Below are 70,722 nucleotides of genomic sequence, written 5' to 3'. Positions count from 1 at the left end.
GAGATTCTCTGACAAAGGATCCAAGGAGACCTGGTGTTGACTTTTCTGTACAACAAGAACCTTTACTCTCTAAATAAGATAATTATCAAGAGGGTGTTTGTGCCCATTCTTGTTTTCGGGGACTCTCCTTTCTCTTTGCCACCATGACTCATAAAACTCATTAAGCCAGAGTATGCCTAGCAGAACATTTAATTACACAGCAGTTGCAGGGTAGTGACGGAATCTACGTTTAACAGGCTGACAGCAAGATGGCTTTATCTACAAAGCTGCTTAGATGTCAGTATAGCCAGTGCCATCCATAAGGCTGGCCAAGCCATACCAGGCACCAAACCAGCCAGGAGGAAGGTAAAATTTGTGCCAGGAGTAGGCTCAAGACACTAGAGATTTGCATAAACAGTCTGAAAACCTGCCTGTCATCACCATGTCTAGGGCAATGTGTGGAAACATTATCTGGTAAATCAACAGCCTTGCACTGCACAGTGACCTAGATAGGAAATAGGATGCAAGAAGGGAGAAGGTGAGACTGTGCACTGTTGTAACACAAAGATCAGCTTATTTGCTGCTGCATTTACTCTACCTATGAGTTTAATAGTCAATAAACCACTTGAAAACAAGTTCTAGCCTCTCCCTTCTTTCTCAGACTCTCTCACAGCAATACAGCATGCAGCCAGACTAATTTATGTACAATTTATTTCAGTAGTTAGCAAAATGTTAAGAAAATATTCTTAAAACCACTGTACACATGTCAGGTATGGGTGCACAACTTCAAGAGTACAGCCTTAGGGTGTCTGAGAAGCTGCTCAGAGAGATTACACCAACACTGGAATGACTACTTCTGTCCTGTGTGTGTGTGAACAGGCTTGTTTACATGAAGAAACCCTTTCTATTGGGGCCTTGGAGATTGCAGTAGATGATTCAGTTGCAGCAGCCTGGGATATGTGAGAATGACTTTGCTGACTGGAATAAAAAAGCAAAGGGAAGTTTTTGGGAGTTAATGCATGACACTGTTAGAAATCCCCTCCCATTTGTACATTTTGTCCCGATTACTTAGAAGCCAAACATGACCAAGTGATTTGTCATCAGTTTTGGTTTTGTGAGGTTTTTCTCCTTGTAATTTACCTTACAATTAGCAGTTTGTATCATACATTCTAGCCCATCTAAAGGGCTGGTCTTAAAATTCCACCATAAAACCTCAGTACACTAATAGAAGTAAACACTGTTCTGGTACAGAAAACACATCTCCCTCACCTTTAAAGAGATTAAGAAATTGTAAGCTTTTTTAAAGAAATTGTAGCTGGATGATACAGGAAGGCAGAGGAATGATAGCCTTGTAGGGCAGTGGCTCAGTTTTCCTATATTATTATTATTATTTCCATGTTGTTTTTACATCAACAAAATTAAGGTTTCTCTTAACTCTGAAACTGCTGGCAGGAAGAAAAACATTTAAAGATTGCATACAAAGATCTATAGACCACCATTCAATATGCAGTCTGTAAGGAGGAAAATAGTTTGCTTTCATTTTTTCATTCTTCTGTAGACAGAATATTGCCTCCAAAATTAAGCCTCTTTTTTATATTTTCAGATTTTTTCCCCCCAAAAGTAACCAAACAAGTAATGGAGTATGCCTCTTTCAAATGTATAGTATACTAAGACTTTGATATTGCTATGAGGCTGAGCTATCAGAAGTCTGAGTAAAATTTTCCTTTTTCGATACAATTTTTTGAAGTTATTTATTTAGAAAATAATACATGAAACTTTACCCAAACACAACTTCTCCCCCATATTTAAACTGTAGCTAAATCTTGGAAAATACAGTGTAGCTACATTTTGGAAGACAGTGCTTTTTAATCTGCCATCACAATCAAGGAACTTCCCTACATTATTGAAAAGGGAGAGTGTTAGGTCAGACTCTTCTGCTTTCTGTAACAATCACCTGGTTTCTTTCTATATTTACATATTTTTCAGAAACAAAATTCCAAGTGTTTTGCCCTTGGGACTTCGTCTAGAGTTATGTTTGTCATTACTCTCTCATATATTACCACACTCATGAGAGTCCATCAGAAAAATTGAATAATTTCTACATGGTGAACTACAGCATTTCTAGCAGCATGTATTGCTGTATTCACTGGTCCCAGTGAAACCATTTCCCCATTTGTGGTGGGGAGGGAAGGATCCACTCTTCAGGAGTGTTTCTTGACTGATTGAGGCAGGCATCTTTTTTTGTTGTTTCCAGCTGACAGTCACTGTGGCTTCATTTTCCACACTGCTGGCAGTACTCTCTGTATAGCATCTAAGGGAATTTCTCCCTCCAAACACATATTTGGGAAGAGCCTCATATCTTAATTATTCTCCTCTCAACCTGTCCTCTCACCTCATCTCACAATGAAGGGGATCCTGGTCCCCTTCCTGGTTCCACCACACTGCTCCGCAACTCTGGTCCCTCTGCCTCCACTGGAGCTCAGCACTCCCCCACACAACATTGCAAAACCTCCTCAGAGATGAAGACCTCCTCTATTTATAGAGCACTGAGGCTAGATGAAAGTTTCCAGAGAGTTTTCTGGAAGAGCTCACATCTAGCTGCTTTCCTTACAAAGGGAAACAAGCTTCCACCTTGCTTTAGAGCTCTACCCAGCTCTAACAATCACTGAACCTTTGCAGTACAGTATGTAGTGCACCAGGCATGTGTTTGATGTTATATTGGCATTTATGAACCTCTGAAAACTTTTCTTCCTGACATGCTTGGGGCAGATTCTCTATCAGGAAACCATATTCTCAATTGATTTTTGTCCTAGGTCTGTGATTCAGAGCTGTCTTAAGATAACAGAGAAGAAAAACTGTTTTTAGCTTTGTGCTGCAGCTTTTCCTTTAAAGATTGAGGCTGATATTTTAAAATCAAAAATAAGGTTCCATTAACAAATGCACTGCTGCATGTTGCTCCACAAAGATATGATTCAGCAATTTTACTCGTGTCACAAGTTAAATACAGAATATGCTTTAAAATAGTGGATAAATGGCTGTAACTGTAGCTAAAATAAGGTAGGAGTCAGGCTGGGTTCACAGGGGGGCAAATCCACAAACACAGTCTGCACATATACGAGCAAGCCATGTTCAACCTCTGAAACTGATAAGTTGCTGTTTATTAAAAAAAAGAAAAAGGCAGCAAGTCTTTGACTACTTCTGCCCACAGCACATGGCTTTTATTGGAGGATGTGTTTGCACAAAGGGAGGAGTGTTGCCTCCTACACAAATTTCAACAACCATTTGAACAATTCAGTAAATAGATGAGGACAGAGCCTTCATCTCTTGTCTGCCTGTCCCCTCCAGTCAGAAGTCAATCACACAGTGAGGAAGCTCTAAACTAAAGGAGAAATACTTTTTAGGAATCTGCTTTTTAATGAAAACTCCTGAACATGGTCCTGGCATTACCAACAATCTGAGGGTAGACACATACACCCTGATACAAACAAATGAACAAACAACAATATACACCCAAAACAACAACAAAAAAGAGAATAATTCCAGGGAGAAAATATAACCTAATGCAACAGCAATAGAAAAAAGTGAAATCCACCTCCTGACAAGATAAACATTATCATCTTCCCTTGTACATTAAGTGGATGAAGAAGGAGCAAGTTGCTTCTTGACCTGTTTTTTCTTCTGCATAAAAAGGAAAGGCCATTTCTTCTAGTACCAATAAAATGCCACCTTTGCTCTAAGTCACTAATTAGCTGACTGGAGGAGCAAGGAACAGGTTCAGGTGACTCAAACAGTGACAAGCTGATGCAGAATGATAGCAAGACTCAATCACAACCCAGCATTAATTACAGCTCTGTAGCACATACTATCACTGTGAACACAAAACGAGGATGTTAATAATACAAATTTAGCTGCGCACTTACACAAAATCCTTGTAAGCTTAATTTTCCAGGACTTAATATTTCACTACTGCTTTGTAAAAGCTCTCCAATGTACAATTCCAACATTATGTTTCAGTGGATTCATGAACAGCATTGTGCCATCTGAATGCCCACTGAAAGAGATAAAATGAGTAGTGTCACTATAGATGATGCAGGGAGGAGAGAACAATTTTCATAACACGGGAATTTAAATTACTGTATATCCACTACTAGCATTCCTGGTTTACAAGTATCTGTCCTTGGTATAAGTTGCTTGGAATGTGCTTTCAAACAGGATGAAATACCTTACTCTGGTATTAGTCAAAGAGTATTTGCACAGAGGATAGGAAGAACAAGACAGAGAACACCATCATAACGGCTGTGCATCAATATCACAAGTTTTAATACCATATGAGTTCAGTTCTAAAATATCAATAACTATTATCATCAACGGCCAGAACCTTTCAACTACTAAAACCTGAAAAGAAAAACAAAGAAACAAATAAAAACTTACAAAATTGGAGTCCCTGGCATGCTGTTTGCACCATCAATAGCCTGAAACACCTCTCCTTGCATCCTTAGACAGCAGTATCAGGTGACATTGGCCATTATCCTGTCTTGGTACAAAATACCCTGCCCTTTGCATCTGCTGATTCTCTCAATTCAGTTTCAAAATTAAAAGCTTCTCTTCAATCAGAGAAAAGAGAAAGTAGAAATGGATCAAGTTACATAATGTGAAGTAAATAAAAGTGAAGTTACATGACATGACCGAGTCAGCTTACTATTCTGACTTGGGTGGTCCTGCTTTTCCCTCCCAAACTCCTGGCCCTGCTGGTCCACGCCCTCTCTTACACCACATCAAACCACTTGGTAAGCTGATCCAACTTGTTAATCCAACAGAAAATACTCTCTTGAACTGACTCACCAAAGGGCTTGACAAGAGCGATGCCAAGGAGAAAGGCTCTGGAGGGAGCAGAACCACCCCTTCTGGTGGCAGCAACTCAACACTGTGTCTTAAGTGAACCACAAGTGAAGAAAGCCTTGAAGATGGGCACGAGAGAAGCACTGAAAGCAAACAGAGAGGCATAGAGTAAGGGCACTGTGTCTTTGCAAAAACAGACATCACAAATCCCTTGGGATGGGACAGACACTGAAGGGTGCAATGGCAGGAGAGCAACAGGACACTGGATTGAGTTATGCATCAGACGGGGGCATGGGAACACAGGCACTGTCCTGGCAGAAGAAAGCATGGCTAGTGACAGAAAACACAGTACTGAGCCACCTGGATTGCAGTGGCTCTTTGGGGCTCAGGCTCACAGTGCTTTTGTCTGCGTGCATCTGTAGCCAGCCCTGGCAAAGGTGAGCTCTTTGGGGCAGAGGTGCTACTTTGACAGTTTTAACAAAACCTGAGCTGTAATACTGTATCTCCATTGTTCAAGAAAAGAGGGAGGATACCATTGTTCACTCAAAAAACAAACAAAATGAAACCTGTCCCCATTCTTCTCAAGGAACTGCCTCATCAAAAAAAGAGAGAACAAAAATCAAACCACTAAGTATTATTGAGGAATACCACCTAGTCAGTCTTATCAGCTCAAAACCTCACTCGCTATTATCTTTTCCTTCCTCTCTTAAATTACTGAGACAGGTCTCTCCTTTCATAGCAGCAGATCTTTTAAGATCACCATTTTCTTGCAATCTCCCCTACTTGCACAACTACCTCTATAAGGGAAAGAGTTTAGGGGTTCAGAAATTATGCTAGTCATCTGGAGACAGGAAAAAGAAACTGTATTTTCACCCAAAGATAAAATGTCCAGGTTTTTAACAAATTTGTCTTCATAGTTTTAAGGAACACTTCTTGAGTTCCTCTCTTGAGCTCTGGGTAACTGTTCATAGGTAATCAGAAAAATAAATGAAAAAGGTGGAGACTTTGTAACTCATTAAACAGCAAGATACACAGCAAGGCATGAACTGAGGTATTCTCAAGCTTCCCAAACCAAGGTACAGAGGGCAAACTGTCCTTGCCTACACCCCAGGGCATCCCTGTTCTCTTTTCCAAGTACAAGACCAGGCACTGGCAGAAGTATGAACTACGTGCCTGGCAGCCGAAAGACAAGGAAAGAGAAAATATGATGTGCAATAAATCAGGTACACACAAAATAATCGTGGCAGGTCACATCATCCTAACACTGCTCGGCATTGTTTCCACCTTAATGATCTTTCAGCATGTCACCATGCTGAATCATGATGACAGAGAGGCAGGAAGCACATATCAGATGCAGAATGAACAGGTCTTTTTGTGATTGTGCTGCTATGAAGCACTGGGCTTTCTTTATGTTGGAGTCCTCTGTTCTCACTCTGGAAGACTTCTCTGCAGAAAAATCAAGAAAAAATTCTGGAGCAGTTCAGATACATTTGACCTACATACAGATAAAACAGGAATCTCTCACTTTTTTTGCCCCCAAAACTGCTTATTGCTGTATCAGTGAGTGAATTTCAAATGGGTTTAGAGAGTGTTCTTTAAAAGTAATTTTCTGTTCATAACTGGACTTTAAGCACCCTGAGGGCCTGCTGGCTTGCTTAAGTTAGAGGCCAAAAATGTACATAATTGTCAATCTTTAGCAAGACAGGGAGTTCTTTTCTAACCAGAGCCAGAAATACTCCCTCTGGAGAAATCTCACAAACAATGTGAAAAAAAGCTTTTGAACTTTCCATGGTACAAAGTTTAAAATGAGGACAAAACTGGAATGAGTTGGTCTTGAGGATTTTCTAAGCTATTCTGCATTTCCATAGCTTTACAAATACAGACATCTGGAAGCAGAATTTTCAGCTAAAAAGAAAAAAAACCCCATTGTTTTGTATTTCACTAGCATAATTAATTTTCCTTAAACATGAATAAAATTATTACAGTAGACAAAAATTTTAATATGTATAAATCTCTCTGGATCAACCCTAGCCATATTTTGGTGTAAAAAAATAGGCTATATTCCCAGATATGAAGCTGCATATAATTTCAGACAGATTCAGGGACAGCAAAACCAATTTTAGTTAAACAGCCTGGAGGAATCTCATAATATTAAAGACAGTATTAAACACAAGTTTACATAAAGTAATTGAGAATACTCCTTATGATTTAGCCCAATACTTTTAAACTCAGATTATAATGGCAGGTTTTTTCTTTTAAGCATTAGACCATTATGATATTCAGTGATAAACAACTTATTCTAAGACTTTAATTTCAGCAAAAACTTTTAGAGAAACTCTACAATGGCATCAACTAAGCAGAATGAAATATGGTACAGGGTGCTGCAAGATTATTTTCAGAGCTCTAAGCCAAATTCTCTGTTGTCCCAAGGGCCCTATGCCACTTCATACCGTGGAAAACACCAAGTTCCTGCCATATCAAAGCCTGGATCTTGAAAAGTTCTGAGATCCCTTCAGTTGTGCTGCCCAAGTGACTTGAGGAGACCCTGTGTTTGGTCATGGGCTCCTCTGTAATGGCTGGCACTAGTCCTGCCAGGCAGTAATCCCACACCTTTCAGATCACATCTACTGGGTGACCCTTTCCTTGCCTTCCAGAAACAGGGGCCAGGGGAGCTATCTGGGAGATGAATAAACCATGCTAACCCTTTGAGTACCTCAGGAAAAGAGGGTGCATTCAACAAAGGAGCACTTGCATAGCCTTGTGGATGTACTCTGTACACTTTGTCCTGATTAGAAAGGAAGTGAGCTTAACAGAGAATCCAACTCAGACAAACAGTTCTGTCCTTTAATTTGGAAAATCTGCAACCTGTTACAGTTCACTTGCTAGTATGAAAAGCAAGCTTGAAAAATGGCACTGTTGAGACCAGTGAATAATGGTTTAAGTGGAATAGCAGCAGTCAGGGTGAAGAACATGGTGGAGTGGTCTGGGTGGAGGAGAGCAAATGCTACAAGCCCCCAAGTTCTGACTTTTAATTATGACGCTGTTGTGGACATGCATGTGTCTCACTGATGCCTGATGCTACCATCCACCTCAGGAGCACAGGCAGTTTCCAAGAGGCCTTCTGGCAGCAATGAAAAGCTTAGCCTGGAGTCCAAGCACTTTTTTTCCCATTCACAGTGAAACTATCTCAGCATGAGATTACTTTTCATTTAAACTTCATTTCTGAACTGACTTTGTAACCTCCTATAATCTTGTTACTCTGCATACCCCTTCTCCCTGGGCTTCAAAGATTCTGTTTTGGTTGCTTATATAATCTCAGTGCTGCAGTACACAAGCTAGCTAAAGCATGCTATAAATGCAGCTATTATTACTACTTAATAAAAACAGAAGAGTTATTCATTGACCAAACCTTTTTTTTTTCCCTTTCTAATAAACATATCAGATCCATATCTAAGTGGTGATAAAAAACTATGACCTTGCACTAAGTTTATCCCATAACATCCTCATCATGACTGGTATTTAATTTTAAAGACTTTTCATTGCATTCTCTGCAAAGCAGTATGTCTCATCATTACCTAGTTACCAGTAAAGCTTTTTTCCAACATTCACTGACACAGACAAGAAATTAGCTATCTTAGAAAGGCCACTTCAGGGGCCAAGTGAAGAGCAACCAGCTGAAAAAAAAAAAAAGAAGGAAGTCCTTTCCTCCTCTGTTCTGGCAACCATCATATGGATCATTTTACTTAGTATACCACATGTTGCTTTTTGTTGTGCTTTGTCCTTACACTGTCTTTTAAGGCACAAGTTCTTTGGCAATGAATAGAGTCTTCTATGCTTGGAAAACATTTCTAGCATGTTGCAAACACTATTGTAATATAAATACTCATTGTCCTCCTGAGTTTCCTTACCACCACTGCTCCTCAACACAGCTTTGTCACTTGTTTTACAGTTTTACATTAAGTTTTGTGTCACTGGTGTAGTGCTGCAATAATAAGGCAAATGCTTCATACACCCAAAGAGGGATTTTGTTGAAGTTGGTATTTCTGTTAACCATGCTGTGAAACAGTATGATGTCAAGACAACCTGAAGTAGCTTAGCACATTAGCAAATGTGAAAACTAAGACCTTTAATTATATCCCAAAAGACATGTGGAAAAGAGAGGGAAAGAACAGAAGACTTTTGAAGCCAAATTAGCCTGTAAATTAATAACTATCATTAGATTTTAGCCAGGCACCATATTTGTGCCTTGGTCTCTTTCCTAGTTGTTTCATGGTTGGATGATTGAGTTTCAAGTCTGTGACTTTCATCTCCATTGTGTTTGCTGAAGGAGTACACAACAAATGCAAAAGATCTTTAACTCTTCAGTTTCTATCTGGCAGAATACCATTGTATGCATTTCTCAAGTTTTTGAAAATAACAGCCTTGACTCTGTTCTCATGTAGCCCAGTTTAACAATGCTGCAAGTCCAAGGAAATCAGCTGAATTAATCTCTTCTTAAGGCATGCTAGAGGAATGCCTAAACCTAGTATTTTTGACATACCTCATACACCTATAGTTGAAGGAAAAACTCTCATTACACATACATAAAAATCTGTCCACTTCATGCACTGGATTTAAAACTTGGTTTTAGTCCACTTTCTTCTGCCCTTACCACAAAGAAATTACTAATCTGGAACTTTTGATTTTAGTTTCCATCTTTTCCACTTCATTTGCCGCCTTATTTTTCCTTTGGTGGTTGCTGTTGTTTTTAATTCTCCCTTGGAGCTCACTAGTAATATTCACCTTGAAATTTTATCCACTGGGCTTTCATGACCTTGTCCTCTGAGTACTCCTTTTGCCTTTCTAATGATTCACCCTGGTTTTCCTTCTCATTTTTCATGTATATTCCACAAGGCACTTGTAGCCTTGGTACACTTTGTTTCTCCTGCATTCTTCATACAGTACATTCAGTGCCTAACATTTCTTGAAGTCCTATTAACTATGCCAATCAATCCTAAATCCAGTTCTATAGGAGAGATAAGAACTAAACAATTTTTTTATTAATTGCATGCATAAAGTCATGTCACTATAATACAAGTATATTGCAGTGTTACACCTCACAAAAGCCTGTGAGAAGCAAAAGCATTAGTATTCCTCTTCTACAGTAGCAGAGAACAAATCACTTATCCAATGTCATGTGAAGTCTTGTGGCAGCCTCTGGGTTCATTTCACCTTTCTACCTCAAGATCTGTATATTGGGTTATGTATTTTACACTTCTTGGGCTTTAGAATGCATTTGCTTAACTTAGAGGCAGTGCAGACCAATGGCAAGCATCGTGTCCCACCAGCCCAGCCCACAGAGCAGCGATTTGCTGTCTCTTCACCAAATGGTTCTCTGAGAAGATGGATGGGAGAAGATCCAGCCCAGGAGGAATAATTGCTCTGCCTCACCACACGGCTCTGAAGCATCAATCACTGTGTTGGGCTCTACTGCTGGAAACTCCACTTTCCTAAACTATACCACAAGCAAGCAAAGCCATGGTTAATTGGATCAGTGGAAGCTTAAACATCACCTCAGAGGAGTCCAGATGCCCATGTGGCTTTTGGCAACGGACGTGACTGAGCTGAGACCTTTGTCCCCTCTACCAGCACCGCTCTGCCAAACGAACTTCCTTTTGCCTGCTGGGGATTTTGCCACGTTCATCACAGCACAGGCCCCAACTCCTGGGCTCGCCTTGTTTTGGCAGCTACATCAACTGGCTCTTTCTTCCGGCTTTTTGCTTTTTCATTTCTTATTCACCTAGTCCCAGCCTTCACTACCACTCCGTTAGGCGGGACACAAGCCACGTGTTATTTATGCAGACAGCACATGTCTCTCCCGCTCTACCAGCTATCCGGCGGGAGTATTTTGGGGCCTACGGGAGTGACAAAACCTGGCTCTCCACTGTAGCCAGGTGCCGCCGCCGCTGCCGCCACCCTGCCTGTCATTGAAGCCACAGCGCCCAGCTTCCACGTCCCCCGCCGCTGCCCGGAGCCCCCGCCTCACCTGCGGCAGGCCCACACCCACGGGGGCGGCGGGCAGCTCGCTACCGCGTTCACGGACACCCTCACACTAGCGACCTGCCCAGCGACGACGGGGCGGCCCCGGCAGCACAGACCAGTGACATCCCCAGCAATTGCCTCATTGTCCCTGCCGGAAAGGCCGCACTGGTCATAGCGGGAGAAGGGCGCCATCCCCACGAGATCCCTCCGGCCCGCGGCCCGTCCGTGCGCCCACGACCGGAGCGGCGCCTCCGAGCCCCTCACGCAGCGGCGCGGAGGACGCGGCCGGCTCCGAGCCGGCCCCGCCCGCCCGGCCACTCCCGCCTGACGCGCCGGCGGCGCTGGCGGGCTGGAAGTGGCGTACGTGCACAGCGGGCCTCTGGAGTGGCGCCTCCTCCTCCTCGCCCCGGCAGAGCGGCGGAGGCGCGGTGGGTAGAGGCGGCGGCCGCGCCGGCCCGTGCTGCACCGGGCAGAGAGGCCGGCGGGGAGCGGAAGGCAGCACCTCACCGCGCCGCTCCGCTTCCCCCTCGGCCGTTCCGCCGCCGGTGGGGCGGCGATGAGGCGGCGCTAAGCAACGTTAGCGGCGCAGGGAGGGCGGCGCGGGCCCCCGCGCGCCGGAGGAGGCCGCGGGCCGGCCGAGGCGGAGGGCGGCGGGGGCCGCGGCGGTGCCGGAGCCGGGCGGCCATGATGCAGTAAGCGCTCCCTCCCCGCGCGGCCGGGCGGGGGCCCGCGTTAGCGCCGCTCCCGCCCGCCTCCTTACATAACACGAGCCGGCGGAGCGGGGCTGCGGCGGCACCACCAGCGCCATGGCGAATGACAGCGGCGGAGGCGCCGGTCAGGGCGGCCAGGGCGAGAGCGGAGGCGGCGGCAGCAGCAGCAGCAACAACAGCAGCAGCAGCGAGCGGGACCGGCAGTACTGCGAGCTGTGCGGGAAGATGGAGAACCTGCTGCGGTGCGGGCGCTGCCGCAGCTCCTTCTACTGCAGCAAGGAGCACCAGCGCCAGGACTGGAAGAAGCACAAGCTCATCTGCCGCGGCGGCGGCGCTGCGGCAGCTGGAGCGGCAGGGGGCGCTACCGAGCCCCACGGCGGGCACCCCCCGCCGCCCCGCGCCCACGGCGGGGCCGCGGCGGGCAGCGGCAGCCGGGCGGGGGTCGGGAAGGGCGCAGCGCCGCCGTCCCCGGAGGCCCCCGCCGAGGCCGCCCCGCTGACCAACAATCACGTCGCCGGTGCAGCTGCCGGCGGTGAGGCGGAGGCATCGGCCGGGGCCCAGTCCCCGTCGCCCTCCGGGGAGGCAGTGCTGCTGTACCGGGACAAGTCGAACCTGTACCCGGGCGGCGTGCAGGCGGGACCCGGTGCGGCCGCGCTGCGCCCCAATGGGCAGACCAAGTCGCTGGTGCCGCAGCGGCTGGCGCTGGAGTACATCGTGCCCTGCATGAACAAGCACGGCATCTGCGTGGTGGATGACTTCCTCGGCAAGGAGCTGGGCGGGCTGGTGGCCGAGGAGGTGCGGGCCCTCCACCACACCGGCCGCTTCACCGACGGGCAGCTCGTCAGCCAGAAGAGCGACTCCTCTAAGGACATTCGCGGCGACAAGATCACCTGGGTGGAGGGCAAGGAGCCGGGCTGCCAGACCATTCGGCTCCTCATGAACAGCATGGACGATCTCATCCGACACTGTAATGGAAAGCTGGGCAACTACAAAATCAACGGCAGGACGAAAGTGAGTGAGGGAGGGAGTTGGGACCCCCGGTGCCCGGCCTCGCCCTGCTCCTGCTGCCGGGGGGGCTGTGGCGGGGGGGCGGGAGCGGGGCCGCGGAGCCGGCGCTTCCCCGGTGCGGGCGTGTGTGCGCGCACGTGTGCGGCTGTCTGCGGGGCTGCGTGCGTGTGCGCACGTCCGTCCGGCTGTCTGTCCGTCCGTCTGTTCTGGGCTGTGCTGAGCGTGTGCGCCCGCTGCCGCTCCGCTTCCCGGAGCCGACTCGTACTTGGGAGTCGTGTCCAGTTCTGGGCTCCTCAGTAAGAGAAAGAAGCTCCTGTCTTTCTCTAGAGGGTCACAAAGATGATTAGGGGTTTGGAGCATCTCTGTCATGAAGAGAGACTGCGGGAGCTGAGCTCTTTTAGTCTAGTGAAAAGAGGATAGAATCTCATTAATGTATGTAAATATCTCAGGTTGATGTTAAAAAGACTGTGCTAGACTCTTCAGTGTTGCCCAGTGACAGGACAAGTAGCAGTCGCCATAAAGTAAAGCACAAGAAGTTCCACCTCAGCAAGAGGAAGAACTTCTTTACGTTGAGGGTGGCAGAGCACTAAACAGGCTGCCCAGGGAAGTCGTGGAGTCTCTATCTGGAAGCATTCAAAACCCACCTGGACGCCTTCCTGTGTCACCTGCTCGAGGTGACCGTGCCTGGGCAGGAGCGTGGGACTGGATGATCTCCAGGGTTCGTTTCCAGCTCTCACAATTCTGTGTCCCACGCCCGGCCGTGGCGGGACCCGCAGCCCCAGCGGGCCTGGGCCGCAGCCGGGACGGGCGGGTTGTCCCGCGGGCAGCCTGGAGATCGCTCTCCGCTGGGAAGGTGCGAAAGGGTTTGTTTGCAGGTAAAAAAGGTGATCTTATTGATGTGCCTGCGTTTGGTTAAAAACCCCTTGACCTGGAAGCTTATCCTCTAGGTGATGAGCATTGAAATGGGAGTTCTTGCGTTCTCCCAAAAAACGCGGGTCAGCCAGCTCTGCCCAGCTGTGGGAAGCAGGGGCTGGCTGCGGGGTGTCCCGGCAGCGGCGCTGGCTGAGGAGGGTGGAACCACTTGTGCACAGCGTTTGTAGGCTAGCATAAATGTGCCGGGTTTTGGTAAACCTTGGCTCAGGATGTGGCCTGCCAGGTGCAGGACTTAAAAGTGTGGTCAGGAGACCCGCACCAGTGAGTGAGTGCCCTGTGGCACAATAAACCCGCGGGTTACAGTGAGGTGTTGTGGCAGGTAGTGGAATCACAGCCATGGAGCAGGGTGGCTTTGGGCAGAGTTTTTATTTTACTCTCATTAAGTCACTTTTCTACAAAAGTCTTACTCTTTAGCTCTATTTCGAGACCAGAGAACCGAGTCAAAATCTCCTATTGTATTAGCCTAATTTGCGATTCCCTTCCAGTCCTTTAAATAAAAATCATGCCCTTGGTAGAGAACTAGTAATGAATATTCATCAGTATCTTTTCAGTTTAATAAAAAAAAAGAAGGGTGAAGCTCCTTCAGACTTTGCTACCTCTGTTAAAGCATAAGGAAGCCAGTGAAATGATAGGAGTCATCCTGCCGAGGTGGTTGCACTGTCACAGATGGACTGTTGTTGCTGCAGCTGCAGAATCTCAGCTGGTAGGAAGCTGCGGGAGGGAGGGAGGAAGGGAGAAACTGGACGGCAAAAAACAGCCCTGGATTTGTTCAGGGCACGGGAAACTCCCGTGATAAAGAAAAGAGGGTGGGAATTATTTTTTTTTTTTGTAATGCTGTCTTTGCATTTCTTCAGTTGAAGTGGTACTGTGCGAAAACATTTCAATGGGAACATGGTGTAGAGTCCTCATAGATTCCTGCAGGACTTTTCTAAGCCAACTTATCTTTCAGGCAATCTTAAATCTCTTCAAGGCTTCAAACTTACACTCTAAAAATATCAGTGGTTTTGCTGGATTTCAGTTTTATGCAGCAAAAGGGAATGCTGCTTCTGTTTTTCTGTGCAGTGGTATGCTTCTGTAAAGAATAGGTGCCAAGACTTTTGGAGTTGTAATCCTCAAGCACGCCTGTAATTCCTGGATCCCACTGTATTTTATGTTCCTACTTGGTTTTTGAACTCCCTCTGTTGGGGGATCAGGACAGGTGTAGGGATCAGATCAGTAAGAGGACAATACTTCACTCCTTGGTGGCACAGAAATGCATTACTTTGTCTTCTCACTTTCCCTTGTTTATTTCCCTGCAAAAGTCAGTGCTTTTAGTGTGCAGGAAAGCTCAGTTCTCTAAAATGCCAGCAAAAGCAGAATGAAAACTGTCATTCACTGTCAACCTCAGAGTTAAATAAACAGAAACAGATGATACCCAGAGTACCACTTCAAATAACTTGTATTGTAACCATACAACTTGTAACCCATTGGTGGTGTTGGCATTGAACTTGCCATCACTTCTGTGGCAAGTGTCTGTTGAAGTGCACTTCATCTGTCTAGAAGCAGTGTAGGAAAAAGCAAGAAGAAATTGGTCTGAGGTGTATATATATATATCTCCTGAATCTCTTGGCTTGTAAACCTGCCTGTCAGTGAAAAAGCTATGTTGTGTTAATAGGATCTCATTCAAACATTTACATTCACCAAGGCCAGTCCACTATGGCAAAGAATGTGAAATAAGGTAAAATGTTGGTTGTGACCTGAGATTTTATATTTTAAAGTCTCTGGTATGTGTTTTTTCTAGGTTACCTGAGCCACCTAGAACTGATCTACTTAAACTGGTGTGGTTTTACCTAGTCCTGAGTCCAGCCTGAAAGATCTAGCACTAGTTATAAACTAGCCAAGTACTTCTGAGGTGTGTGGAGACAGCAGCAAGTATAAGAGAGTGGCTAACTGTTTACTCATCTTGGAAGTCCTGACTTACTGCATTCCTTGCTTTTGTTCTCTCTCTTTCCAGACTGCTTCCTTCTTTTCTCTAGCAGACCCTGGCACATACGTGCATATTTGAGCTCTAGTGTCTTTCTCCTACTTCCTGTTGTTTTCTAGTTTTTACTTCTTTCATCTTTTTATACATTCTCCTTTTTTTCCTTTGTCTTACCAGTTGCCACATTTGTACATGCATGTATTTCTGTTTCTTGCCTGTCCTGTTCTTACATGACTAGTGGAGGTAAAAGCGTGCTCTTCAAAATCAGGAAAAGAAATCCTCCTGAATCTCACCCAGCTGAGATGGTTTTTCCTCCTTCCCCATATGGAGTGTGAAGAAGGGGTTAGGAGTGGTGTCAGGCTCATGATCTTTTTGCTAGCTTTCTCTTTCCTTTGTTCTGGACTCTGTGATCTGAAGCTTACATAATTTACTGGTCCTGGAGTAATACTGTGACTTCCCAGTTGTGGACTGGGTTCCTAATAACCACCATATAACCAGACATCTGATCCATCAGGTGTTCCTCTTTCTGTTCACCATTACACCCAGTGCCAGCCATCTCCTGAACCCTGACCTCTGCCTTTTGTAGGAAGGACATTAAAATAGACAGTTTGACAGGCCCTCTTGCATCCCTTTAGTTTTTCCTTCATTCCTACTTCTGGAAACCTGTCTGGAGACCAACCCTGTTCAAATTGCTGCATTTTAATGCTCTCCTTTCTCTACTAGTATGCTAGTGACACCCACTGCTTGTCAGCTACTTGTAGGTTAAAAAATTGCTTTATTTGTTACATATTGTGTAAACTTGCTTTTCTGCTTTTTCTGGCAATTATTTATTTCTTACTCTGGAGATCCTGGAGTTTTCTGAAGACCTAGGATTCAGACTAGTCTGACTGTGACCTATTAAATTAGATTCTTTCAAAGTTAGTAATGCTAAGTTAGAAAATAATTCTCCAAGAGTGAGTGGATTTCTTGTACCTTGCTGTTAGCTTCTTTATAAACTGGACAGAAGAGGCTCTCTGCTCTTGCCACTTATTTATGTTGCAGCTTTTCTACTAACATGTTGGATTAATGTTACCAAGGAAAAGTAAGACTTATGGGTGTTCTTTCCACTGTATCTTATTCTACAAAATATAACTGTAAGCATGTGTGGCAATAAGAAGACAAATGAAAAATAAGAGGGAATAAGAACTTGACAACCAAGCAGGACTGGAAACTGTGGTAGAAGAAAGGAAAGCAATCACAGGGGCAGGTGTGCAGATCAGCTAAGTCCTGCTCTGGTTGAAGAACCCAAGAGCTGAGACTGGAGATCTGGGCTTAGGAATGTCTGTAAAGTGGGGGGCTTTCCTTCCATTTGCTTGTGGCATGTGTGATTACATTGATCCTCCTGTGTCATTCTGGAGATCATTTCACTATCACATCTTGAATGTATTTCCTGGTAGAAAGCTTACTGATCTAATTGGTTCCTAGTGAATGACCTCATGTATGGCTTTAAATTTGCCACTGAGTTGTGGGAAAGTCTGGATTGGTCTGTCTCCCAGTACTCACTTGTGTTGCTTGACCTTGATACAGAACATGACCAGTGCTCATCCTTATCTGTTGGTTGTTTCCCTGACAGCAGCACTTCTGTTGGTGATGTTGTTTTCTTGTAGATAACTGTGCTGTCTGCAAAGGATTGTGTGGTGATCCATGGATACACAACAGCCACACATGGTTCTTGGAAATCCCTGACATGTGATGACTACAGTTTTCGATTTCTGTTCCTTATATACAAGCCTTTTGGGTCCCAGGTGAAGGAGGTGATCAGAAGAGTGACTGGGGTTTCTCCTGCAAATGATCTTTTGATGGAGAAGCTCAGCAACATCCAGAAAAAACTCTTGTTTACAGCCAACTTTAGCATTGCTGAGATTCTGACAGGTTCTCCTACTAGAGAAAATTACAGAGATATGCTGGTTTCTGAGGGCAGCTGTGTGGTGATTGCACCTTCCAAGTGTGGTATGAATATAGTGTGTCCAAGGGTGGGGAGCACCACCTGTGACTGCTAGGACTCTGCACACCCCCTGTGTGTTCAGTGAACATTTTGGGCTGGCACTGCTGGAGTAGTCACTCTTCTTTGCCAGCACAAGTATTTACATGGCCATCCTGTGAACTGGTTTGGGGAACTGATCCATCTGAAAAATAAACTGGCAAAAGAAGTGCTCCTGGTTCAGTGTTCGGATGTTTGTGCTGGCACAGAGGACTGGCAGATGGTGAGATTTTCTTTCAGCAGCAATGCAAATTTATGCCAGTTTCAAGTGTTTGCCAAAACTACAGCCTTAGTTCAGAACTTGAGTCTGATTCTCCCAAAATTTGCCCTTGAAAATTCAAACATAGTTTAAGAAATCTTTGCTAGCTATGTACTTTTTTTCTTTCTTAACTTTTGTCTTTTTTGCTCTTCTGTGTTCAGTGTGAAACTTGGTTCTTGCCATCAGAAGCACACAGTCCTGTCCTCCAAGAATCTTTCTTACACCAATTTTATTGCTCGTCTACCCACCAGGTGATCCCATATAGCATGTACAGTGGAAACATGTATTTTCTCCAAATAAAAACTGATTTTCCCCATGCTCCCAGCTTCAAAATCAACCTGCTCTTAAGCTTTATTGGCTGTTCCTATCCCTTATTCTAGAGTTTTATTAGCATCAAAGATGTTCTTGACCTCTGTTTCAAGAGAGAGCTGGATTGGTGTCATTTGCCATGAACAGTGTGCTGCAGCTTGCTTTTGTTTGCTGCTGGTAAGGAAGGTTCCTGCTCAGCCCCATCCCCTTGTGCCAGCTCCAGTACTTGTTCTTCTTGCTTTTCCAAGCCATTTTTGTCTGTAACTAGAGTTCATGTTTTTAGTTGTTACTGTTCTGGAGATGAGGAACCTGTGGCATTGTAGTTTGTGCTCCTCGGTGATTTTGTTACCCTGTGGATAATTAGTTTTTTCCTGTCAGTGATATCAATGACTTTTTGACCGTGTTGCTACTTTGATGTTCTGTGCTGTCTCTTCTGCACAGAATGGGCTCATTTAATACTGCCTAAGAATCAAGTGGGATGCTTCTCATCATAGCTGTACAGCTTGAGAGGAAGAGCTGTCTTCCCTTCCCTGTGGCCTCTTGGACTGAAATTCTTTGCAAGTGATGTCCTGCCAAGTCATAGGACTGTCTGAACAGCAGATCTCAGATCCCTGGGTTAGTTGTATCAGTAACCTTGACTGGTTGGTTGAGAGATGTTTTCCTTTTTTCTAAATGGTGCTTAATTTCTGAATAGGCTGCTAGCTATTTCCTGAAAAAATAAATTGGCAGCATATTATTCTCTTCTATGCGATTTACCATGTTTGTTAGATTTGTAATTCAGTTGGATAGCCTGTCTTGATTAATATCTAATGGTTTTTAGCTTGAACAGGCTAGGTTGCTGTTGGACTTTTGCAGGATGCTCTTTCTAGTCGCTTCTGTGTTCTGTACTGGGTGCTAGTACATATGTTTGTACCTCTAGGTATGTACATAGTGTCCTTGGAATTTAAATGAAGGCTTTCTCCTGCTGCAGAAAGGAAACTTGTTATAAAAGGGAAACGGATACTCTATATAAAGCAAAAATTTCTTCTTGCCTATCCGGAGACTAAATCGTTTCTCTTTAGGCTCCTTAGAGAGCTCTTGTACACAGACAACACTTTTCTCAGTTCAAAAATTAATTTTGAGACTGTTGTGAGTGGGTTGGTTAATGAATTCTTCAGTAGGACACTTGTGGAGTTCCCTGGCTCTTGTGCAGCTGTATTTTGTTACTTTGCAGTGGGAGACGGACTGCAGACAATGCAAGGACTGTACAAGTGGTTTTTGGAAATCAGCATATTCAGATTATATCAATTCAAGTTCTTTATTCATTGGCATGTTTTTTACACTCCACTAAGACAACAGTATTTTGAAAGCAGTATTTTTAGTGAATAGAACAGAGTAATTTGACTTTGCAGTTATTACTGAGTGAAATAATCGTTATTTATGACACCCTTTTTGTCTTCTGCATTTGTGACTCACTTAGACCCTTTAGAAGGAGGACTAATGCTAGTCTTTGAGGCTTCTTGGGAAAGTCATTTGGTGCTGATGAAATCCTTGTAAACTCCTTTGAGGTTCTGAAGGTTGTTGGTTAAGATGGGTGGTCAGGCATATTTCCAGTGCAGGCTTGTGCCAGAATTAGCTGGTAAGTGGCAGTCGTAAGCTTCAGGTCAAAATCCACTCGCTGTTCCAGGGCAGTGTCTGTCAAAAATAGAGCAATGCTTTTATGCACGTAACAGCTGCTTACACTTGAAGACTTTCTTGTTCTTTGGTATTTAACTTAAAACTGCTTGAGAGTATTTTTGTTAGCACATGATGTTATAAATAGGAATGGGGTAGAAATGTGCGTGCCTGCACGTCTGGGCAGAGGTTGTGTGTGGAGGTAGGGTGCTTATCGATATGTTGTGTGTGTAGTGCTCTGATAAAGAGATGAAGCCCTTACCTGTAGGGTAACTAATGAGGCATAAAGAAAAAGATTATTTAATACCCAAGGATTAATTTTGTGCATTTATATAGGCTCACACCAGCTCAGAGCACATAGTTTGATCATGAAGGCATTCTGCATTGTAGAAATTATGTACACCTTTGAGGAGATGATGCTGTGTCACCTCCATGTGCTGCGGTGGGAGCAGAGCCTGAGACTGCCTTGCTTTGTTTCAGCAAAAACAAACATGATGTTGAAAATGATACAAAGATGAATGCAGTGAGGGAGTAGTTGTTTTTGGGGTTTTTTTTGGTCCTAGCAGGGTAGAGGAATTGTTGCATTGACTGTCAAGTTAAAAAATGTACTAAATGCTGAAGACATTAGGGCCTTATATGTGTTTGCTTGGTTTGGTTTATTTTTCCTGGGTTTTGTTTGTTTTGTTTGATTTGTCTTTTTGTATGAAGATATTTTAAATCCATTTCCAGGAAGAGCTTGTATTATCAATTCACATCAATTTGTTCCGTTGATAGCTTGAAATTCTTGGTGAGTTGGCAGAGGCTATAGGATTCTCTGCTGGGCATAGCCTTGCTGTGGTTTGCTGCCCTTCTGGTATGGCAGGGTCTGTTATCTGCTTGCTTGAGCAGGTCAGACTCAGCAGTCAGCTGCAGTTACATAGTTTATAACAGTCTTGACATTGCTAGTCAAATGAAACAAAACTGTTTCAATAGTAGTTTACCTGACAGTTGTGATAATGTGGAATTTAAATTGCTAGAGATAAAAATCTTGTCCCAACTTTGAGGCAGCAATCCTCATCATAAGTTCTCCATACTGTGAAAAAGGGATGCAACATGTGTAAGGTTTCCAAAGTAGTTTATCATTGGCTAATAACATAGCTCTCTTGTTGCTGCTCTCTGTCCTGTTCAAGCATCTGTTCAAGCAGCCAAACCTGCCATGGGTGCCAAGATCCCTCAACAGCTTCTGCTGTATTCAAACAGTGTGTGGTCTGTTCTCTGCTGAAGGCAATGGGCCCTTCTAGTTTCAGTGGTTGCTGCATTGTTGTTCAGGCAGCTGGCATGCAGCCTTACTGCTGTGAGAAAGGAGACTGTGGCCAGTTGATAAGGGCATCTTAAACTGACTCCTTTTCAGCTGGCACACTGGATGATGCCCAGTGAAATAGATGCTGGCTGAATTGTACCTCTGTTTGCCTTAACTGTATTTGTGTGTGCTTTAGCCCCTCTATGACAGCGCATCAGCCAGGCAGTAGCACTGTTCATAGTGGTGGATTTGGTCTTTCAGGTCATACAGGGAGATGCTGAGAGAGCTGGGGCTGTTTATGTGGCAGAGGAGAAGGTGTGAGGGGACCATACCAGTGTTTACAGATACTTGAGAGGAGGAGTGAAGGAGAGGGAGCCAGACTCTTGGCAGCAGTGCTCAGTGGCAAGGCAGTGGGAATGCTGAGATGCAAGAAATTCCATTAAAATGAAATAAATGCTTGTTTCATTGTGATTAAACAAGAAGCAAGTTGCTACAGAGGTTGTGGAGTCTTCATCCTTGGAGATGCTCAAAACCTGATTACTGGTCACCCAGCTTTCTCTGGGTGACCCACCTCTCAGCAGCGGGCTGGACCATGTGATCCCCAGAGGTGATTGCCAACCTCAGCACACTCATGAAAAAAAATACGGCAGTTTGAAATGGAAAAGATACAAAACAAGCCAAATTTTACAATCTGGTAAAATATTTTTTCCAGCAATGGCACTGTCACTATAAGTCCTGCTTATTGCATCTCTGAATGAAGTTACCAGGAGTCTGTCTTCCTACTAGTGTCATTTGCTCCCTAAAGGGTCATTGTGGTCAAATATGCTGGTAATGGAAGCTGTTTGAAATATGATCCCTTTTGGTCATCCAGGTGGTCACTTTTACTAAGTCTGTGCTGCTGCCTCTTTCCTCTTTTCTCCCAAGTTGCCTGTTTTTCCATTCATATGTGCATGTGCTCATAGCACAGTCCTTTCCTAGCAAAGCTTGCTAATACAAAGCATGTGTACACTCCACAGGACTGATTTAAGCAAATGTTTAAAAAATTAAAGTCAGTTACCTGTAGGGGATTCATACTTTCTCTACAGGATTATTTTAAAGTTATATATGATCTTGAGTCCACTTTTGTACTGAGAGGACGTAGTGCAGCAGGCATAGTTATCCTTTTCTTGCAAGACAGGCAGAAAAATTAAATATGCTGTTTGAAAGCCACAGACTACCAAAAAGTGCTTTTACTTTTAATATTTCACATATTTTTCCTTTTTTTTAATTTGTAACAAACATCTGGCCAAATATTATTTTTAGTACATTTCAGTTTTATTTTACTTTTGAAAAATTCCACCCACTCCATACTAAAAAAGAAAAGTGTGGGCAGGGAACGTTTGAACTGGTAAGAGTCAGGTTTATGTATTTTGCCAGGCTGTTGAATAAATAAAAAACCTGCAGCTCTCAAGTTACGATCCTTACCTCTTCCATCCACTTTCTAGTTATTTTCTTTCATCTGTGTTCCCCACACAAGCTTGCTGCTCCTGCCCGCTTCCATGCCGCCTGTGCTCCCCTGGGGACCCTGTTGCGCTGGGGTGCGTTCCTGTCCTGTTGGGGTGGAGGGGAAGGAGCAGGAGCAGTGCTGCCCCAGCAGGGTGCAGGGCCGAGGCTTGCCTCTGTTGCTGCTCTCTGCATGTACAGCAGCTGCAGGCACCCTGTCAATGGCCTGTCCCCCACAGGGACTGCGTTCCAGAGATAAGAGCCCTGTGCCTCTCGGGAGTGTCAGCTTGGCCATCCCTACCATCTATCTCGTGGTAAATTGATGCCAGATGGAGTTGTGCTCATCTGAAGTGACCTTCTGTATGAACTAGATGCTAGGTCATGAATTGGAGGTTAAAGCTAAGCATTTTTGAGGACTACCCAGTCTTACTATAAAAAAACCCTAAAATTTAAAGTCATTTGTTCTTATCATCCAGATGCTGAAGACCCACCCTGCTCAGAACTTAGACTTTTGCATTCTGGCTAATTTGATTTAGGTTCTAGCACGCTGCCTTCTTGTGGTTGCTCAGTGGGAGTTCTCCCTTATCAAATGTCTGTTTCACACAAGTATTTGCCATCTAGTTTATACTATTATGTAGTTGTTGTAAATGATCAATAATTGTTCTGTATTTAAAGCTTCAAAGGGTATATAAAATTATGTTCTCATATACCACTTAGCTCTGGCAATCGAGGAGCTCAGACAGAGGTTGTATCTAGACCACTGCCTGTAATACGTGCAGATGGATGGACACATTTGCCATTAATTTTTGTAATCTTGTTTTAAAAGCCATTTGTACTTTTGGCCTCTGCAACATCCTGTAACAGCGAGTCCTGCAGTTTGATTAGATGGAAAAGGAACTTCCTTTTGTTTAAAACCCACTGATGGTGATTTCAGTGTCTCCTAGACTGTACTGTGAAAACTCACTTCCCAGTAGTTTTACTTGTCATAATTCTTAAAAAAAGTCTAGCATTTGCTTGGATGCATTTTTTTCAGCTGACATGCTTTCCCTCCTAAATTGAAGAATTGTAGTCTTTTTTGTGTTTATCCAGTTGGTACTGTTTCATGATTCTAGTTATTCCTGCTGCACTTCTGTGCAGCTTTTCTGGTTATGCTGATCAAGGTAAGGCAAGCAGAAGCACAGTATTTAATGTACAAATATATCCTGATTTTGTGTGCTGGCAGGGTGATGTATTCTGTGTTGCCTTTCCTTGTTTAGTGATTTATGACACTTCAGTTGCTTCCTCTGCTGTGCTGACATGAAGTTCTTGGGAGAACAGCCTATATTTACTGAATTTTTTTTCTAAAGTGATGGTATCCAGTTTAGAAGACACCACTGTATAAGAAAGTTTGGGGGTTTTTTTTTCCCCAAGGGGTACTTCTTTGCACTTACTTTTCTGAATCTTTCCTGAATTTCACCTCCTGATTTGTTGTTTAGGCAGTTGGTATAATTTTAGACCCCTCCATGTGCCTTTCTGCAGCCAGGGCTGGGAGGGACTACAGTATATTTAGGTATTACAGGTAAACACCATCCCTCTGCTCCTTCACCCTTGTTTCCCAGGTCATATAGAAATAGTACAGGTCCTCTGGGAATCCTTGTGGTAACACCCCATTATTCACTAAAAGGGGGTTAGTTTGCTGTAGTGAAGTTACAACTGGAATTTACTATTTTATTGGTCTTTACTTTTCCTGTTCCATTATTACAAAATGCCTTGGAAGTAACATCCATGGTTCAAGTGCTTTATATTTAAAAATGTTCAATGTTTGCATTAAAATTAATGGGTTGAGTAAATTTGCTTTAAGTCTCTGCTATAGCTTGGACAAATGACATGTAATGACTCTTGAAGGCCTCCTAACACCTGGCACAGACTCAAGAACAACACAGGAGTTCCTATACTGGAGTCCTGACTTTGTCATTTTCCTTAGTGAAAATAGAAAATGGGAGTTGTCTCACTCATGAGCCAAGGCTATGCCAAAATTATATTGTAAGAGGTAATAAGATAAACATACATTATTTTTACCTGTTTAGTCCTATAGCTTTATAAAGAACCTTGTAAACATGGAACATAATATTCCACTAAAGGACATGAAATGTAGATGAAGATACTATCCACTAGCTTTACTTTCAGTTTAATTGTCTCATATAGCAACTTGAATTTTGCAGATTTCTGATTTTTACTGTGTCTTTTACTCTTTCTACACTCACATCCTGCTACTTTGAAGGAACACACCCACTGAAAGACAAAGCTAGTAATAAATGATGCTTCCTCACCATTGAGACTTAGAGTTCTGCACTTCAACTTAGAATAGCTCCATATTAAAACCCCAGAGAAAACTTGCCTTTGAAGAGCAGAAATTCCAATGCACACACCTCCCCCCACCTTCCTCCCCACCCCCCCACCCCTTCCCTTTGGGAACAGCTTTCTGGAGAGAGTGATGGAATTCTTCAGGGGCTCAGTAGGGAACAGAATTTGCCAGTGATAGGAAGAGGGAGTCCCTTTGAGATTTTTTTTTTCCTTTGAAAAATCTGTTACACTTTTTTTTCCATCATCTAGCCTTCATTTTTAAGGAATGGTTATCTTGGTTTGAGAGCCCTTAATTAAGGGTTGTCTTTACAGAGGAGGTAAATTCTTGTTTTCTGGAGTAACTCAGTTGTCTTCATGGTAGCTATATCACATTGATCCTGGAAATAAAATATATTGATCTTTTTACTGATTTTTATGTGCCCCAAGTGGGGGGATAAATTGATCAATAGGCTTGAGAGCAGAGCAGGCATTCAGAGAGGTAAGTAGGTTTTTGTGAGGCCACTCCATGCAAACATTTTACTTGGAGTACAGATGATGTGAGCAGCCTTCTGCACACAGTGGGTGGATGTGAGTGCAGTGCTGTGCATGGAGCAGCAGCTTTTTTCTCTCTTTGGTTGCAAATCTCTGTGCTGAGAGTAACCTTGGATGTCCAAGATGTTTTGTGGTGTGGTTCATGAGGGGGCTGGAAGACACCCAAAAACAATTACAGCTGAGGCCTGCCGAGGTATCTCATTGTTTAGTGCTTGCAGCCTCGTTTCACGGGGTTAGTGGCAGGGTAGCCGCAGTTAAACCCGTGCTGTGGGGCTGGCTCCCCTTGCTGCTGCAGCAGCACAGCTTGGCAAGTGCATCCGCTGTCCACGGGTCCTTGCCGGCTCCTCCCCTTCCTCCCTGTTCTTCCCTACAGCCTTTCTCTGTCTTCACAATCAGCTCTCCTCTTGATTGCCCATCTTCAAACAAGTGTGATTTGGAGAGAATACAAACAAAGTTTGGGCATCTGTAGTGTCTTTAGTATAAAGATACAGGGCCCTTTACTACCCATTGTAAAAATTAGTAAATCAGTTGGCTGCTCACAGATAATTTCTTGAAGTGCAGTCTCCTATTTAAAAACTGCTACCCAGTGTTAGTGTGCAGTACTGAATACAAATTTAGGACATCTGTTATTTATTTTCAACAATTATGTGTAAAATTTCTTTCAAAATACAGTCTCTGCCTGAAAGACTGTTTCTGCCAATCCTGAAATCTGAAGTGATTGCTTGCTGACTTGAAGGGAAAGTTGACTGTGTAGAAATCTGGAATCTAAGATTTTTAGAATTGGCTGCCGTTCTGTTCCTCCCTTAGTTCTTGTGTTACTTTCTCCCTTTCAATAATGCAGACTTTTGACAATGTCCTTCTGGTGTGTACTTTCTTCATCTTCCTTTCATGTCACTGTATGTTGTCTGTCCATCAGTAATTTCCACTGCTGTTGCCTGAGTTGATGATGAGTTCATACCTTGGGTATGAGTTGTTTTGGGTCATTTGCAGACTGAGGCAAACACTTTGTCATCCATTATGCTCTTGCCTCTTTTTTTTCTTCTTTAATTGGCACAACATTAAGCTGGCAACAGGCTTTACTTAAGCTCTGCAGATCTTGCATGTAGGTTGCATAAATATGTGCTGTGGGACAGTCCTCTTGTTCTGACGTGACACCTCTGATCTAGGCTACTATTGCTAATCCCACAATCTCTCCCCAGTGAATACTGTAGATTGCAAAGCCCTAGCTGTCCTTTGGTTTACCAGGAAAGTTTCTGCTGATTGGATTTTAAAGGACACACAGATAAACCTTTCTGCAGAAACACAAAAAAAGGAGGTGTGCATATCCTGTCTTGAAATCTGTTATTTCTAGATGGGGTGTGGAATAGTCTATTTCTCTTTCTTACTAAATACAGTGCTTTTAAGAAGGTTTAAGAGTGTGTAAGTGCTGGTTGCATGCTAACAGCTGATGTTGAGATTTTTGACTTTCTGTGTGAGCATTTGAGGGAAGAGGTCCTGGTTTCTGTGTTCTTCTGAATGCCTTGGCGAGGGGGTGGGGGGGGAAGTCTCCGTGACAAGTTGTTAAAAGCTTTCTTGTTCCTGTCAGATTTTGTACACCATGGCTTTTTGTTTACATCACACTTTGTGTGGAGCTTGGATTCTGTCACTTTCTGCTTTTTAGAGTGGGAAATTTGGGGTTTGAGGTTAGCATGTGACTTCTAACCACAATACTTGTTGAGTTACATACAGTCATAACCAATTTGATTGACAGAAGCCTTGTCACTTAACATAAACAGGCTTTTTAGTTGTTGTTCACAGGAAAGGACTAATCTATGGAGAAGCCTTGCCTTTTAGGAAGGATGGATAATTTTATATATATACTAATAAATACTATTTTTGTTGGTGCAGTAGTGGCAAAGGTGAAAAGATTTTTTTATTGGATGGGTTTTCTTCATAGCAGCTTTCTAATGCCAAGTATAAACAGACTTGGAACAAACCAGATGGGTCCATTTTAACCAATTTATAGTTGATAATGCAGCATGTTCTATTTTTTCCAAGGCATGAGAGTGATGTGTTTTTCCATCACGTTGGTCTCCTGGGCCAGTGGTTATGATTGATGGGGAGACTGGGAAAAAAACCTGTCGAAGCAGCACCAAGGAGCTCTGCAGGAGGTCCTAACCTAGAGATGATCTTGTTGCTGTCATGAACATAAATTCACTGTATGGTCAGCTGAGCTGGCATTGCAGAAGACAGTGGGGCTTTTGTATCAGCCAGACAAGCACAGACAGTTTCCTCAGGTGTTTTTTCCTCCCTGGAGTCAGCGTTGGGTACGTTCAGATCTTTCTCATGCTCACAAGGCCTCATGCTCTCAGAGCAAATAGATTGCATTCCTGAGCTGCTCTCCTTGCACGGAGCCAGTGCAGCCTCCCTGTTTGCAGCAGAATGCCTCCATAACCCGGAATGACACGGCTGGCTCTGCTGGGACATACACAGAAGGGGTGGGTTTGGGAGTCACTTTTCCAGCTTGGCGTGCCCACATCAGCGGTCCTGCTCCTGGTGTTTATGTTCGGCCTGTAGTGCTGCCTGGCCTCAGCTGTTCCTCAAGGCTTTGCCCAAGGACTGGCGGGAACTGAGACAGCTGGAATACCAGTAGATCTGTTTAATGCCTGGGTGCGTTTGAACTGGATACATTGGTTGATCTGGTTAAAACAGCAAAACCCCTAAGTGTTGTTTATGCCAGCTGGGAAAGAGGCCCTGTTACTGGACTGTGGTGGGATTGCAAAGAAAAGCTTGGATGGAGACAGTTTATATGTGAAACCCATGAAACATAGCATGGGCAGAGTCAGCATTTCTTGCATTTAAATTGTAGGTGGCTTGAAAGCATATTACAGGCTGCTTGTTGCTGTTTGGCTTTAAACCTTAGTCAGATTTCTATGCAGTACTAATATAAATTAAATCTGTCCATAAATAAATGTCTAATAGCATTTCAGTGCATAGTTACTTCTTTTTCTGTAATATATAAATAATTTCAAAGTATTATCTGGACTCTAATATTAAAGAGTCAATGCTATAGCATTTAATGTGAGGTTTGGGCATGCTGAGTCATGTGTGTCCCCTTGAAAATAGCCTTAAAACCTGCTTTAAAATCATTCTCCTTGGCATGCTGTTTATGACAGTGACTCTGTGGTTAAAATCCAGAGGTACCTGAGGCCTAGGTTTGGACATTTTACTGCAACTACATTAACATTAGCTAAACTTAAGGAACTTGCAGTGCACAAATATTTCCAAGTATCTGGCTAAACTTAGTACTAAACACACAATCCTGTTCCCATGCAGTTGTGCAACATTCAAATTTATATAAAGATACTTTTCCTGCAAGCTAAATTTCACTTATGTGGCTATTTTATTCCCTAAAACAGAAACAAAATTGCAGTTTTAAGTAAGAAATGAATCTCCCTCTTGGCAGTTAGCAAAATGATTGTGTATGGTTTATCTTGTAGGAGAAAGAAATTCTAGGCTTGTCAGTATGTATAGTTGTGAAGAGAGAAAGGCAGAGATGATGAGTGATGTCCTTTAAATGGCAAATTTCTCAGCCATTTACTTTCACAGATAATACAGTAATGTTTGGTTCAAAAAGAAAAACAAAAAGCAACCACCTCTTGCTACTCTGAATCCGTGGTGTTCCTTCTTTCCCAGCCTCTCCTGGTGCTAAGAAATCCCCAGGCTTGGTGTTTTGGCTAATGTGTGTGCTTTAGTTTTAAGGTAGTGTGTCACAGGATCATTAAGATGAAAAAGATCCCCTTAAGGTTGAGTCCAGTTGTTGTTTACCCAGTAGATCTCACACAACTGAAAAAATTCACTAATAATACGTAATAATCTAAAAATAGGTAACCATGCTTTTTTGTGTGCTGTGCATCAGTGTGCCTGCTGATGTCACTTGGTTGGTTCTGGAAATCTGGTGTGCACAAAGAGCTGTCAGAATATATTTTAAGTGATGTAGCTGAATGAGACTTAACTTCATACTGTTTTAGTGCACTGTTGTAATTTGCTTTAGTGTTATGTTATTTTTAGTTCCTAAAGATGTTGCTCTGTGCCCTTACTGAATGGGTAGTGATGAAACTAGGAAGTTGAGAAGTCTTATGCGAGAGCAGAAAGCTCTGCCCCATGTTGGGGAAAAAAAGTTTCAAAGTACTTATTTTCTAAATGGTTTTATTCATTTCAAAGCACTTATGGTGTTAAATTAAAAACAGACTCTTAAAGTCTGTGTTGACTGACTTACTTCTCTGTCAGTTTTTATACAGCGCCAAAACAGTGAGTCATGAGTCTGCTTCTCTTGAAGAGAACGGGGAGTTAGCCATGGAGGCCTGCCAATTCTGCAAACATATTTGATATTATTCAACAGTGGTTTCAATCTGAAATGTATTGGTCAACTTATTTAATCATACTCTAGACAGATTTAGACCGACACAAATCAAGTATGCTTTAGACCCTTCCTAGCTGCAAAGCCAAGAGTTGTGTTTGCTCCTCAGCTTTTAGGAAAGAACTTTCTGCCTCTCGTGACGGTGCTTTTCATCTACTTTCTTTGGGAAGCCTCAATTAAGTATATCGGGGATTTTTTTGCTTGTGTGTTCTGTGTTGACTTTTTTTTTAAGTTTGCAGTAGACTTTGATATCAAAACTATCAGATTGTGTTATATTGAACCTTAGAGGAGGGAGCTATTACTGCTTTGAAGCACTGACATATCTTGGATCTGCTTATATAAATGATTCTTTTTTACTTTTTTTTTTGGGGGGGGGGGGAGGGGGGAATGTAGTTGGTTTAGACTTGAAGACATTGTCTGTATTTAGAGGTATGTTAGATAAACTTTTGGGCTTTTTTAATTATTACTCTATTTAAGTCAGTGCACAGCTCTCTGTACATTTTTAGATTTGAACTCCATTTTATTTTCCTGATAAGCAGTTAGATTAAGTTAATGGAAACTAGGGCTTCATAAGATTGAAGGACAGCAGGTGTATTTGCAGTGCCTTCACTGACTCAATTTTAAAACAGCACCTTTTTGTTAAACAGGCACAATTTTGAGAATAGGCACGTCCCACCTAACCTGGCTAGCAGCCTGGAAAATGCCACTGTGTTGTGTTACAGAAGATACAATCTTTCTTTTTCCTTGCTGTTTGTTAGCTGACTCAGCCCTCTCTTTGCCTTTGGAGATTTGAGACTTGCAGCTTTACAAGCTGAGGTATAGGAGAGCAGAAAAGCTCATTAATGTTTAAGCACTTTTATCTCAGTTTAGTAGCAGTGAGAGCTGCAGAACTTCAGCTGGGAAGTGTTTTAGATCTTCCTGTTGTGTCTGTCTTTAGCACTGGTTTCAGTTGCTCACGGGCTCACCTTTGGAGATGTGTTTCCTCAGTTGCCACGCTCTCCTCAGGGCTCAGTCAAAGCTTCCATGCAAGGAACATGCCTTCTGCTGTCCCCATGTTAAAAATCAATACCATTTCTCCCTGGCTAATGCCTCTTGCTTGATAGTTTCACAAAAGCTTCTCTATGCTATTTCTTATTTGTTAAATGTATTCATCAAAGCCTAAGCACATCCCACGTGCACAGTCATTTCCTGAATATCAGACTTAAGCTGCTGCAGTTCTGTGTTTTTTCCTGTGCCATGTGTAAGAACTGATGAATCATCTGGACTTGTATGCACATTTCTTCAGCAATTCAAGAGCTGAAGAGCATTTCTTGGAGTCTATGGGCATGCATGGATTAAAGGAATGATACTTGAAAATGAACTTTGTGTGCTCCTGCTGTTGAGCACAATTAGAATGTAATGGTAAAGGGAGAGTACCAAACCAGTTGTTGCTACAGGGAAAAATACCTGAGCTGTTTTATTCTACGTGGCACCATGGTTACATTCAAGCTGTTTGGATCCTCTGCTGGCCCTAGAGAGCTCAGCTGAATGTGGCCACTGAACCAGCATGGAAACTGCTGCCTTCTGGCTTGTGTCACTTTATTAGGATGTTTGAAGTGAATGTCGTGAGCAGGTAAATGGCACATAAAAATGAAGACGGGAATAAGGCCATGAGTTGAAGAGGAATTAACTGCTGGTTGGCGAGGCTTTTTCTGAAATTTGGGCTGAGAAATCAGCATCTGATTGGCACGTTAGAAATAAGCAATGTATAAAGGTATTAATGTGTTGTGCCAAAATTTTGATGGTTTGGTATGTTACGTTGCTTGTGTATGCTTATGAAATGTGATTCTGTCCAAAGCAAGTAGAAATCTTGTGTTGGCCATTGCATTGAAAAGCCTGGGAAGGAGGGGGGTAGGTCAGGTTACTGAACTCCCTAGAAGGTCATGGAAGATGTAATCCATGTACATAGCTGTGTGCTGATTCTATTAATAGTGTAAGCAGCTATGTCAACTCTCAGTTTTTCCTCTCTCCCTTCCTGTCTGAGTTCATTTTTCATCTCTGCTCTGAGTTCAGTTTGCCTTCACTTTGCCAAGCTTTCCAACTTTGCTGTCAAAACTTGGCAGGATACAAGAGAGGGTGGCCTGTGTTTGCCATCCTTGCCTTCAGTTGCTTGAGTTTTTTCCTGAAAGAGCAGATTACTCTGTTCTCACAAGAAGGTGGCACAAATAGCAGGTGTATGCTGCAGTCAGGGTTTATTAGTTTGGGTGGTTGTTGGTTTCTGTTTCAGTGGTTGGGTTTTTCTTGCCTTCACTCTGCAGCTGGGTGTTTACCATATCTGCAGAGAAAAATGCAGAATAACGGTTCCTACCTTCTTTGCTAATGGACAAATTGAATGGCTGTAGTGGTAATTTAATATTAGGAGAAAGGGGTTAAAGATCAGTGATTCAAAGCTGCTGCAACATGTCAATTCTTTTCTTAATTTTAGTTTCTAAGTTGGAGTTTCCTCTCTTCTCTTGAGGATATGTAATGCCTTGATTAATTTTTAAGCTGCTAAGTAGCAGTTTACTTTTCCCTTGCATATTCTGCAGCTGATGATGACTGCAAGGCATGAATTTTTAATAAAAAATCTTTACAGGGCCTGATATTTCTCTCCAGCTTTTCTAGTTTCACATGGTTGACGTGTGTGAAAACTTGATTCTCCAGCATTGCTTACTAAACCATAGAGGATAACAGCAGGAAATTTTACTCAGATGGAAGTTAGTATAGAAATATTTAGATTAGCTCTATCTCAGGTTTATTTTACCTTTTTTTAGATTGCTCTGTTTTGGGTAAGGCTGACAGGAGTTTCTCCCTGTTGCCATTTTCTTTCTAGTTGCAAGTTTCTGTCTGTGCTTGTGAAGGATTCCTCTCCTAAATTTGCCCTAAACCAGGACACTTATGAATCCAAGCTAAGTTGTACCATGCTAGCATATATAAGTCAGTAATCTTGATCCTCCTCACAGGAAGTGATACTAAACCAGTCTTTTCTTCCTTTGATTTGACTGTTACTTTGTTCAACTTGTGAAAAATCATAGCCTGATGTGTGCTTAAAATGAAATATATTTCCTCACAGCTCTTGTTTGTCAGAGATGAATAAATTTTTGAAATAGAAATACATCACAAGCCAAACAGGGTTGGGTCATTTTTAAATTTAATTCTATTTTTCTTTGGTTCTTCATTGTAGTGGTGTGTGAAGTTTTTTTCTTTGAATAATATGTCAGATGTCCAATGCCAAGGATTTCCAGTGAAGTCTTTGTGAGCACATCTGATAAATTTTGGTAGGAAGTCATCGGTCTTGCATTTAGACATCTTGTTTGGCTCACTGAGATTTGCAGTTCCTTCAGCAAACAGCAAAAGTGACATCTCCTTGACTGATGCAGCTTTAATCTGAGATTAACAATAAAGTTTAAATATTAATCTATTTAATCATTTTTTAAAGCAATTAATAGAACACACATCCTCTCCATTACATGTTTGTGGTTTTGGGGGTTTTCCCCCCTTAGAGAATTTTGTGTTCTCATGTTACTGATATTCTCCTCTCTTCCCTAAGAGTTGGCTTTGATGTTTCCTTTTTTTTTTTAAAGGAGCGATACCTAAGCTTTCAGGCATCCAGCAGTGAAGGAATGGAGAGGATAGAAGATAAAGCTTCAGTTTGTTTACCTTCAAGTCTTCCTTCTTTATAGACGGGAGAAGCTGTCATACATTTGTGTGAAAGGAGGCTGAGATTAGTCCCAAACAAAACAATATTTTCAGCTGCACTGTTATACTGTTCCTCCCAGGGCTGTCTTAGCTGATGTCTTTACATAGTAAAAAAACTATATGGACTATGGTTTATTCCCTCTGATGCTACCTTTGTGCATTTTATTGTTAATTAGAATAATGCCTGACACACCAAGGATGCCTATTCTTAGCAGAAAATCTGTGGTTTCATTTAGTTCTTCTGTTAACAACTTAATGTTGCTTTTTGAGCTGATGGCCTTTTTTTCCAGACGTAAAACATTTGCACACAGAACATCTGTATATGAATAGGAATCAGCAGGAGCTTTAGCATGTGAGTACTTCAGACTTGATAGATACAAGTTGGGCAGATACCAGTGAGGGAGGGCACCTTCATGCTTTCTTGATTACTCATGAATTCCAGGGGGTATCTTAGGACAGCGCTCATGTGCTAGACACGAGTGCTCAGCCTAAAACGGAATGCTCTTGGGTTAAAGAAGGTTAATATTAAAAGTGTTGGCACAGGAATCCTGTGAGTGAACAAATCCAGTGTGACTTAAGTACATTTTTTGCAGAAAGTAAGTTTACTGAATGCTTAAGAATAGTAATGCCCAAAAAGGACGAAAGAGGAGGCTCCTTTTCTGTTAAGAAAATGCAAGTAATACCTTGATTTGAATTAACTGATTGCTTCTATGGGACAGCTTTTGAGCCACCCAACTGGGTGTCTCTTTGTTTTGGAAAGCTAGGAACTTTATTGCTCATGGCCCAAAATGTTAGGAAATCTTAGACTTTCAGGTCTCAAATGCCTTCTGTACTGACTGCCACTAACAGTGTTTGGGAAAAAAAAAAATTGCCACAGACACAAATTTTTCTCAGTTCATGATATACATGTCTTTGCTTTCTTATTTATACTGTAAAATGTTAAAACAAACAACAAAGGCTTTGCTATTTATGTGGATCACTTCTATGTCCTGTCCATGTGGATAATTTTGCACTACATGACAGTTTGGCATGAATTCACTTCGTAAAGTTGCACAAAGCAATATACATGCCATGCCTGATAAATTGTTCTATTTTGTACCTTTCCTTATCATGGGTTAACTGGGGACGTGGCAGGGGCAATGTATATTATGCTACAGCAGCTGAGTTGCAAATTTATTTGCTTTCCAATTTGCTGCTGAGGGCTGAATCATTCTCAGTGTTATAACAAATACATATTAGATAAGTTATCACAGCAAAACTGTTTCTCGTCACTTGGCGTTGATGATAGGACGTGTTTGAGACTCTGAAGTGAAAAACAAGTCTTTTTAAAGACTGAAAATATTTTAGACTCAAATGGTTGTATGAAATGAATATGGCTGCTCTTTATGTGAAATTGGTGACAACTGGTGTTTCCTGAGACATTCCAAAAAGTGTTGTTTGTCCTCTTGTTCTTCAGCAGTGTGGTGGGAAATATTGCTTTGTTGCCTTGGAGTCTAACTCCCCGTTATCAAAGTGAGAATTTGCATTGCTCCAGCTGCTTGATCTCAAAGTTCACCTCATTCTGAGAGATTTTTAGTAGCTGTTTTCACACAGATAGTGAGCTACAGATAGTGTCAGGGTTTAATTTGCATGATCTGTCTCAGCAAAGCTCCTTAAATTAAAACTTTCCTACTGTTAGGAATACTGTTCCAGAGTTGGACCTGGATCTGCTTTCAGCACTGTTTGTGAGAGCTTGGTGTGGTTTATGCGGTACATGGGACTTTTTTATCAACACTGTTGGCTTTCAGTGAAAACCAAACACCTTCTTCTTCCAGCCCAGCTTTGCTTTTGTTTTCTTCCTTTTTTTTTTTTTTTTTTCCTAAGAAAGGAAATTACAGAGCCCTATTACATTATTTGGTATCTTTAACTCACTGTTTTAATTTCTGTGGGTTTATCTTCCTGAAGCAAAACTGATAAGTCACGACTTTGCCAAATATTAGATCACATTCTTGATATGTGTAACATTTTCATAACAGGAGGCCAGTAATCATAAAGGCATTATGATTACAGTAAAGAGGCTAGGAAACTGAAGTGCCTAATGAAAATTAGAAATATATTTGGATTTTGTATTTCTAAGTACTTTTCATGCAGTGTAATCACTTCCAAATGATGTGAATGAAGTTTGGCTTTATTTTTAGGATTCTTTCAAGTCACAGGCTTACAACTTGGCAAGTACTGTGTTCTGATTTCTGCCTAGACATAGCTACTAAAAATTGTTGTTTCCATTAGTAGAGTATATATGGAAATAAAGATTTTTAAAAGGCTGCTGCTATAGCAAAATCCATTCTGCTGACATGTGATATGCAAATATTTTATGGATTGAACTGCAAGTACTTTAAATTCTTTCTCAGTTTGCACAAAGCACAGTTTATCCCGTTACCTGCGCTGAATGTATTCCTCAACACTTGCAAGTAATACAAACTGTGGAAAGCTTTATTTGTAGCATATGAAAGGAGGGGGAGGAATTTAAAATTACTGGTATAAAGCAAAAAAATCACTTTATTAGGAAAATATTTTTTATGTATTACATTAGAGGTGAAAGAGTTTGCAGTGCAGAGCTCTGACTTAGAGTTCTAACTTAACCAAGCTAAATCTAGACAGGAATGTTTGTTTATACAAGTTTTTTCTACTTTTTTCATACAGCAGACAGTCATTGGGATTAGCAGTATGTTGGTTTACTGGTAGAAATTCACCTTTTGGTTGGTGTTGGTTTGTTTTTTTAAGTTTTTTAATTCATGCTGCGATTTCTTGCCGGTAGGATATTGTCACTGTCAGTACTGTGGTGACAGCAGGTGACTTGACTTGGAAAACTTTGTTCTGATCTCTTTCAAAAAAGTGAAATAATTATTATTTCTAGCAAAGGCATAAAGATAGAGAGATGTGCTGTGCAACGAACCAGCCCCGAGCTCTGATAGCTAATCAAGCTAATCAGGCCATCTGGGAGCAAGGGCCACTTTGTTTCACACGCACATCCGTGTGTCTGAAGAGTCAGAAATCGCCTTCCAGGGGGCTTTCAAGTCAGCTGAGCAAAGTGCAGCATGGGAAGTTTAATACACTGCTGTACTGGGAGTTGTTTGATGTCAGAAGGTTATTGCAGATTGCTGCTCGGTGTCTGTTTTCCATTTCTCACTTCTGGTCTGAAAAGGATGTTTTTGTTGTACGTGTAGGTTTGTTTCAACAAAGGTTCAAAGACCTCCTATGTACAGGACAAAACACAAGCCCAAGAATGCTCTTGGAGTGATCGAGTAACATGGGCTACTGGTTTTGTCTAAAAGTCTCCTAAAAATAGAAGTTTGACAGCATTTCTTGAGAAGGAATTCTTTGCATTGGAAACACAGGGGAAAAAAAAAGATGAAAAGATAGCTGTCTGAACTTGAGCCTGGAAGATTTCTTATCACAAGGAGAAGCTATTAAATTACACGCAATACATTCTTCCTCTCTTCCATGTCGTTCAGGGGAGGGAAGTCTGAGTGATTAGTCACAACGTGAGAGTAGCCCCACCTGCCATGCCTTAATTAAGTGTTCCTCTCAGTGTCTCTCATGCCTTTGTTGTCAACTTCTGTTGAGTTCTAAACCAGTCTTTAACTAGAAAGAAAGCACAGCTAGAATTTTCTTTGACTGTTATTTCTGGTTTAATTTTTCTATTGCTTATGTATTAATTACTTAAGAATTAATGTAGATAAAATGTAGACTTTTCCCACACACAGAGATAAAAGTAATTCTTGTATTTGATTCTTTGACTCCAGGCTATGGTGGCTTGTTATCCAGGCAATGGAACAGGTTATGTGCTCCACGTTGATAATCCAAATGGAGATGGAAGATGTGTTACATGTATATACTATCTTAATAAGGACTGGGATGCCAAGGTATGCAATAATTTCTTTCTAAAATGTTTTTTACCTCCATATATATGTATGTATATAAATATACTTGTTACTGCACCTTTGCTTGAAGTTTTTGTTCATGTCCTTATTTCTGTGCCTTAGTTGTGGTTTTACATTGTGTTAACTGTGGTTGTCCTTTGCCTCCCTAATTCTGTTGTTAGTGAGAGCAGATAGAGATGAAGCATTTATTTTCAAGATTTTGCATGATGTCAGCAGGATCTTCTTGACAGTAAGAATGGAGGAAAGTGGTAGATACCTCCCTATACACAAAGAGAAAGGCAATTTCATGCATTATTTTTTTTAAATTTTACTTTTATTCCTGTTGAATCTTGTTTGCTTTCTGTGGAAGTAGGTTGCTTATTTGAGTATGGTTCTAAAAAGAATGATGCTATAGCTTGGGAGCATTTTCAAATAAGCCAAGTGTTACAGTCATTGCTACATCAGTATAGTTCAAAGCAGCACAAGTCTTGTATCACTGTAGGTACAGGGTGTAGAACAGATTTACACCACAGTTCAAGTAGTCGAAAAATTTACTACTAGTGGCTAGTAGTAAAGTGCATTTTTAATAAGGATTTTCCTAGTGATTCAATGGGACTAGGTAGATTTGAAGAACAGATGTAGCTAAATGGCAGTATTGAGACCATGAAAGAGTACAGCCTTGCTAATCCTTTGATTTCTCTGCCATTAATGATGGACAGGTTTATTCTCATAGTGTATGGGGAAAAAAAACCAGGATAAACTACTGATGCCTCATCATGCTAAGAGAGTAGCATGTGGAAGAGTACATGGGAGCAGTCAGATTCTGTGCATAGTGTGCACCAGATATGGATAACACAAATTGCAGATGAGAGTTCTTATTTTTTTTTTCCCTAATAACATACTTGCATAAAACTGATAGATCAGAAAGATGAGTCAGATGAATGCACTTTAAGCTTTCTGTTTCTGATGTGCTCTTTGACATGTCAAATTGAATCTTACAAGTAGAATTTTTTTTTTGCCATAATAGCATCTTTGCATGTAAATGGACTGATTGTACTAAACATCTTAAAGTGCAGCTTTTAGGGATTTTTAGTTGATTTATGGTTTCTCTCTTGGGAAAAAAAAAAAAAAGAGAATACCTGCCAGAGTGTAGAAGTCAAGTAAATTGCATTTTCACAATAATTGTGAGAAATTTACGAGCTGGGTATTTAACTTAGGAACAATGGCATTTATTTCCAGCAATATCTATTTCAAATTACAAATTAATATACTAACAAGTATATTGTTTATTGAAAAAAGAATCTCAGACTTTTTTAGGAGAAGAAATGGATCTAAATTGTCACTTGTTTGCTGACTGAGATCACAGATGCCCCATCGTTTATATCAAATTGCCTTGTTAGTACTTGCATTGTTATGTCTGTTACGACGTGAATGTCTATGGTGGCCATCTATAGTTAGATTTAACAAACATCAACACCATCAGTAGGAAGAAGTTGGTGTGACTTAAATATAATTAACCCCACCTAGTTTCGCTTATTTCTAGGCATACATAGGTAGGTTCAACTGTTTTCAAAACATGAAAGAGATCTAAATTGACTATGAGTATTGCAGATTCAAGCTTTGGTTTGAAGTTTCCTACTCTTTCCTTATTTCAATTACACATAAACTTGTGCTGCAGTTAAAAGAAATAATCTCTTTAATGGGGAAAGGTGAAACTCAGATGTGAAGTAAAATGTTTCTCCCATCTATATTGGGGTGTTTTTAGCCACCTGTGTAATATTAGTCAGCCTTGTCCATTTTTGTTTTGCTGATAGTAATGCATCAACCCCCCCCATCTAACTCACAGCTTTTACTTAAACATGAGAAGATGTAGCATTCTGAAATCACAGTGAAAAATGTGTTAAACAATTTGTTAAATGAAAAGCTATAGATTCATAATATCTATAGCACATTATAAAGGCTTTTGTTTCAGTTCCAAGTGTCTGGGATATTTTCAAATGTGATATTTAGAATTATTAAATACAATGAGACATGGCTCTCAAGCACTGTTTGAAAATATTTCATTTGCAGGTAAGTGGAGGCATCCTTCGGATATTTCCAGAAGGGAAAGCCCAATTTGCTGATATTGAACCCAAATTTGATAGACTGCTATTCTTCTGGTCTGATCGCCGCAACCCTCATGAAGTACAGCCAGCATTTGCTACAAGGTAGGAGTGATGGACTCTCTGCTGCATGGTGCCTCTCTTAGCAAGAAATGAGAAATTAGGGACACTGTGAGTTGTTACTCCTGACAAAAAGGAGAATATTTCTGCTAGTGGGTGATTAGGCTTCCACTGTGTTTCTGAGTTTGTATGTTGCCTGATCTCTTATTTTGTAGAAAACATCCTGAGTGTGTAGGTGGGAAGTTTCTGAGCGTGTGCTTGGCAGAACTCTGTGGGAGCACACAGAGCCGTAAGCAGGCCCCAACATAGCCAAAGGGTGCCATCTTCATTATTTCTCTGTAGTGGCTTTGTACCCTTCTGACTTGCCTTTGTCCTTACCACCCTACTGTGTTACTGCAAGATTGACTGGGTGCTTCAGTTTAATGTTCCCTCTTGTTGGCAGGGAGCTGTCAGAAGATAGTAATTTTCAAGCTAAGCTACCATATCTGATTTGGGATTTAGGTGAGGGTTGTGGAACAGAAACAACCATCAATATACAAATATTTTTGTGGAATATTAAAGGAGCTGTTCCCAATCTGAAGCACAGGGGGAACTTGACCTGTCTTTAGTCCCTAAGTGCAGGGCAGTGGTTGATGCTAAAGGTACCCACATTGACTGGCTCCCTATGCCCCATGATAAGTGACATTTCCAGATAGTGGCAATAGGTAAATCATTTGATTCAGACTTCCTGTTGCCCATGCTTTAGCATGTTTGGATGGCCAGAGCACTGAACATTGACTGGAGCTGTGAGATAACACAGCTGCGTTTGCAAGAAGTAACTTGAAACTTGAAGCATATCCTCTTGCAGCTTTTCCAGAAGCTGTGCTGCTTTCCCCTCCCCCTCTCTACTCCCAGAAGAGTCATGGTGAAATGCCATTTACTAAAGCTCCTTAAAGTCTTTTCTCAATAGATGGCATTTTGTATTTAAAACCTCTATGGGCAGTGGAAAACCAGAGGAGCCATGTAAGAAGGGGTAGTTAATTGTGCCTTGTGGCAAGTGTCCAAAAAAAATGATACTGCAGTGTGACTCAGTGATGAACTTGACCTAGTAAAAAGATGAGGTCACAAGGCAAGGTGATGTGGGCAGAGACTTTATTCTGGACAAGAACTATAAATGGCATTGGAGAAAAGAGTGTAAACTTAGAGCATCAGTGTCACCCTTTCAATGACTTTTCAGATAATATTTACTAGTAGGAAAAGAAGTCCAAACCCACTGCTTGTTTATGAGAACTTTGCTCTGTCAGACTGTGGAAGTATTATCTAATTTAGGTTGTGTTTCATGTCAAGTGTTTCAGTGGTATTTTGCTTCATAATTCAGGAGTTCTTTTTTCTTCTCTTTCCTTAGGTACGCAATAACAGTGTGGTATTTTGATGCAGATGAAAGAGCACGAGCTAAAGTGAAATATCTAACAGGTAAGCTCTTCTTAATATCATGGTTACTTTTTTGTGGAAGAGTAGTTAAATGCAGCCTCATCTCATTGGCCCACCCTCTGCACAAAAAGAGAGAGAAAGTGGCATAACTTGACTTAGGTTTTACAGGAAAGGTGACCCAGGGATTCAACTCCTGGGCAGTGGTTCATGAAATCCAGGTCAATGCCTGTCCTGCTTATACTTCCTCTGAGGCCTGAGGCTGCTCAGTATTTTTACAAGGGGGATACAGTTTCTCCCTACTCTTGTCTCCCTAACATATGTGGAGGAGGATTACCCCAGAGACTGTAAGGCACTGCAGAACTGAGAGCTCTGGAAATAGTTTTGATTGAATGTAGGGATTCAACAAGTGAATGCAACTTTACTTGACTAGAATTTTTGTATTGGAAAAACAGAAGCCTAAAATTAAAATCTGTATTCAAAGAATGGACTTACTTCCTTCATTTCCAATTTCACCTATCTAGCATCTGTTTTCCTTCTCTGGCTTCTCCCCCAAGAGGAAGTTGATCTAATTTTCCTGTTCAAATTAGCATTATAAGGAGAAATGGCCTAGGACTTCTGTCATGCTTGTAATTGCCATCACAATTTTGTGTTCATTACAATAGTTTAAAAATAACCCAAAATCAGGTGTACAGCAAGTGCACACACACACGAACATGGCTTTGGCAAGAGCTCTGAAACCAATGATGTTGAAAACGTGTGCCAGTCATTTCCAGCTGAGACTTCCATTTATTGCTGTCTGGAGCTCCCAAGCAGCCCCAGAGCCGTGTACAGTTCAGCCAAGTCCCTCTGGGTGCTCTCAGTGACCGTGCATTTTGGGAGTGCCAAGAGCAGTGCAGGTCCTGCCTGGCTTTCCAAGGGAGCCCCTCAGCTCCAGCCGGCCAGGCTGTGCCAGGGCTTGGTGGCACATGCCTGGCAAGGCACAGGTGACTTCCCAGGCAGTCAGCCTGCCTGGCCTCCATGGGCAGCCTGTCTGTCCCTTAGCCAGCCTTCATGTCACACGTGTGCAACTCTGCAGCTCCCGGGGTCAGCCTTGCTGGATCAGAGCTGTTTTGTAGCCTCTGCACAGCTTCAGCTGCTGCCCTTTCAAAGGGACTGCAGAGAGATGGTTGGGGCAGGGCTCAAGCCTGAAGGGAAGATGCTCCCCCCTCTTCCCCACCTCCCTGTCCAGGGTCCCCAAATTGCAGGCACTTAAGGAAGGAAGGCTGGGTTGTTTAAATTTCACAGAATCACAGAAACACTTAAGTTGGAAAGGTCGTCTGAGGTCATCAAATCCAACCTCTGACTGAACACCACCTATGAACTAGACAATGGCACTGAGATGGTGCTGCCAGAGGTGGTGACTCCACTGCCTGCCTGTGCAGCTCATTCCAATGTTTAATCACCCCTTCTATAAAGAAATTCTTCCTCCTTCAGTATTGGTTTTCTCTGTAATGGGTTTAAATTGCCATATTGTTGTGGTTTCAGTTTCCAGTTGCAATTCAAATTGCATTCTTTGCTCTGTATCTGCAGCAAGAATTGTGCAAGATGCAATTTATTTTCTACTGACAATAATACGTGAAATTATAGAATGAAATGTCATAACAGAAACCTATTCATTTTTTGGATAAATGTCAGTCTAACAAGAGCCATGCAGAATACGTGTGAGTTTTTCTTGCTTATGGGATATTGTGTTTTGATAGTAAAACTTTATTTTGGAAAGTGATGTAGGCTGTTAGACTGTACTTGGATAAATGCTGAAAAATACCATTTTCCTTTTCCTATTTCTGCAGGTGAAAAAGGTGTGAGGGTTGAACTTAATAAACCTTCTGACTCAGTTGGGAAAGATGTTTTATAAGCCTTTGATTTAGCAACTCCCCTTGCTGTTCGCCCTGATAAATCTTGATGCTATCTATTAACTTTTGAATGTGAATAACAAGATAAAGGAAAATCAACAACAAACCAACATCTTAATACGGAAGCAAACAGTGTTTCAATGTTGCATCAAAAAGAAGGTTCTTTGACTGCTGAAGCATTGTACTATGTGATTGTGACTCCAGGCCTGTGACTGCTTATGTGAAGAAGATAAGCAATCAGTAAGAAACACCATATGCATCTGGACATAAATAAGTGCCCTACATAGAATTTGTCCATCCTTATATTTTGCCAGACCTGTCATCCAGCTGAATCCATTTCATCTCTCCCTTTTTTTATATGGTAAAAGTTTGAATTTTGGGTAATTTTTGTATGACCAGGTACAGTTTATCAAAATTGAGTCTTAAAAAAAAATGAAAAACTGATAAAAAGGAAAAAAATTACAGTATTCTCCAATAGAACATGGATCTATTTTTGTAAAACTGTTCATACTGTTCTCCTCTGCCATGAAAGACCTAATTTAATGTAAGGGTTGCCAGTAACTGATAATCACTTTAATTTTTTTTTACAACTTAATTCAGAAAAGGAGCACTTTAATTACCAGCTAAAAATCTGATTGTTTTATATCATATCTCACACTAATCTTAACTTTTAAAGATTGCTGCTGTATTGGTTTTTTTTTTTTTTTTTTGACTATATTCTCTTGAACCTTATTAACAAAAGCAAATCAATATCTTGCTATTAGTAACATCCAGTTTGTGGTTTTGTATGTTGAATCCACAGAGGGGAAGTTTCTGTCTCTCTTCTTTTTTCTTTGGTTTCTTTTTTTTTATTTTTGGAGGGGGGATGTTTGGTTGTTTTTTTTATTTTTTAAGTGACTGGCACTAAGTGAACGTGACACTATCAGTTGCTGTCATTGGCTTTGGGGACCTGGTAAATACCATCGAGTTACAAGAATATACAAGGGCTTTCCTAGGCTATTAGAGGTACCCAGAACCTCCTTACTTACTTGACAGAAATTTTTGAGCTTTCTCCGTTTTCTAAAAGATACTTGCCCACCCCCCTTTCCTTTGTATATAAGTTAATAGAATATCTAAAATTCCCTTTTTTAAATTTCCTTTTCCAATGTTGGTCTGTTCCTTTTCCCATGCAGTCTGTAAGTTGACACCTTGATCTATTGTATAGTATCAAGGAGGTGGTCAGCACACTGAAGCTGAAGTGCATCACTCTGTAAGCTCCTTGTGCAATAATACATCTTTAAATTTTCACTGTTGCTGAAGGATTTCCCCAAAAAAGGCACTGCCTTTTGATCAATACTGAGGTATATATTTAGTAAGAAAACGTTTGCTTTCTTTTACACTGTTTTTATTTTATCCAGAAGGTGGGATATCACAGAATAAAAGTGAGATGTGCAGAAACTGTGATATTCTTATTTTTAAGTAATGGATGTTTTGGACACAGACTTTTTTTCTTCTTCTTCTTCTTCTTCTTTCCTTTTTTTTTCCCTGAGCTTTAAAAGCTTGAGAAAACAAAAGCAAACTTATCAAAGACAGCATTCATATTTACAGGAGTTAGGGGGTTGTTCACCTTACCCACTGCAGTTTTCTATCTGTCCCTTATTTCCTCACTTAGCCAAAACAATGTGAGTGTACAGAAATATTTCTGTATATATTACAACTTGTGACAATTTTAGCATCTGTATAGTTTGTATTCAATTAAAGACCCTTTCTATGGAAAGCTCAGTAATTTTTTATTAAAAACATTACTATTGTTCATGTAAAACATGAAAAAGCTAATTGTTTAGTAACAAACTGACAGAAGGGGAGAAAAATTCAGTATTGGTATATCATTTAGGAGAACCAACAGAAATCCCAGCTTTGTTTTGATTTCACTTTTCCGTTTTTTAGTAAGTTCTTGCCCTGTACAGTTCTCTTCCTCTTTCCTCTTTTCTTCCCAGAGAAACAGACAGGATACCTTTACTGTAAGTGCCTCTGCCAACCTGGCCAAGGAGTGCAAATCTTCATTACTGTCTGGTCTGCAGTGCTTTTAGGCTACCAGTGAAACAAGCAAAAAAGTCACCTCTTCTACTTCATTAGTACTCCTTTAACAGAAGTTTGGTTTTGTTTTAGAAATGTAAGCATAAGCCTTTAAACTCATTTCAGTCCCTCTGTAATTCAAACCGCTGCAGTCAAACAGCGTATCAAATTCTAATCACACTGTAGGTTTGTGCTTGCCAGACAGGTTTAAAAAGTGCTTAATTTTTCACTCCATGTAAGTCATTACAACAGGGTCAACAAATCAAGTCAGCCATTTCTTCCATGTCCTTTAGAAACTGTTCATTTCATGTCGGTTGAATATTCAGTCTCAAGCATCACCAAGCAGGTCCTTGTTTTAAAACTATTTTTTTAACTGTCTTATGATCTGTATGTGTCTAGTCCTGGTTAAAAATAAAGCTTCATAATGCTATTTTTATTCATGATGTTAGCTGGTTGTGAAATATGAGACCTTTATCTATAGCAGGCAAAGAAATTCAGGATTCATTTACAGGTTGCCTATAAAGTTGTGTAATTTCAAAAGCAGTGTTCATTATGAAACATCTCCTCAAGATGCTTGTAAAGCTAATCTAATTAAAAAAGATGATGTATAAAGGTTCTTGAAAACTATGTGGTTATTTGTGATCTTTTTAACTTTTAAAACTACTCTGTAGCAACTAAGTTATGAATGCCTCCTGATAAAGGGGGTATGTGGAATTTTGGTTGTTTTGTTGTGGGTGTTTGGTTGGGATTTTTGTTTGCATTGGGATTTTTTTGGTGGTTTTTTTTTTTTTTTTTTTTTGGTGGTGTGGTTTGGTTTGGTTGTTTTTTGTTGTTTTTTTTTTTTTTTTTCTTTAATCAGAGCTGTTTCTGCTCTGGAGAAGGATTTGGGACTTTTTTCTTTAGACTGCCTACAGTTACTGGGTGTGGTCACCATTTTCATGATGATTTCCTCCCTCAAAAACAGAACCCTTTTCCGGCTTTCTGAAGAGTGATTATGATGTAGAGCCAGCTCTAGTTTTTTCACCATTTTTGACAGGTTTGTGAGGTACAGAATGAGTCACATTCAAACAGGATGTGTAAGGTTTAATGGGATGTCCTCAGTTTCACATGGCTCCCAACGAATTATAGGCCCTTGAGAGAGGACAGAAGAATGCTGGAGGCTGCAGGTGCAGAACTGTCTAATAGAGCACACACTATTCCTCCTCCTTTGGTGAGCTTCGTATTGGCTGTGTGGTTATCAAGGAAGGAGCTGTCTGGCTGGGCTTCTGACATCACTCTAGCTTTTGTGAAGCCCCCTGCATGTGCTTGTCTGTCTTCAGCTAGTTCAGAAAGAGTTACCTGCATCTTCAGATGAGTCTCCAGCATTAGTGCACCTTTCATGGCACGTGGGTGCCAGTCGTGCACATTTCTGCTCTAAGGTGATGGTTCTCGGCATTTTCTTAGGTTGAAACCCAAATGTAGCAGCACTGAGCTGATGGCAGAGTGCTTTGAAGCTTTTTCCATGTTCAATGCTGTATAACTTCTTACAAGTTCTTTTGAAAGTACCTCTTCCCCATCCTAGTTTTACATTGAACAAGGAAGAAGCCTTTCTTGCAACCATCCTGTGTAGACCTGGTTTGGGTTTTGTTTTGTTCTTTAAATTATCACATGGTTGAGCACAATATGCAGGGGGGTTGTTTTGCATAGTAAATTAAACACTGCACCAGGGAAAATGAAGTGTTTCTCTTGGGTGTTTCTCAGAAAAGACGTTTGCAGATTTAAGAGCTGACAGCCTGTATCATATGTAAAACATCTGGCTTTGCTGACCCACTTCAAGGTCAGGAGTGGAAAAATCACATCTCCATCATACTGGTAAGTGTGGCCAGACTGAAAAGTGCCATTTCTGTGCATGCTGAATGCTTTGAAGAAGAAGGGAGAAGGCCAAGTGATGATAGCAAACTCAAAGTCACAAAACTCCAGGAGTCTCCCATTTGCACCTTGCCTGCAGGCATGCAGATAGCAGCATGCTCTTGCAAATACTTAATAGGAATTTATGAGTACTGAGCAGCAAAGACTTTGAAGAAATTCGTGGGTCTTAGCTGGATTTGAATCTCACCTGCTGTTGGGAGGGGATGGGGGTCAAAGCATGGATCTCTGGGTCTCCCATTGTCAGCTTTTTTTTTTTTTTTTCTTTTTTCACATGTAATGCTTGAATGTAATTACTGCACATGTACTGAAGTCAAGTTGTACAGGAGCTGTGTTCACTCTGGAACATCTGCTGCATCAGAGTTGCTTGACCCTGTGTGTTAGGGGTGGAGAGCAGCTGACAGAAGCAGGTTTCAAGGTCCTCTCTCCTGCCAGCCAAAACCAGTTCAGAGAATTTGCTCTGTTGACTTTTACTACCACTTACTGAGTTTCATCAGGCTTTTCCTGATGGCTTTGAAGTTGAGTGAATATACAGAACATTCATCTCTTTCCTGAAATATGAAAAAAGAACACCAAACCCATAGCTCCCGAATGAGTTGGCTCTAAAAGTGGAAGGGACAGATGAGATTTAACTTGCCAGCCTGTTGGGAATAGGCCCAAGTCTGTAGCAGAAGAGGGAGTAAGTAATGAGTTGGATAGAAATGGTAAGGTAGGACGTGAAGAGACCAAGACACAACATGTTGGGTGGTATGAGGAATATGGGACAGTGCAATTAAAAATACATTCTAGGTGTCTGCTTTGGGAGGAACATGAAGTGTGGGGAAAAAGGAATGCACAATATCTTTGTCTCTGAAAAGACAGTTGATGCATCCCATCCATCCTTTTCTTCATGCATGTGTGTTGCAAACAAGCATATTTTCATCTCTGAAGATGAGATGTTCATAACTACTTGAAGTAGGAGCTGGTTTCCTTGTCTGTATTCCAGAAGCAAGTTGTTGGACTTTCCCCTTATTAAATATGTAGCTTGGGATTAAACTTCTAATGTTAATAGTTTATGGGGTCTTCTGGAGAAGTTGTTGTAACTACCTTTGTAACATGGTGATAAATGCTTGAAGTGGTGACGGGCTCATTTAGCCTCTAAGCCCAGTACTGTCCTTTCCATATGGCTGAAAGTTTACAGGGCATGCCTCACATCAGAGTGGGAGGGATGTAAAACACAGAGATGGGCTGACAACTTACCAGGAGCACACACAGGCACACTGTGATAAAAGGCACATGCTTCAGGGCAGTGTCTGAACTGAAACCCATTATTTCTTTAAAATACTCTTGGGAGACAGGAAGTAAAATTTCATCTCTGAATATTCTGAATATCCAGTGCTCCTTGTGGGCTTGTCTTTCTGTGTCAGTGTGGCTTGCCAGGATGGAACCAGTTCCTCTCCTGGGTTTGTTTCAAGGCCTGATGTGGTTCTGTTTTGTTTTATTTTATTTAAAAGCAAAAAGATGAAGCCATCATAACTAAAGTGTAGAGATTTGACTCCTACTCACAAATTAAAAGCCTAGTGTCTGAATATCATATTTGGTTGTGAGTTGTATTTTGCTACCTAAAGAAAGCAGGATCAACCAAAAAAACAAGAAAAAAACCTCTCAAAACTATCTGAAGGCAAGTCACTTTGGTTGTAAATGTGTCTTGTTTACATTACTGCATGTAAGCAGGCTTTATAAATCAAGTAACAAAGGATTGCATCATAGCAGAAGTCATGGTGACAGCTCAAAGGATCGCAAGGAAAGTAGAATTTTGGGGCTGGATTGATGGCTGTTGGAATCCTGAGAATTTTTTTTATGCAGTAAGATAGGAGTGAATCAACCAAGCACTACAGAAACAAACTAAATGCCTCCACTCCTAGATCTGAAAAGTAAAATTTTGGTGAGTGCTGTACCATGAGTTGCCAGAGCCAAAAGATACTCCAGAACTGTTTTTATAGAAGTACTGAGAACATCTTTGGACGTCAAAGAGAATATTTCCTCAGGGAAAATGTGACTGTGGACACTGCTAATGTTTGCCAGAGGGCCGTGGCTAATAACAATCTGTTTTCTGAGATTAGAGTCCACTTGATGGTGTTGTTGATAGCAAGGAGCAAAGTTTGAGCTGTCACATTAGGCATATTTATTTTCCCTTCGCTTCCCCTTCCCCAGCCACAACATAACAGTGAGTAATGTGGTGCTGGACACGTGTTCTGCACAGTCATGTTTTAATGAACAAGCAGAAACTACAAAGTTAACTCTCTTCAATCCCAAATATTTCTTGTATCTAGAAGAACTTCTGTAGGTAGCAATTTTGAAACTTCTTTGACTACTTTTATTTTTTCCCACCTGCACTTTGAGAACATTATAGCTGTTTGATTTATTTTTTGGGCTTTTTTAACCCTTTATTTAAAATAGCACATGAGGAAATGACTGTGTCTAGCTGAGAGTTGCTGTCACTCTGCAACCATGGAACATTATGCAATGAGATGGGAAAGGAGAGCACGTACTTCACGATAAACCCAAGGCTTATACAAATCCAGGAGGGCAGGTGGGGAGCGAGGGGCCAGCTGTGGCCAGGCTGTGCCTGGGACACCAGGAGTGGGATGCAGGAATGCTTCAGGCTCCTGGGACTGGAGAGAGCAGGTGGGGTCCTGCTGTGTCACAGCCAGGACAAGGCCTTGTCCCAAAGCAGAAAAACATGTTCTTTGTGTCCCAGAGACACGCTGTCTTACAGGGGGAGGATGCTGTGTGGCACAAAAACCCACTGGGGCGGGGATGGAGGAGTGGGGAGGGGAGAGTGGGATGGGGTGGTTACACTCCAGTGCTCACAGTAGGTTTGAAAATGTGCTCATTGCCTCGTATGAGAGTGCCTGGAGAGCAACTGCTCTGCGTCCAGCCTGCCCTTGCCATTTCTGCTCCCACGTGTGCCTGGGGGCCTCTCCAGCCCCTTGCTACCCCCGTGCTCCTGCATCCTTCCAGGGCTCCCCAAGCACTGTCAAATCTCCCACCTGCTGCCAAAGGAGCTGCAGGCCTTTCTCTCCTGCTGTGTCCCTTCAGTGGCGGTTGGAGAAAATTGTAACGTGCTTGGCCGAGGAAAACATTTGGGGTGGGGTTTTTTGTGAGATGGCAGCTGGTCACAGCCTGGTGGCTGCCTCTGCAGGTGCTCAGGTGCTACCCAAGCTCTGGCTGCACAAAATGCCCTGAGAACAGTGGCTACCAATCATGGCTGGCAGCACAGGCTCTGCCTGGGGCTGCTGCCCACCCTGAGTTGGTGCTGCCTGACAAAAGCTCTGTGTGCTAAGCTGCTGACTGCCCCCGGGAGGCCAACTAACCCTGAATTGCTCCTTGTCCCTTGCAGAGGTGGTGAGGATATACACGGCACAGCTGAGCTGTGGCAGCTCATGGGACATACCCTTCACTTGGCACTGCATTTATGCATGCAACAACCACCCAGCAACAGCTTCACACCAGGCTTGGGCAGTCTTTCTGCTGAAGAGAGGTAGAGAGAAGGAGAACTGAAAATTGTTGGACAGGACATCTACTTGTCAGTCTCCTAAAAATGGTGTCACTTCAGCACACACCCATCCTGGGTTCAACATGGGATCAACCCATCCTGTAACAATTCACGGCTGGGTGAGGATGCTTGGCCAGCAGCAGAAGCCTCCCATCCCTCTCCCCTTCCTGAAGAAGTTAAGGCAGTGTTTCCCTCCATATCTGCTGCAGGGTGTGCAGGGACTGGCTGCAGCCTCTGTATGGGTCAGTGTGTGCACAGCTGGGGATGTGAGGCACTGCTTTAGGGTGGGAGTGCTGCAGAACTGGTTTGGAGAAGATAACATTGATGGGACCTGTACAGGGATTAAGGCAACAACTTCTCAGTGTTTTCCTTCAAAGTGAGGGCTCCCCATTCCTTCAGGGGATGCTTGTGTTTAGTGCTTGTGTCTCTAACACCTTGCAAACAGCTCCAAAGTCATGGCATTGCTTACCACTGGGGATGTGTATCTGCTTCAGCAACATTGCATTTCATGGCCCAAGCCCAAATGTCAGCAGTGAGACCTCTTGGCAGAGTTAACTCTGCCATATTGCCTGGGAAATGCTGCCTGATACCTTGGATAGACTTAGGGTTTTGCAGTGCAAGAAATACCTCCTATTTCCTCTCATGGGATGCTTTTCTGGCATTCTAAATCTCTTCTAGGTACATTCAAAGTTAATTAAGTCTGAGTTTTAATTCGTGCTGTCTGCAGGGCTGATAATCCTCCCCCCCAGAGCGTGACTTGGAGAGGATTCAGCAATCAGGCTTGGCAGGGCAGAGCTTCCTTGTACCTGTCCTGTGTCCTGGCACCTGCCCAGCTCCTGCCTGGAGTCCCCCAGTCTCTGATGTGACAGGAGACTTATCCCCCATGCCCAGGGTCTGCATGGTGGCCGTGGTGAGAGCTGCCCACACCAAACCTCGCAGGAGGGGAAGAAATGCTCAGAGATGGTGTGAGCACCTCTGGATATACCAGGGCAAGGGCAAGGTGGACCTTAATTGCCTTCAGCTGTAATTCCAATTTGACCTGAAGTGCTCCTGGGGTTGTTAGGGGGAAACCCAGGGCTGTTTAGTGGGAAGGGGCCCCTGAAGCTGGTCTGGTCCAGCTCTCCTGCTCTTTAACAAGGTTACCCAAATCTGGCTTCCTAAGACCATGCCCAGTTGGGATTTGAGTATCTTCAAGGATGGACCCTCCACAACCTCTGCAGAAAACCTATTCCCATCTCCAGCCACCCTTGCTGAAAGAAAATGTTTCTCTTCTTTTAATTAAATTTCCCATGTAGGTACTGCTAAATGTAAACCAAAGGAACAAGCCAAAGGATTCTTAGCAGCGAAGTCTGGGGAACAGAGCAGATTTAAGACTGGAGTCCCTTACTTGCAGCTATCCATACTCCTGGCACCTGGTACAGGTGCCATGCTCTCTGAAGCCCCTGGGGTGCTGGCTTATCCTCAGGATGACTCTTCCCTTTGGATATGTTTCTGTTTGCCATCTGCCAGAAGAGCCCAGATCCATGCCATGTCCTTCCAGAGCCACAGTGCCCCGAGCAGCCCGTCCCCAGCCCTGTGCTCCTGTGACACACCAGGGAGCTTCTCTTGCTCCTGGTGCTGTGACACACCAGGGAGCTTCTCTTGCTTCTCTTGCTCTCGGTGCTGCAGCCAGGCCCTGCATCTGCAGGAGGGCACCTTCCAGGTGAGTCACTTGCACTTCAGCTTTGTGCCTGCCCCCAAACACAACACCTTCCCAGCAAATCAAAAACTGCTTATGGATGAGTGGCAGCACGCCTACCAAGGGGATCCTTTGAGGAAGAAAGCTGATCATTACTGGGATGCTCCAGGGAAGAGACCAGCGGCAGTGGGAAGACAAAGGCAGGGCAGCAAAGCAGTGGGGAGAAAGCAGGGTGAGAGCAGAGAGGCCCTTTGGCCATTCCTGCCATTGTAAATTGCTTACTGAAGCCACAAGAAGAATTAAAACCTCCAACTAAACCATATTCCTACAGCTGATGTCCTGTAGCAGGCCTTCACTGAGCTCTGAAGAGAAGGTACTTGCAGTAAACACAACAACTATGATCCAGAGATTGACATCAGTTAAAGAAAAATAAAGCAATGGTGAAGCCAAATACTTGACTTGTTGGGTTTTGCCCCTCCAAAAATTCTTTGTTACACAGTTTAGGAAATGTCACGTCCAAGACATACTAAGGCAAAAAAGCAGGTGAAATTATGTAGATGAAAGGTGATGGATGGAACAGAGACAGGGTGAGCTATTGAGGCCAAGCTGCTGCACCTGCTTAGAAATTTAATCTAGTCTTAAAGCAGCCTGGCCTGGCAGAAGCTAAAAGGAAACAGGAATTAAGGCCATGGCCACATCCCATTTAAGCTTTCACACCTGTAGTACACTACCCTCCCCTGGGCCTGTCACACCCCTCTGGCTCCCTGGCTTAGCCAAGCACAGGGAGCTGTGTTTTATAAATCCTTCTGACTTCCTAAAACTCTGTCCTGCATCTCTTGCAGAGCCGTGTTGATGCCAAATTGTGACAGAAAATTAGCTTGGTCACTGCAATGGATGCAAGCAGTGCAGTATCTGTAACCCACAAAAGGATGCCTTTGGGCTTACTCCTGAGCCCTGAAGTGGAAAAGCGAGCTACTCTCTCATCTTCCCTTCCTTCTTGCAGCAAAGTTAAAGAATCACTCACAGAATCCAGTTAGCTGTGAATTCACTTTTCACTTCCGAGCTAGTTGCAGGTATTTCCCCCCCACCACCACTATTGCTCCTCCTTTAGCTTGTTTGTGGTCCAGTCAGGGTTGCTGCTGGTCCACGTCCAGCCCGGAGTGCAGGGTAGGCGAAACACGAGCCTGCAATCCTGCACTCTGCTCTGTCCCCGCGCAGGTTGGAGAGGACGAAATTGGAATTCCTTACGTGCAAGGAGTGCCACCTAACGGCCCGGTGAGGGATCCCAATGCTCCGCACGACGCTCTTTTTCCATACAGGAGTCTATGAAATCACACACACATATTTTCACATATAGTGAAATGCAAGTCTCTTTCATGGCCTGTCTGTCCACAAACCACACTTCAAGGGTAATTTTTATGCAGAGCTTTACATTCATATTTTTAAAAATAGTTTATTAAATCCCAAGGCTTCAAGACAGCTGTAGTAATCCAGATGCAAGTAAGAACCTGGGTATTTCAGTTTGGAGTGTAAAACTGACGAATGCAGGCTGTCTGTTAGGGAGCAGCTGCTGGGATGCAGAGGTTGCACTGCTGCCTTCAGCACTTCAGGCAGCAACAAACATGCTCACAGGGGCTGTGGGACATCTCACAAGGTCACCCGGTCCAACCTTTCATGGCCTTTCAATTTAAGGTGACAAGATCCAACAAAAGGCACAAACATGGTGTTCTAGGATGACCAGACCCAGCAGCGCTGAGGCAAACTGCAGCTTCTTAACATTCTCCAGCCAGAGCAGTCTGCATCCTCCCACCACCACCATGGATAGCTCCACTCACTTGGAAGGGATGTCCATCATTCTTTTTCCTCAGAAACTTGTTGTTGATGCCTTCTTGCTGTTAACCCTTCAGTAAAGTCTATCTTGCTTTACTTGAAGAGATGCTCTGTGTGTATGGAAAATGCAGGAGAACTGAGGGGCTCCAGAACAATACACAAGGAAGAAAGCCCTCACCAAGGTATTCAGTGTCCTCCTGCTGCAGCAAGGGAAGTCTGAAGTTTGAATAGCTACTTTGCACCTCAGGAATTATTACTCACTTGTTGTCCAGTTATGCCTAAGCCCTCTCCAGCCTTTAATTTTGTACTAGATTATTACATGGTGACCTTCATTCATTACGCTGGCCCAGAGGCAGGTAGCACAGCCTGTTCCAAATGAGCAATATTTCTCTGGTTGTTCTCTTGGGAAACGTTCCTAGAAAGGGGGCTCAGGTAACAGGTTCCTGGCTCCACTCTGAGCAGCAGGCCCTGCCCTGCCTGAGGGCCTGCTGCCACCCAAGTGTAAACAGCCTCCCCATCAGCTTAGGCACAGGCATCAGGGCTGAAGTGGCTGTGAGAATACACTTCTCCTGTGTGACCCAAATATGCCAGGTGAAAACAAACAGAGGTTGCACTAAAGGAGACATGAACGCACGCTGTTGCTGTTAGAATATGTTTTAAAGCAGACTATTTATATTGCATATCTTCTTGCAAGATACTAATACATTTTAGGAGTCCTGAGAAAAATTCTTCCCACTGCTTCAGCAGAACTCAAGTGTTATAAAAACTTCCTAGATAACACTTCCATAAAGTAAAAAATACTTGCTAACATACAACCTTCAGGATTTCTTGCTGATAACCAGTTTCAAGACAACTGAAGAGCAGTCTCTTATGATAATAATGAAAGGGCCAAGTAACCCCCACTTAGGTAGTTTTAACCTCTGGAACTCCTCTCTGAGTTATCCAGAGCAATCCTAGTAGGTCACCACGAAATGAGATGGCTTTTTCCTTTAGTTTGCAGAACCTTCTATTGACAAAATGCACACACACACACTTGACCCTCCTTCATAGCTGCCTTGCCTCAGAAATCGAGTCTATTAACTTGTTTCTCAAGTTTCCATTCAGGCAACTTACCCTGCATTTCAGTGAAGTGGGTTTGTTCAAGGCTCACTGACAGCATGTGTTGTTCCAGGCAGTATCTAAACTCACTCAAGGACAAAGAAAACTGATAGAGAGGATGGAATTTCTCATATTTGACCCAAATTGAGCAGCATATTTAAAAAACATACTGGTAGTCATTGTTATTCTTTTGGGCAGGACACTGTATTCAAGCACAACATTTTACAGAAACAGCATTTGTAGTAACATACCCAAAATGAAGGTGGCCATGACCCATTAGGAACAGCCTGCAATAAATAGTAACTGTAAAGCCTTCCTCTCTGGATAAAAGAGATCCTAGTCTTAGAATACTTCCTTGCAAAAACACATGGCAGAGGTGCTATTTTTCCATAGCTAATCCAGAATTGCTCAATTGTTTGGACAATGATCTATTTTAGGACGTGTACATGAGGGACAGACTTGCCTACAGCTTAAGCTCATCTTCCCTCAACAGGCTACACTATTCACTAAATTCTTCATTTGCTTTCTGTTTGTCATTCAAATGAACAATTCAGAAGTAAAAGAAGACATTAGAAAAAATCCCCACATTTAACAATACCCACAATCCTTCTCCTTTACTCACATCTGTCACAGTAGGAAAGTCAAATGAGGAGACTGCAATTTTAATGGAAACACCTCTCAAAAATGCTTTATGATGTGAGAGATGCTTTGTGGTGCAACTCTCACACTCATCTTAAAAACATAAGATAATACCAATATTTCTTGGTAGTCCTGTCCTTGAAAATGTCAAGTATCACTGGAAACACTGACAGATGGCTGCAGCTTTAAGAAGGAAGTATGGAAAATTAACATAGCAAAGCAAGTTTTACTATCAGTATTCCTAAAATTTTTCACAGAAGTGCAACAATAGTGAAACTGTTTTAAAAACAGGATGGAGAAAGCAGCAGTTGATGCAATCTATACTCACCAGCACCTGTTTTTACAGGGAAATTTAAGAAGGAAAAGTGTTAATACAGAAAGGCTCTAATAAACAAGACTGTTATATACAGGTGAACCCACTGGTAAGTGACACAAAATGGCCAGGCTTAGTGGAAATTTAAACTTCAGTAACAATTTATTCAGAGTATGCAAGAACAAAGTAATTTACATTAAACTTCTGTAGTGTCAATATTTTTTAAAATATGAAGCATTTAAAGTGAGTTAAGAGAGCAGCAGTAACACTGTAAACATGTACAGCCATTTAAAATTACAGTAACAAGATATAAAACTATTTTGTTTAAAAGCTATTTATATAAAACAATTTTCATGTTTAAGCAAACATTCAACCAGTTTCACTGATTGTAAGGAATCACACTGTTTAATGCTTATCCCATGAAATACCTCAGCGCACCGAGAGAACGTTTCAGGCAGCTCACACAGCAAACACGTGGCAGGCACTCCTAACTTCTCATGGCACAATGGCTTTGGTGCTCAACTGACTGGCCTGCTAACCATCAACCTGGCTGGCCCCCAGAGGCAGCAAAATAAAGACTGGCAGGTAATGTCACTTTAATCCTAATTTGTCCTGTACAGCACTTGAAGGGAGTTTAACTGGGAAATCATGAAAGCTTTTATGACGTGTCCTGGAAGAGTCTTTACCAGTATTCCTAGCAGCATTCTACACAATTTTTACTTACTACTGTGAGGATATGGAGGTCAGCTACATTTTAAGTTCCATTTCAGAACAGTCACATGGAGTTTAACCACAGCTAAGCAAACCCTGAGCAAAAATTACCTTTCAAACAATGTTTCCAGCCCTGGTTTATCTTTTTAAGAAACTTTCTGCTGTTCTACGAAAGACAAGAATCAAGATGTTCATTTATTTCAGATTCCAAAACATCAGTCTCACAGACAGGACAACTGACTCTTCTCTCCTGCCTCACAGGATTGCTAGGACTTGCAGAGGACTGTGTAAATTCAGCCCTAGGTTTTGTAGTTGTAGTGACATCAGTCCCCCCCTTTTTGCTGAAATACTTTTCAAAGGCAGTTTTGTCTTCCTTTTTTGGCCATTGCTGCAGCGTATTAGCACATTCTAAGCTTTTTTTCTCAGATGCACCCTGAGCTCTTGGGGTCTGCTCCAAACAAATCCGTTTTGGTGACCAGCTAGAAGATGGCACAGCCCTCTTGCCAGCTGGTGAGCCTTGGCTTGATGTTCCTTCAGCAACACGAGCCATCCTAGCAGGCAATCCCCAGTCATTCTCACCATCTTCTGTATCAGCAGCAGAGAGTTTTGGAAACTCACGCTTTAAACCCAAGCTGCTCTTCTCACTGGCACCATTGGTACGAAGTGGAAAGATGCTGCCATGGGGTGATTTTTCCAGTTTAATCTCCTTTTTAGGGACTGGTGTTGTCCTCACTGCTGAACGATGCAGTGAGCCGTGTGCTTCACTGCTTGCAGTGGAGCTGCTGGCGTTGGTGTTTTTCTCTGAAAGAACGCCGTCTCCTCCTCCAAGCCGATAGCCCGTCCCACTAAAAGGAGTTGGGTCTTTGCAATTACCATGCATTTCTATCTTGCCTGCAAAATCAAATTTAAAAATAAGTTAATAATTTTTTCATTAAAAAATCATGGGCTATTATTTGAGGTGCTTCACACCAAAAAAAATCAGCTGCTTGAAAATAATGCATCAAACTAAACGTTTTGCAGACAATTCAATTGAGGAGCAGCCTAGGAGTGCACAATCAAACAGGCCCCATTCTTTGGCTATGTAACAGCAACACCTAAACCAAGCTTATGTAGTGTTGGGTCCATATTGTTCAAGAAAACATCTGGACAAAAATCGGTTCAGAAAAGAAAAAAAAAAATTATAAAATACCTTTGTTAGTTGACTTGAAAAGTGGAGGTTTTGCCGTCTGAGTTTTCTGCTTGGACTTCTCTGAGAATTTGTCCGGCTCCTTCACTTTAGTGAACGTGCCCCCACAGGTCTTTTGATGCTCGTCCCACCAGAAGTCATGTGCAGAGGGTGCTCTGTTCATGGAGCGCTTCACGTACCCAAAGTAAGGAGCTCTGCTCTGGCAGGGGCCATCGCAGCGCCACCAGTGCTGGCGGTACAAATTAATCTCATCATAAAAATTGTGATAGATCTACGTTAAAAAAAAAAACAAAAAAAAAAACAAACCCACAAAAAAAGTCATTCATGAAGTTACAAATTTTGTATCGCTAGTTCTATAATATTTTTTAAATAATCTATTTCCATTCAATTCCTTCCACTGCTGCTGTGATTTTTATATTAGCAGTTAAAAGAGCTGGACCTGAGCAAAATTTGATCAACATTTAGCTATCATTAAAACAAAGCTTTAAAAAAGAATGTGGAGGAATATGTCCTGGTTATCTTGTTGCAACAGCAATAAAATCAGTTTGGAAATCTGTCTACAATTTCACCTAGAAGATGAACTGCTCAGAATGCATTGCAAACAATACCAGTAATGCATTCTCCTTTCAGCTATTACCTTAATTGATCTTATTAGACACGTTATTTTTAAATATTAACATAAATATCATTACCTTCTATTGACATAAATTTTAGTACTCTTCACAAGGGAGCACTTCTTTCCCTGCTACCATTTAAGCTCTTTCTACTTTACTACAAAAAGATTAAAAGAAAAATTCTTACAGACAACATACCTGAAAATTACATGACTAACAGCTCAGCACATCATCCTCAACCTGTTCCCACCACCACCCCCAACAAATAACTATGGAACTAGCACACACTTGGATGCAAATTTGTATTGGTACCAACTGTGGAGTGTCTAATAAGAACATTACTTATTCTGCACCAGTCAACTGAAACAGCAAACCAGGAAGAAAGCTCTGTTAGATCAGGTGGAGGGGTTTATTCTTACTGTGACATTGGCTCCAGTCAGGAGATTAATGCGACGCATGTGCTTGCAGAACTCCGGCCCGTGAGACTCACGATCCTTGTAGTTGTGAGTAACAAAGAGCAGGGCATGGATCATCTCGTGCAACAGTGTCTGCAACGATGCAACCATTACACAGTCACTGAAAAGCATTGCATTTTCAGTTTCATGGTTAAGCTGCAAGTATTTTACTCTTCTACATTGATTGTGGTTACTGATCTTATCTTTGACTATTCACACATTCGGTCTGGGTCATAAAAACATAATTGATCTATCAAACCAAATTACCCCTATTCCCAGATCACTAAAATATGCTGCATAATATCACTCCAATAAGCAGCATTCCAAAAAGAAGAAATAACCCTCAAACTTAAATCACATCTTTAAAAAGACATCATGCCCTACACACCCCCAAAAAAGAGCCACTTCTGAGCAAGCTGAAACTCTACAGCATTTCTGTTGTTAGGCAAATCTGAATGTTCAGCCAGCTCAAAGCAGCAGCTCTGGCAGAGGCCCAAGGAGCAACAAAATGTCATGTTTAAGTCATATCCTATATCCTTATTTTCTGCTGTTGGCCTTTTAGAAACTACAATCCACCTTTGCTTTGAATATTAAAGGATAATTTAGGCGTTAAAAATCTTGGGGTGTTTTTTTCTCCATATAAAGTCAATAAAATAAACTAAAGATTACCACAGTACAGCAACACAAGCCACACAAACCTAACAGTAAAGCCACCACTATTTCATGACGTGTAAGTTACTGCACAAAAGAATCCCATTATGAAACCTGAAATGTTTGTATGAAGTGGGGGACACAATACACTTTATGTGCCGGTTCATGAGCCAGGCTCAAATACCTCCACAAGGTCCTTCCTGGGCCGTAACTTTAGAAGCGGCTCACTGAGACGAATGGAACACAACCCACTTCTTTCGTGGTACGAGCAGATACCAGCAGAGCTGAAAGGAAAAAAAGGAAGAAAACATGAAAATCTATTTGGTTTTGTAGCACATGAAGAAAACTGAGAATTCAAGTTAAAGTGCCACCCCCTGCAAACACATGCTGGGTCACTCAGAACATGGAATAAAATCACTTTGAGTAGTTATTTGAAAAACTCAGCACCGTTAAGCAAAGAAAAAACATTCCACAAGTTCCTTAGAGTAGAAAAACCTGTTTTGAAAGCAGAAGACTGCTTCTTTTAGAACTTGTGATGGACTAAAATAAAATACAATGCACGGAGGCTAGAGAGTCACAGCAGCAAATGCTGACTTAATTGCTGGCTGTTTCAATTTCACTCCCCACCCTTCATCAACTTTTGGCTCATACAGAATCTACATATACCTCCACTTCTGTGCACTGATCCAGCAAACACCACTTTTTTTGTCAGTGTTAGTCCTACTGAGTTAGTCCTCTATCAGTGCAGTATCCAACTATTTCCAAATGCCTAAAGAATACCGCAGGCAGCAGAGGATAAGAGGTGGCAGGACTCCAGCTGCCAGCAACTGCATCTGCTGCAGAACTGCAGACTGCACTTCAAAGATTCCTGGGTTTGTTTAACCTCAGATTTCTTCTATATCCCTCTTCCTAGCCCATTCTGCATTTTTCGAATATACTATTATTGGTTGATATTTGCCGATCTGCCGTGCAGTAGAACTATCATAAAGACTGAGAACCAGAGCAGCAACACGAGTGCGTGAGGTTTCCACACGCATCATCTAAGACCAAGTCATTTCTCCCATTCTAACATCCCTCCGGCCTGCCTGCGCCCCGGGGAAAGCCACTGATGGCTGCCAGGGACGGCAGATGCAAGGCAAGGGAGACAACGACAGCGACCGGCTCCTGTCCCGCCGTACGGGCTCTGCCAGAGACGCGGAACATCCCAAGCGCCCGGGAAGAGAAGCCACGGCAGCAGCACGGCGCTGGCGGGGCACAGCGAGGAGCAGCACGGTGACAAGTGACAGCTCCTCCCCGACAGCGGCAGCCACACGCTGCGGCTCCCCGGGTGCCGGCCCTTCCCGCCGCCCCCACACACGCCGATCGGCCTGCCCGCCCCCGGGACAGCGCCGGTGCCGCACCTGGTCATGCGGGGGCTCCAGGACACCGTGACAGCCTCCAGCTTGCCCCAGAAGAGCGTCTGGTTGAAGTGCACGAACAGACCATGAACGTCGGGGCTGGGGTCCAGCAGCTCCCACGCCTCATCGACTACCGACAGCGGGCGGAGGGACGAGCGGCACGGAGAGACATCAGGGCGCTTAGCTGCTGCCGCCGCCACCGCTGCCGCCGCCTTGTCCTGCTCTTCCCATTCCCTCTGCAGCCTGAGCGCCAACAAGAAATCCTCGTCCTCCATCCCGAGCGCGGGGCCCTCGGCCGGCACGGCCGCCACCGGAAGCCGCAGCACCGCGGCGCACGCGCAGCACCGACCCGCGGGCTGCTGCCGCCGCGTCTTTCCGAGTGCGCACGCCGCCGCCGTCCCCTCCGCCCCTTCCTTCCCTTCCCTACCCTTCCCCTTCCTTTCCTTTCCCTTCCTTTCCTCCGCCCCCGCCCGGCCCCATCGCGTCACCGCGGGCAGCCGCTCCTGCTGCCGAGGCGCGGGACGCAGGCGCGGCGCGGTGTCGTGTCCCCGGTAGCGGCGGGGCGGGTACCGGGCGGCGGCGGCGGCTGCGGCGCTGACATGGCGCTGTCGCTGGGCGAGGGCGGCGGCGGCGGGAGCCGGCTGCGGCGGCAGCTGGAGTCGGGCGGCTTCGCGGCGGGGGAGTACGTGAAGCAGCTGTCGCAGCAGTCGGACGGCGACCGGGACTTGCAGGAGCACCGGCAGCGCATCCAGGCGCTCAGCGAGGAGACGGCGCAGAGCCTGAAGCGCAACGTCTACCAAAACTACCGGCAGTTCATCGAGACGGCGCGGGAGATCAGCTACCTGGAGAGCGAGATGTACCAGCTCAGCCACATCCTCACCGAGCAGAAGGGCATCATGGAGGCCGTCACCCAGGCCCTGCTCCTCCAGGCCGACCGCGACGACCCCGCGCTGGGCGCCCGCCGCGCCGCCGCCGCCGACCCCTTCCTGCCGCTGTCGGGCAAGGACGCGGCCGCCAACGAGGAGGGGCGGCAGCGCACCCTCACCACCCTCCTGGAGAAAGTGGAGGGCTGCCGCGACCTCCTGCCCGAGAGCCCCGGCAAGTACCTGGTCTACAACGGCGACCTGGTGGAGTACGACGCCGACCACATGGCGCAGATCCAGCGGGTGCACGCCTTCCTCATGAACGACTGCCTGCTCGTGGCCACCGCCCTGCCCAACCGCCGCGGCGCCTACCGCTACGACGCCCTGTACCCCCTGGACGGGCTGGCCGTGGTCAACGTCAAGGACAACCCGCCTATGAAGGACATGTTCAAGCTGCTCATGTTCCCCGAGAGCCGCATCTTCCAGGCTGAGAACGCCAAGATCAAGAAGGAGTGGCTGGAGGTGCTGGAGGAGACCAAGCGCAATCGCGCCCTCAGCGAGAAGCGGCGCCTGGAGCAGGAGGCGCTGCCCCGGCCCGCCCCGACGCCCCCCGAATCCACCAACCCCTTCGACGAGGATGAGGACGAGGAGGAGGAGGATGAGCCCTCCGCTGAGGAGGAAGTCGTTGACCTCTCGCTTGAGTGGATCCAGGAGCTGCCCGAGGACCTGGACGTGTGCATTGCTCAGCGGGACTTCGAGGGGGCGGTGGATCTCTTGGATAAACTGAACGAGTACCTGGCGGACAAGCCCGTGAGCCAGCCCGTGAAGGAGCTGCGGGCCAAGGTGGACGAGCGCGTCCGGCAGCTGACGGACGTGCTGGTGTTCGAGCTGTCCCCGGACCGCTCGCTGCGGGGCGGGCCGCGGGCCACCCGCCGGGCCGTGTCCCAGCTCATCCGCCTGGGCCAGTCCACCAAGGCCTGCGAGCTGTTCCTGAAGAACCGGGCGGCCGCCGTGCAGACGGCCATCCGGCAGCTGCGCATCGAGGGCGCCACGCTGCTCTACATCCACAAGCTCTGCCATGTCTTCTTCACCAGCCTCCTGGAGACGGCCAGGGAGTTTGAGACGGACTTCGCCGGCAACAACGGCTGCTACTCGGCCTTCGTGGTCTGGGCGCGCTCGTCCATGAGGATGTTTGTAGATGCCTTCAGTAAGCAAGTATTTGATAGCAAGGAGAGTTTGTCAACTGCGGCAGAGTGTGTCAAGGTAAGAGAGTCCGAAGAGGGGGGTGGTGGGGCACAGCAGCTGAAACAAAGGCTTCAAAGCTTTAAAGTCTCTTTTCTAACTCTAGTTTAGTTGTTGACTCTTGTGTGGGTCTCCAGAGAGGTTTTCTGCGTTGAAAGATTAATACTCATTTGAGTTTTGTTTGGTTTTTTTTCAATTTAACAGAGGAAAGCCTTAAGGTTATAATATGTGTCAAGGAAAACCCTGCCTTTATCAAGAATAAAAAATGTGTTGATTCCTAGTTTGCCTTTAACTAGTAGGAGGTCCTAAAACTTACATAAGCTACACCTGAATTATAAGTACTTCAAAATTTTCTCTTTGTTTTCTAAGGCTGTCCTTAGCTACATTTTCATACTTTTTATGCAAGACTAAAAGACTGACTTTCTCAGGTTATGCTTTCTTGCAGCTGCTAATTGCGGGGGGGGGGATGGAAAGCTTGTGTATGTGGGTTATATAGTGTAATTGCCCAGAGTATTTTTGACAGCCAGGGTGTATCTTCCAGTTACTAATGTCTCATTAATGAGATGCTTAAAGCACAAGAAGTAAATATGAGTAACCTTTCTCAGTTTTCTGAGATAAATATGCTAAATGCGTAAAATGTAAAGGGAGCCTGCACAGAAATAACATCCTTTGCTTTTCTTTGTTATCCCAGGTGGCTAAAGAGCACTGCAAGCAGCTGAGCGAGATTGGGCTGGATCTCACCTTCATCATTCACGCCCTCCTGGTGAAGGATATCAAAGGTGCTTTGCAGAGCTACAAGGATATCATCATCGAGGCCACCAAGCACCGCAACTCCGAGGAGATGTGGAGAAAGATGAACCTGATGACTCCAGAGGCTCTGGGGAAGCTCAGGGAGGAGATGAGGAGCTGTGGGGTGGGCAATTTTGACCAATACACGGGTGATGACTGCTGGGTCAACCTCAGTTATACTGTAGTAGCTTTCACTAAGCAGACTATGGCCTTCTTGGAGGAAGCATTAAAGCTTTACTTTCCAGAGCTGCACATGGTTCTCCTGGAGAGCCTGGTGGAAATCATCCTGGTGGCTGTCCAGCATGTTGACTACAGTTTGCGGTGTGAACAGGACCCTGAGAAAAAAGCGTTCATTAGGCAGAACGCCTCTTTCCTGTATGAAACTGTCCTTCCTGTTGTGGAAAAAAGGTTTGAGGAAGGAGTTGGAAAACCAGCCAAGCAGCTTCAGGATCTGAGAAATGCCTCAAGATTGATGCGTGTAAATCCGGAAAGTACCACCTCCGTGGTGTGAACTGAACCTAACTGTTCTTTCCGGGAACAAGGTGGCAGCACTTACTGAACATGTTGTACATTGAGCAGATGAACTAAACTGGGGGTTTTTGAGTCCCTGAAAGAGGCAGAACTCTTGTCTGCTGCATTCCAGAAGCTGAAGACTCTGAAGCAATCCCTGCAAGCGTGCAATGCTTTACTTGGTGGATGGGGTGTAGGGAAGTGAGAAGGTGGAGGTCATGTGTCCTTGGACAGCATATCCTGTGTGAAGGGCTTGTGTAGTATTTGTGACTTGGGAAATAACTGTAATACAGAAATTTTGGCCAATTGTTTGTGGAAATCTTACTTACATGTACAGCAGATGGCAGGAAAAGATCAATTCTCATCATGTCACTAGCAGTTCTTTTTTAAGGCAGTGTCCTGGTAGGAGGGGAAGTGCTGAAGCATTCCCAGGGTGTGGTATTCAGGAAGGCTTATCCACCATCCAGATGTGACTCAGCACTGCAGATAAATGACATGGATTTGCACAATGTGAATTCTGTGGTAGCAATGCAGACTTTTCTTTAACGTTGAGATTGTCTTCATTCATTTCAGAGGCAGGTTGAAATAAAAATGTTTTTAGTATAGGTTCTGGTGTTTGGGTGATGGGGCTTCTTCTGGTAAATAAGCTGGCCTGTCAGCCTAAGTTATAACTGTCTGAAAACAAACCTGCTGTCAGAACTATTTGTTTGCTTCAAGAGAAGTGAGAATAAATTGCTTCCCTTCCTCTTTGTGTTCCTCTTCCATGTTTTCTTACGGATCTAATTGAGGTCACGTCCGTTTAGTGAAGTGTGCACTGTTGCTTGAGGTGCTGTCACAAATGCATTATGGGCTGTTGTCTCCTGGTTGGAACCATAGTGAAGAGACATATTTGCTCTTGAGACATACAGGGCAGGGAGAGGGACTGAAGGGACAGTTTCATTTGGAAAAGATGGAATGCCAGTTTTACTGTACAGAACCAACACCTGGTGAAGACACTGAGGCTTTTTGTAAGAGATGTGAACTTTGAAATATACAGTCTCCTGCAAGAGCTAGCATCATTTCCTGCAATACAGCAATAAGCAAGAAAAACTATCTTTTTTGCAGAAATCACAAGGATTTGGTTGGCAATTTTAATGTTGATGGGAAAAGTTTATACAGATGCTCTTATGTTTGGATTGAATGGTGTTGGCTGTCTCATGCAGTGTATGTCTGTGAAAATAAAGTAAGCCAAGTCTTGTGTCAAGGCTGGCTTTGGAAAGCTTTCAGCTTCAACTTATAAGCTGTGCAAAACTTCTGCTTCTGTGCAAACTTTCTTAGCTGTGAGAAAATCATGTTACAGCTAAGGGACCTTGTGATCAGTCCCTTAGAAAGCGTCCTTAACAGGAATAACTAAATATCCTATTCCTGTAGCACTTTCATATTAAAGCTCTTGCAGTTTGTATCATGGTCATGAATGATACATGTGACTGCCTGAACAAACAAAAGATATTTCTCATTAAACATTCTGCATAACTGTTATACTGAAGCTTCTTAATTTCTCCCTGTTTTCATAGTGCTAGTTTAGTGCAGTTTCCACTTGAGTGGCTGGGTTTTGTTTTCTTGCTCTTTGGATGCCTTTTGAACTGTCAGATTTTGCAAAGCATCCTATTGTCTCTGCTCACTTGCTTTTCAGTGTTTGGGCCTTTTGCTAGAAACTCACCAAAAAAGTCATACAAAGTGTTTTTGAAGCTCCCAGCTTACATTGATTGAAAACCAGTGAAATAGCTCTACTTTTATTGTAAGGGACAGGGAGTTAGAACTTGTGTAACATGTTCTGTCAGAGAGAGAGTGTCCTACTGGTGTTATTTCAGTAGTGAACTCTTTCTGATATCAGAACCTGGTGAAGTATAGCAAAATAACACAATCTCTGTCATCTGTTTGAAGTGGGAAACCTAATGTGAGAAATATTTTCAAGTGAATTATAAATAAGAGCTCTCTGTGGTGGTGGGTATTTTGGAGGAGAGGGAGAAGAGATGGGTTTGGGTTTTTTTGGTTTTTTTTTGTGAACATGGATATATTTCTTTTTATTTAACAGCAGAAGAGAGCAGAATAAATACAGATGAGCCTTATCTTTGTGTGTGTGTGTGTGTTTGCAATAGAAGGGTTAGAACTGGAACTCTAGACTGAATATTGTGATATTTGGTGATTTTATCCAAGAAGCTGAATTGTAGTTTCCCAGTTCCCAAGCATTAACACGAGGCTGACAAGGAGGAGAGCCCTGTTCATGCTTCTGTCGTGAGCTGGTGTAGCACAGCTTACCCTCAGCAGAGGATGAAATGTAGAATGTAATTTTGCCACATGCTCTGTTATGCCTCTGTCACTGAGCCCTTCATCAATCTATTCATGGCACACTAAGCCTGCTGATTTTGTCTCTGCTGCCATCCATGGAGCAGTGGGCTAACATTGATGCTGGTTTTAATGCATCAGGGAATCTTTTCATTTGAGTCATCAAACATCATGTTCTTGTGCCTGTCACAATTCAAACAGATGTGGATTGTATAAACTGCTGTAAGTGGCATTGATATTTTGTAACTTGTGACTCTAATTAAGTCATCATAAAAGAAAAACTAACATGAAATGGTGTGGAATTAAACTAAAAACTCTTTTATGTTAACTTGGTTAACAGAAAAATCAGTGTATGCTGAGTCATAGTTGAATAATTTTCAATTTTGGAATGGCACTTTCCTTTTCCTGAGCTGTACACTTGTGATGATAGTGTTGTTCAAGTTGGGATTTGTAGTAACTACTGAATGAACTACAGTTCTGCTAATTTGAGAAGGCACTAATATTGGGGTTTTTTTGAGACAACTGCGTATAAAATCTGGTTTTCTTTGAGTGCTGTGGCAAAATTGTGTAAAATGATTTTTTAAAATTCAGGTAAATTTATGTATTAGAGTTTAATGCAATAACTTTTCTGAACAGCGAGGACCATGTATTAAAACTTTTGGACCTATAGCACTGGTGGTGTATTTGTTTTGATCATCAGAAAGGGGATGTTGGTTTGAAGTTGGAGTTCAGTGAAGTCAGAGAGCTTCAGGTGAGTCCCTTGTGAGGGAGAGGTGAGCAGCAGCCAGCTGACAAAAGCCAGGTGTTGTCACTTCACTACATTCTTATAAAGTCACTTCAGCGAGGTGAGGCAGGAAGAAAATGTTTGTGGACATAGAGAGGCTGTACTCTCATCTGATGGGACTTTGTGTGTGTGAGATGGATTATCAACACTGAGGCACCGTAGTGCTAAAGGGTTTGTTATCTTCCAGACTTTGTGTCTGGAGTCCATCCCTACTTACCCTGGGTGCTGAATGTGTGGTGCAGCCTGTGCCCTCGCTAGGTGGAGCTTTGTGCACTCAGCAGGCTGCGAGCCGGCCAGGCATGGAAGCTGTGCTGACCTGCAGTGTGGCTTGGCAGGTTTGGGTAGCATGCTGTGGGAAGAAGATGCTGCAGGAAATGATCTAGATGTTATGTTCAGGTCTTTTTCATTCCTTGGTGGTGGTTGTGTTCTGCACTTTCTAATTCTTTTACTGTTTGTTTTTTAGGTTTTCCAGTTTTCCTGAGGTGTTTCTGTACCTGTGTTTCTGCAGGTGTCCTCTAGAGTATCTCACCTTTCTGCTTTTCTTTAAGGTGGGTACCAACATGTGACTTGTGTTCTGCCTCAAAAACACTGCTACACTTCAAGCCTCTGCAGAGATGTGAAAAGTTGCTTGTCCCAGCTGCAGTTTTATGTCTCATGTAAAATGTTCAGATTAGTGACTTCTCAAAGTTAAGTTTGCGTGACCTCTGGTCATTTTACTTCAATATTGGGCTGAAATTGCTGTGCAACTCCATGCTCACAGAGCACGGTAACAGAGAAGGTCCCCACCACCTGTGTTATAACTTACACACTCTTTGTATTCCCTTTACTGCCCAACTGTTTCAATTGAACTGGGTTACCTGTTACTTAAAATTATTCATAGTTTTACAGACTCTTCAGTGTATTTTCTCTGATGAAAATCAAATGTGGCATGGGGCTTATCTGCCAAGCAGCTCTGTGATCATAGACATCTTTCTCCTCACAGGTTCAGGAGTTGGGATATGCCTTCAATCCCTACAAAGTCTGAGGGATAGAGAAAAACCTCAAACTGGGGAAAATAGATTTATGTCATTTACGTCTTCAAGGCATGTTGACTGGAGTAATAGATCAGAATTTGACTGAGCCACCTTGGACACAGAGTTGTTACCTCTTGTGTATTTAGGAAACTTTGCTTATACAGCTTCAGCAGCCTCAACATGCTCTGTAATACAGTTCTCAATTTCAGGGTTACAAGCTGAACTAGATTATCTACTACAGATGTGCTCAGTTTGACACAGCAGAGACAAAGTACAGGCAAGGGACCTGGCCTGTGCTGACCACTGAGCAGTAGTGCCCTTCCTGGGGCTTTATATGGCTGATCAGGGCAGTTTTAAGGCAATTTTAGATCACCCATCTGAGGGAGGCCCATGGTATTTATTCTCTCTCCCTCCCCATGCAGTAGCCACATTCCTTTCAATGGGCAGAGCATCTCACTTCCCACCCAAGAGGGAGATACTGTGGGAGGATGGAGAGGAGCTGCTCCCCGTATTTCCTGCAGTGAGCTGCGGTGGTGCAGGGCGGAGCCTCCCCTCGATGATGTGGGGAACACGGGCACCCCTGCAAGCAGACACCATTGCATTCCATCTGCTCTCACCATCCACTGCAAGAGCAAAGCTGTACAAAAGCTGGAGATTGATCTCTTCGTGTCAAGGCAGGAGCTGGACCCTGAGGCATCATCTTAGATTGCCCAAAATACAGTGTGGCCCTCCAGCTGTTGGGAATCTTGTTCAAGTGTGCTAATAATATCTTGGCATGTGATTAGTGAGTGCAATGCACCAGGAAGGTGGACCAGGGAGAAGAATGGGTAGTGTTAACCTCACTGCTGCTCGGCAGAACCCTGGAGATGCTTGGATTGATGATGTTTTCAAGTCATTAAAAAAATAATAAATTAAAAGCATACAGCTCTTCATCTAATTGCACCAAGACACACAGTTCTTCCTCTGTCCTCCCAGAAACTGATCCTAACAAAATCAAGAGTCTCATGAAGGTAAGAGAGACTTAGTCAAATCCATTGTGATACAAGTCATGTGAATCTAAACACTGCAAACTTTGGCAAAATGAAGATCTGAACTTCAGACATTTCCAAACTGACTGGGATGAGGGAAAACTTTGCCTCAGACTCTTCCAGACTTCTGGACTTTGAGTTCTCTGGGCCTTAAGTCATTCCTACTGTTACTAAAAATCACAATTCACAGAAAACAATCTGTGCCAGTCAAACAAATGTGTTTTGCTTTGCTTTGTTTTAATTATAGCTTTACAGCCCTGCAGCAGTCTGGGGATTCCTGTTATATTAGTTTTCCAAACCCAGTATTCACTATAGGAAGGAGCCCAACTCCTAGCCCCAGCTCCTGCAGGATGGGATTGTCAGGAGAGTACTTGAAGCTCTGCAGAGAATCCTTCCTTCCTCAGGATTCAGAATTTTTCTCTCAAAATGCAGATTTTTGATAAGCAGCTTCTGCTCTGCTTTATTTCCCCCTCACAAACAACTGGCAGGATTGTTTGTTTTCCTACTCCACACTATAACCTCTCCAGCAGAGGTGCCAGACTCGCTTTGTGGAGGAAGGATGTCAAACTGAATGTTGAATTACAGCCTGTACATCTGTCCTAGCACAATTCAGGCTGTAGACCTGCCTGCCTGCTCTTGTTGATGGGGAGGAGGGGGACTGGGAGGCTTGCAAAGATCTGTAATCTTTGTCCCTCTGACATCCACCCAGCAAGGTGCCTAAATAAACACTGAAGATGTCCCCCCCCCCCGAATTTGGGAAGCCCACTCCTATAGTCAGAGGTAATTAGATCCTAAAGTGCTTTTCACAAGTGGAGGATCAGTAAATTCCTTTTGAAATTTGCAAAAACAATTGGCAAAGAAGGGATGGGAGAGCAGCACCAGAGCAACAGCACCACATAAGCAAACAAAATATGTGTTTCTGGGACATCTCAGCTCTAGTGTGACAAATGGTGGGCCCAAACAAAGCCTGCCCTTAGGTGGGAGCAGTAGGCTCCATAAATCATCAGCGCTGCAACTTTCCAGGAGGCAGCAACAACAGTGTTGGACATGATAAAATAAAGTCACTTCATCTGACCAGCTGTAATAGGTGACACCACATGGAGGGGAGGAAATGCCCTCGGGAAAACGCTGACACTTAAGGAAGGGTGCACATGGAGCCTGGATCACCTGCTGTTCTGAGATGTGGCCCCCCTGAGCCTGACACCAGGGCTGGCTGGCACTGTCCCTGCCTCCTGACACACACCACCCTCCTTTATTTTGCCCAACTCCAGAACCTCCCGTGGTGAGCTT

General features: G+C 43.2%; 3 protein-coding genes across 3 annotated transcripts; 2 read left to right on the top strand and 1 right to left on the bottom strand.

Moving 5' to 3' along the window:
• The first annotated feature begins 11,503 nt into the window (after positions 1-11,503).
• EGLN1 (egl-9 family hypoxia inducible factor 1) lies at positions 11,504-45,487 on the top strand. Its single transcript, XM_058021332.1, has 5 exons — positions 11,504-12,560; positions 37,228-37,347; positions 39,415-39,551; positions 40,891-40,958; positions 42,746-45,487. The coding sequence occupies exons 1-5, from the start codon at positions 11,646-11,648 to the stop codon at positions 42,808-42,810; spliced, it is 1,305 nt and encodes a 434-aa protein (XP_057877315.1). The 5' UTR covers positions 11,504-11,645; the 3' UTR covers positions 42,811-45,487.
• A 10,514-nt stretch (positions 45,488-56,001) lies between these two features.
• Positions 56,002-61,186, bottom strand: SPRTN (SprT-like N-terminal domain). The gene is made up of 5 exons (XM_058020652.1): positions 60,882-61,186; positions 59,666-59,765; positions 58,795-58,923; positions 57,765-58,032; positions 56,002-57,466 (listed from the first exon to the last, which is right to left on the bottom strand). Exons 1-5 carry the CDS (start codon positions 61,151-61,153, stop codon positions 56,742-56,744), a joined length of 1,494 nt encoding a protein of 497 aa, XP_057876635.1. The 5' UTR covers positions 61,154-61,186; the 3' UTR covers positions 56,002-56,741.
• A 286-nt stretch (positions 61,187-61,472) lies between these two features.
• EXOC8 (exocyst complex component 8) lies at positions 61,473-65,029 on the top strand. Its single transcript, XM_058021488.1, has 2 exons — positions 61,473-63,004; positions 63,675-65,029. The coding sequence occupies exons 1-2, from the start codon at positions 61,478-61,480 to the stop codon at positions 64,281-64,283; spliced, it is 2,136 nt and encodes a 711-aa protein (XP_057877471.1). The 5' UTR covers positions 61,473-61,477; the 3' UTR covers positions 64,284-65,029.
• The last annotated feature ends 5,693 nt before the right edge of the window (positions 65,030-70,722 follow it).

This window comes from Melospiza georgiana, chromosome 3, assembly GCF_028018845.1.
Source record: "Melospiza georgiana isolate bMelGeo1 chromosome 3, bMelGeo1.pri, whole genome shotgun sequence".
NCBI lineage: Eukaryota > Metazoa > Chordata > Aves > Passeriformes > Passerellidae > Melospiza > Melospiza georgiana.
This window is presented reverse-complemented; position numbering and strand designations above follow the sequence as displayed.

Coding starts and splice junctions, on each gene's coding strand:
- EGLN1 (XM_058021332.1), top strand. CDS start 11,646: ATGGCGAATGACAGCGGCGGAGGCGCCGGTCAGGGCGGCCAGGGCGAG. Junction 12,561..37,227: donor AAATCAACGGCAGGACGAAA/GTGAGTGAGGGA, acceptor CTTTGACTCCAG/GCTATGGTGGCTTGTTATCC. Junction 39,552..40,890: donor CAGCCAGCATTTGCTACAAG/GTAGGAGTGATG, acceptor CTCTTTCCTTAG/GTACGCAATAACAGTGTGGT.
- SPRTN (XM_058020652.1), bottom strand. CDS start 61,153: ATGGAGGACGAGGATTTCTTGTTGGCGCTCAGGCTGCAGAGGGAATGG. Junction 58,924..59,665: donor CCAGGAAGGACCTTGTGGAG/GTATTTGAGCCT, acceptor GCATCGTTGCAG/ACACTGTTGCACGAGATGAT. Junction 58,033..58,794: donor TGACTGGAGCCAATGTCACA/GTAAGAATAAAC, acceptor TTTTTAACGTAG/ATCTATCACAATTTTTATGA.
- EXOC8 (XM_058021488.1), top strand. CDS start 61,478: ATGGCGCTGTCGCTGGGCGAGGGCGGCGGCGGCGGGAGCCGGCTGCGG. Junction 63,005..63,674: donor CTGCGGCAGAGTGTGTCAAG/GTAAGAGAGTCC, acceptor TTGTTATCCCAG/GTGGCTAAAGAGCACTGCAA.